The sequence below is a fragment of the Bufo gargarizans genome, chromosome 2 (assembly GCF_014858855.1).
Source record: "Bufo gargarizans isolate SCDJY-AF-19 chromosome 2, ASM1485885v1, whole genome shotgun sequence".
Taxonomy (NCBI): domain Eukaryota; kingdom Metazoa; phylum Chordata; class Amphibia; order Anura; family Bufonidae; genus Bufo; species Bufo gargarizans.
Window position 1 is genome coordinate 309695715 of NC_058081.1, and position 72089 is coordinate 309767803.

Consider the following 72089-nt stretch of genomic DNA (forward strand, 5'->3'; position numbering starts at 1 on the left):
GCGTACTGGTTAAGGGGTGCTCGGTTTGTGTGGACATAATCCCCAAATCTGAAAAATTAAAGAAAACCGGCACTCCCAAAAATCTTTGCTGGTGATGGATTTATTGGTCACTCATATTAGGGTGACGCGCGGCATTTCGGCACTCACAGGTGCTTTTTTCAAACAAGAAGTGAGCAGCAATATGAACGCTGCTCACTTCTTGTTTGAAAAAAGCACCCGAGTGCCAAAACGCCGCGTGTCACCCTAATATGAGTGACCAATAAATCCATCACCAGCAAAGATTTTTGGGCGTGCCGTTTTTCTTTCATTTTTCTATTTCTAGACCATTCTGAAGGAACTCAAGGATAGTATGTAGAGGAGCAACTGAAGGAATGTCCCTCAACTGGATCTGGGCGAAATCTAGAAATTTGTGCCAAATTCTGCTATAAATCCCTACTGGAATTTATTTTTTGCTTTTTAGCAGGGTAGAGATTAGAGCATCATTAGAACCCCTCCTTTTTTAATAGCCACCTCTCGAAATCCAGGCCGTTAAGTGTAAACTGTCCACGGTTGGATTCATTACTGGTCCCTGGCTCAGAAGGCCCCAGACCTCCGGAAGCACCCAGGGATCGGAGACCGACATGGTCCGGAGCCCGTGAACCAGGACCTCCTGGGCCAGAAGGGGGCGATTAGAATTACTGTGGCCCGCTCTTCTCCGATTTTCCGTAACACCCGGGGAATCAGAGGAAGAGGGGGAAAGGCATAAGCCAGGCGGAATTTCCACTCCTGTGCCAGGGCATCTATCCCACAGGGGTATCCCGCTTTGTTCAGGGAATAGAATCTTGCACCTTCTTGTTTGAATGGGTAGCAAATAAGTCGATCTCTGGGATGCCCCAAAGATCCACAATTTTCTGAAAAATGAAAGGGTCTAGAGACCATTCCCCCCGAGACTCAATACTCAGGGTATGGCGGCTCAAGAAATCCACCTGTTTGTTTTCCACACCTCTGATGTGTACTGCTGAGATCGAGGTGCACACTCTCTCTGCCAGACCCAAAATGACATAAGCTACTTCCATGAGGGCTCTGCATCTTGTCCCTCCCTGTTTTTTCAAATAGGAGACTACAGTTCTGTTGTCCGAAAGAATCCTTAGGTCCCTTCCCTTTAATTCTGGGAGGGACGCCCTCATTGCAAGGCCGACCGCCATCAACTCTTTCAGATTAGAGGACTTTACTCCCTGTAAGGGGTCCCAACGACCCTGGAAGGAAGTTCCCTGAATGTGGGCACCCCACCCCCAAGGACTTGCGTCCGTGGTCAGGCAAACTAACCTGTCAGTCTTCCACGGGGCACCCCGGATAAGATTCTCCGTATCTAGCCACCAGGATAGCTTCTGGAGGGTCTGGACTGAGATCTTCAGCTTTGAGTCTAAGGACCTGCTTCCCTTCTTTCTGTAGGTAAAAAAACTTTTCTGGAGAGATGAGTCCAGGATTAAGCCCAGGAAGGTCCGCCTTCTTGCTAGATGGGGTCTTGACTTCTCCTAGTTTATTATCCAACCCAATTTGTTTAAAATGGACCAGACTTCTGATACTGCTAAATTGCAGGCTTCTTCTGTCTGACCCACAATTAGGAAGTCTAGGTAAGGTATAAAGAGAATATCCTTTTCCCTTATGTGGGCCGCCATTTACGCCACCAGCTTTGTGAACACCCTCGGGGCCATGGAAAGGCCGAAAGGGAGAGCCTGAAATTGAAAATGTTCCAGTTGACCTTTCAGATAGATTGCCACCCGTAGGAACCTCTGATGTTCTATTGCAATGGGGACGTGGTAGTACGCGTCTTTTAAGTCGAGAACGGCCATGAAGCACTGAGGATATAGGAGGTTGATCGCTGATCGTATAGTCTCCATTTAGAATCTTTGGGGTTGAAGAAAGGTTTAATTTTTTTAAATTTATAAAATTGTTCTAAAAGACTAGTCTGGTTTTCTGACCAGAAAAAGCAGCGAGTAAAACCCCTTGACCTTTTATTCTTGTTACCGGGGGTTAAAACCGATTTTCCTATTAATTTGAACACCTCTTCCTCCATGACTGATTTTCCTAGAGATGAAGATGGATCGATGGTTGGTAAGAATCTGGCAGGAGGAGATTGAAGGAATTCTAATTTAAGGCCCCCGCCGATGGCATCTAGAAAATAAGGGTTTAAGGAGATTTTCCTCTATTTTGCTAAGAAGTCCTTCAGTCTGCCCCCTACCGGAGTTCTGGCATCATTGCTGGTCTGCTTTCTCTTATCCGAGGAGGACTGGTTAAAGAAAAAGTTCCTGCTTTTCCTCTAACCTCTGAAACGGTCTTCCCTGGCCTTTCTATCCTGTTCCTGGTTACCGCTAAAGGGACAAAAGGGCCGACTGAATCTTTTTATAAGAAAAAGATCCCTGGAAACTACTACTTTTTGGCCCCTCGTCCGACGAAGGGGGTTCCCCAGTGCACTTTCTACGCTTAGGTCTTTGCTGTCTTTTGGCAGCCTGGGACGCGTTAACTTCCGAGCTGACTAATGCTTGCAGGCACTTGTAAAAAGAGGGGGATTCCTCAGCCACCAGCTTATCTATACAGGGCTGGCACATTTTATTATCCCAGTCAGAACATAACCCCACTCTGCATAAGTTGCACTCATTCTTCTTTTTAGAAACTACTTTTTTGGGCCTAACCGGAGCAGGAGGGACAGTAGGCTCCTTAGAAAGTTTGTCTTCTTCCAAACATGCGGGATAGAAGTTCAGCCCAGGTCACAAGGGAGACGCGGACCGATGAAACTCACGCTCTACTCATAGGGCGTCTGAAGATGACGTCACCACCGACGCACTGAAGGCGGTCACGCGACTTCAGGAGCACTTCACGGCCTCCTCATAGCCAGAGCCACTCCTCTTCTTACCCGTGATGGCCGGCGTTTCATCTTCCGGGCGCATACAACAATGCTCCCACATCTCCAGAGCTTCCGCACACTGACCGCCCCCTCCGGAGCTCAGCATCTGCCCGCCCTTAGCGCACCAATTGATGCCGCCAAATTTACCAGGGACTCGCAGGTTAGTAAGGGAGAGCCACCAGAGGGCAGGACCATGCACAATGCACACACGCTGAAGGCTTCCCAACAGAGACAGGAAACCACACTAAAGGGGAGGAGAGTGTCCGCCCATTTTATTCTGCAGGTTTCCTGTCTCTGATGGTGTTGTCATGGGCGATAGGAAAAAAATTAAGATAGTGGGGACGAGAACCATTACTGCCAATTAAACTACATTAGCAAGTTACTTACAGTATATCAAAGTTATACATATGGTAAGTATAACTTGATGAGGTGAGTCAACCCCTTTAAATGAATAAAATAGTAGTTAAACTGGTTTTCCACAAAACTATATGTCAGTCTCCTAAGCCCCCTCATGCTCTATAACCTTCTGCCTACTCAACAGGCCACCATAAACAAAATATCCTTTAAAAAAATACTAAAACACAAAATTTTGATATTCTTGAAACAGATAAGGCAAACATATGCATATCTAATTGGGGGGGGGGGGGGGGGGGGGAATATAAATTTGCTTCAGCTCACCAAGCCTGAAAAAAAAAAACCAGTTCCACGGTCGTCATTCCAGTGGAGTGGTGTACGGCTCCTCCGCATCAGGTTTCAATACTGAAAATATCCAGCACTCTTCTCCATAAAAACAGTATATCCTTTATTTAGAGCAAGTTAAGTTTCCACAGCCAGGTAAGTGTAAGAAAAAAAAACTACGCGTACCAGATGTCCATAAACGCATCCTTACTCATGAGTCATCTGAAACAAGTAAGGTTTTTGTTATACTCATACATCTGTGGAAGCTTTTAACTGGCTCAAAATGTTTTATAGAGAAGAGTGCTGGATAAAAAAAATAATAATAATCTGTAACAGGGGTTAATGGAAGCTATGTGTATGCTTTTAGCTTACCTTAAAAAGTACTGTGTGATCAGTTACGAGAACCCAATTCTATGCCATATTTAACCATGATGTTCTAAAAAGACCTTTTCTACGATTAAAAAAAGGCCTTGATATTTTCTTCCCAGAAACCGTGCCACTCCTGTCCACAGCTGTGTCTAGTGTTGAAGCTTGGTACCATTCACTTGTTCACACTCAGTTAAAGAGGATATCTAATTTCAAGAACCTCGCCCACATGTGCCGGGTGCCTCCCCGCTGCTTCTCCCTACACAAGGATGAAAACATCTGGTATCGGGGAAGGGGGGGAGGAGTCAATGGCAGGCAGGGTGGAGCCTCCCTAGCATCACCCACGATGCTTGGGAGGCTCGTCCCAGTCTGCCATTGGCTGCTGCTCCCCCAGCACCAGATGTTTTTATCCGTGTACAGGGAGAAGCAGGAGCGGCGCCGGGAGTGGGGCAAGTATATTACCTGTGAGGGGCCTGACGCATGTGGGTGGGTTTTTCCTGAAATTGGATGACCCCTTTAAACAATATACTTCTAGCCAGTGATGGCCAGTTTGCATGCGAACATATGCGAGCAGCCATCTATTTTTCACAAGTCCGGCGAGGAACAGGTAAGCCCTTGCCTGTGCGCGAGCCTGTCTGAAAACAAGTGTGGTCAGCGGGAGCAGGCAGTTCAGAAAAAAGCCACTGGAACTGCCTGCACCCATGGACCGCATTTGTTTTCAAATCGGCTCGCGGCACAGGTAAGAACTTACCTGTGCATCGCCGGACTTGTGATAAAAGATGGCAGCCCGCATATGTTCGCGGGTGAACAATGCGAACTGGCCATCACTACTTCTGGCATGTTAACGTGTCAAAGTGTACACACATGTGGTGCCATTAAAAACATATTTGATGAAGAGTAATACAAAATAAAAAAAGCACATGAGCCACTTATTTATTGGTGTTCCCATGTACGTAATATGAACACAATTTGTTTTATTTCCAAAATGGCAATTATCTGCACTTCTATGATACTTTTTTGTGATTTCATTGGCAGGAATTGGCCAACTCTTTAACAAAAGCTAGATTTTCACACAACTTATAAAACCCTTGATGGAATAGGTTTTCTAGAGCAGTCAGGTGCTTACACTGAACTGCTTAAGTGTTCTGCAAAGACGCTAGGACAATATAGTATAGTACATGTAAATGCTCGTCAGTCCCATAAGGTTAAACTGCACCCGAAACATTATGCAGTTTCTGTAGAAATGCATGCTATCTTACAGACATTATATGTGTGAACCTGGTCATGCAAGTGCAGATTAGGGAGAGTGTTCTACCACCACAAATTTAAAAGGGAGTCTTTACTTCTCAATTGTGTCTGATGTAACAAACATTACAAAGACTTTGATCTGCAAGCCAGAGAAGCCTTTTATGTAGCGGAATCAAGGAACAAAAAGTAATACAAAAGCTAAATGTGTTCAGCTCTGAAACCAGAGACAACGTGGAATAAAATGTGTTCATGGTCCATTTTAACAGTTTGAATCCTAAAGGGGAGATGGCTGCCGGAAGGGATTTCACACATAATATATTCTAACTTATCACCATCTTTAAAATGGCAGAACCAATAACCTCTTTATTATGGAAACATATTCTTTGAATAAAGGCTACAAAAAGCAACAATGGAATTAAGCCAAACACCCTCCTTTAAGAATGTGGGCATTGTGAAGCTTGATACGCAAGATTTCAATCTTTTGCCTTATTTTGAACCTGTCAATTTCAGTGCATCATATGGATCAATGTTACGGTCCCACTTGGTTAGGAATATTTAAGTTGTGTCCATTGATTCCAGGTTGGCAGATGAAGTATCTTTTTGAATACTTTCAAATATTGCGGCAAGTTCAGGATTTGAGCTGATCTGGGACTGGAATTCACTCATTAAGGGGCTCTTCTCTGCTTCAGGAATGGTTAAAAGTGCTGCCACTGCTCTCATTGCTGAGCGCTTTAATTCATCTTGCTTCTCAAATTCTTGTTTCACAGAGTTTGCTTTCACCTGCAGATTAACAAAATTCATGTTTTAGCAAAGCTGATTAAAATAGGATAACATCCTGGATGGAATTAGCTACAGAAAGCCCTTACCTTCCATGATCCACACAGCGTAGTGTGTACCCCTCTTATTGAATGATACAGCAGAGCGCACTCGGGGGTGAATGCCTAGTGGTCAATCATTTATTTTAGATAATCTGCTAATCGGTAGCATATTGCGATTATGTCCACTGTATACCACCAGTGCCAGAGGACGCCAAAGGTTGTAACGGCAAAGGGGTTTTCTTAAACAGCTGATTGGGGGTCTGACAATTGGGACCCCTGCCACCGATAAGATGCTGATGACCAGAGGAGAGGTCATCAATTACAAAGGGTCAGATAACCCCTTAAACAAGAAAATGGCAAAAAATAAAAAATGTAATATGTAGCTGGTCCAGAATACATCAGACCACAAAAAGTAACATACCTTGGTTGTACAGGTGGCACGCAATGGTTCTACCAATCTATCCAGCCTCTGCAGTACAGCACTTGGACATAAAGTAGACAGTCTCACCAACATTAAAAATGTCAGCATCTACAAGAGAAAAGGAAGTTATAAGGCTTTATGAATAATACTTAAGGTAACTTAAGTACAACAGGTTAGACAATACTAACAGCAGTACACTTAAAGAAGATTTAACATTACCTTAATGTCATAATGATCCTTCAAGCCATCTTCTACATGGTTTAAGAATTCAAAGATGTCTAGTCTGTCCAGACAGCTGTCGAGAAGAGTGTACATACACTCGAAGGCTGCTTTCCGGATGTCTAGCCCATCATCAACCGTGTGTTTGAAAGGACCCATTTCCACCTAAAAGAAATACATGTGAAATACACTGGGAAAACAGACTGTCGAAAAGCTTTAAACGTCCTTCACCAACCTCTCTTATCAGTTCTTTTCTGACTTTTGTTTCATTGTAAAGATGAGGAAGCACAGAATCAAGCAAATCTCGGATTAAGGATGGCTTGTTGTGTGCGGCAGAATTAAAGGTCACTAGGGCTACTCGTCTCACATTTAGGTCTGGATCCTCCAAGGTCTTTAAGAAGTCACCTGTTTGGGGGGGGGGGGGGGGGGGACAATAAAATGTGAGTTCTGGTGTAAAGAATAACAGTTTTATAACTAACTATAGGGTTATGCTAGGCATGTCATAATACTCGGTATAAACAATATCAACCACAACTGTAACTACAAAAATTGCAGACCTAATACAATTGTGTGATCTGGAGAGACAGTGTGATTTAGTCCCCCTTTAGTCCCATGAATATCCACTATACAGATATTACCGTTATCAATATGTTAAGCTTACCAATGCAATTTTTCAGCAGAGGATCAATGGGCTGAGGATGATCAGAAATTGTAAACTTAACAGCTGTTACTACAGAGCTCCGTGCATATGATGAACCTAGAAGAAATGAAGAAAATTAGGATGCAAATTCCAGACAGATTTTAATTCAATAAAAAAACGAGATGTTACAAGGGAAAGTTTCATTTTACATCTTTATATCCTTATCCATCTCTGCAAACTTCAGAATGAAAAGGCTACATAGTGTTGCTTAAAGGAGTCCTGAGGATAGAGTAGAGTGCCGAAAGTCAGTACCAGAGATACACAGCTCTGTCCATTGTGTAGTAAAGAGTGGACAACCACAGTGCTGTTCCAACTGAGGCTGAATGGGAGCAGTGCAGCAACAAGCTCCATCCACTGCACGATGGATGGAGCAGCGTAGTTCTGGTGTTGCGACTACGCAGAGTGGTAGGAGAGTGGGGCGTCAGACCCCTGCCGATCATGTACTGATGGCCTATCCTGAGAAAAGCCCACCAATATTAAAATCCTGGAATGACAAGACAACACGCTACATTTTCCTTGTTAAAAAAATAAAATAAAATAAAAAGGCTCTGCATGAAAAAATAAAATAAAAATAATCAATACTCCCTTTACTGATTCCCCACCACTCCAGTTAAGATCATTCATGATCCCTCACTGGTCTGGTCCTTCTCATCACAAAGGTGGTGCCCACTCTGCCAATCAATAGACACAGTGTTGACCCACCTCAGTTGGGAGCAGTTTTTTTCTTAAAATGTAAAATGACCCAACCAATCCCTTTAAAAACACTGCTATTCCTTCACAGTTTTTTCTCACAGCAACACTCCTGCCCACACACTGTGCATACAAGTTGCTGAAGGGTCACTGTGGTCCAATCTTTGGAACATGTGCTTATCCTTAAAACTAGCAGAATGTTGAAAGCACCTAGCATGCGGGTCCTAACACCAAGTCAGCAATATGCCTTTAAAAAACAACAAATTATGGAATACGCATGCGTCTACCCATCTCTTGCACTTTGTTCAGTCAAACCTTACTGGAAATTAGCGCAAACTGAAAAGCACAGCTTGCCTAGCCCAGGCACTGAGCAGGGGCCACATGTCTGACCAACTAAATAAGATGGACACAGTCAGTATATTTATGGAAGGAACATGGGAGTCCAAGCTAATGAATTCAGGTCACTATCAGGTAGTCACTAGAGATAATATGCAGGAAGCGGTCTCAGTAGAAGGAAAAAAAATAAAAAATTCAAGCAGACCAACCATAAAACATTACTAGCATGACTCCTTACACATCGCAGTTATTATTCTGATACATACCTGCAGCCAAATACCCTTTGAGCCTTGGTAACAGAGTCTCTGGATCTATCAGTGTCAGCTTGCCCAAGCATTCGGCCACAACATTCCTGGTTCCTTCCTCAGCACATTCAGAGTGTTTCAGTAGTAAAGCCCAGATGTTCTCTACATATGGCTTAAGGCCCACTACTGATGCAGAGCTTATTATTTCTTTCAAGGAATGAAGTAGGAGGTATTGCCTTTTGGGTTGACTAGTGATCTCTTGTAAGACAAAGGGCAGATACTCTGGTAGGTTGCCTACGCTGATACTTCCAAGTGCATAAGATGCTGCAGATTTCACTTCTTCACTAGGAGAGGAAAAGGCTTCTAATATAACCGATTTTAGCTCGAGCTGTCCACTGAGATCAATGTGATGTCCAACTTCACCTAAAGAAAGCAAAGCCAACAGACGAATTGAATCTGTAGACCTAGAGTTTTTAACATCTTGGATAAACTGACCAACGACAGCCGGTCCCTCTTTTGGGCAGGCTCGAGTAAGGGCTGCTACGCATTTGGCAATGGAATAGTACGACTGCTTGTGGGTGAGAGCCGTACTCTGGGCATATACCGGGCCCGTCAGCATGCGCAGCAAATCCATGTAGCCCAAAGTCACAGTTGATGTCACGACTAAGGCTTGGAAAAACTCTAACATTGCACTAAGAGCTCCCCCTTGGAGTAACGGCGACCTCACAAGCCCAATGAGTTCATTAAGGATAGATCCACTGATCTTTGACAGAGAGGATGGATACACTTTAGCTAATGTTGTGAGAAAGCTTATTGCCATCTGGGACACATGCATATCACTCTCACTAATAAGAGGTGGAAGCTCGTCCAGCACTGCGTCAATCATTGCTGCAGTCAGACTGTCACTATAATTTTTTATCAAGATATCTAGAGCAGAAAGAGTGCCAAGTTTTAACGCTCTCTGGTTCTTCCGGAGAAATGAGGCAAGGATAGGCACTCCTTCTCCCAAGATTGGCCTCAGATCAATTTTCAATGGAGATCCAGCTATTAAGGTTAGAGCTTTCACTGTAGTCAATCGGGTGATCTCATTCTTCAATCTCTCCAGGAAAATTTGAAGTGTACTGGGGAGATCACTTCCCAAATTATCACCTAAACTACATATTATTTGACCCATGCAGGAGATTGCCCGTTCCTTTACTTCTTGATCAATATCTGCTGCTTTCAACCTCTTGATTGTACATGTAAACAAATCTTTTATGTATGGGGTCGCATCAAAGGAAGAAGTCTGATCCAGTGGGCGAATGACTTTCACAAGCTGCTGGGTGACTAAGAGGGCTTCAGATGTGATTTTGTAAAATGGATCTCCAACACAGATCACTACAGGTGCCACCAAGACCTGGACGTGTGGGTGGAAGACTTGAGGAGAATGATTGCAGAGGATTACATACAAACATGACAAAGCATCTATCTTCAGGTTAGAAGAACTTGACTTGTCATTTAAAGAGAAGATAATTCCTGCAAGAAAAAAAAAAATAAAGCTTTTGAAAAATCAGAAAAACCCTGACTTCAGAGTTCAGTACATGCTATAACTACTCTAGATAGCACGCTACTACAAATAGGAGATGTCACTTACCTGGCACAAGAACAGGAATATGTTGTGTCAAAGCCCCCGGCAGCACATTGACCAGCTCAGTCAGCATATTAAAGCAACACTGCCGCGTCTTCACGCTCTTCTCCTTCATTTGCTTATGCAGTGCCTTTACAATGTTCGGTACCTAGAGATTACACAAAGGAATTATAAACTTAAAGGTCAAAAGCGCTGATTAAACCGTGACGATCTCATACCTCAACAAATGACAGACTAAATAAAGATAAATAGTAATATTGTAGCACTTACATTTAAAATGATACTATATAGTCTATGGTTAGCTTACACTGATTACCTATCCTCTGGTCATCCTCTCAGATTGGTGGGCGCCGTTGCCTTCTCACAGTTAACCAGGCACAGCGCTGTACATAGTATAGTGCCCGTGCAAGATAACGCTCTTAGCCCCATTCCCTTCTATGGAGCTGAGCTGCACCTAGGCCGTGGGATTGATGTCGTCACTGGCCTAGGAAAAGCTGAGGCGAGCCACGCCACTACTGCGAGACCGCGTGCCTTCTCAAACAGCTGATCAGCGGGGGGTCTCTGCAGCTTTTTACTTGATAACTATGGAACAGCGCCATCTGCTGCACTATTCCATACAGTAAAAAAATAATTTAATTTCTGATGGAGACCTGTCCCACAGAGGAGAGAGACACCCTCAGATTCTGTCGGACAATTGGGGGCCGACGAATCAGTTTAATGTATGCAACTGGAGTTTTCCCATAAAAGTGCCTAGGAGGCACAAAAAGTATAAAGAACCCTCATCAAGTGGTGCACACATTTTTATTAAAGGGGTTTTATACATCAGTATCTGATCGGTGGGTGTCCGACACCCAGGACCGCCGATCAACTGTTTGAGAAGGCACCAGAGCTCCTGGGACTGCCGGGTCCTTCTATCTGCAAACCAAGCACAGCGTTGTACATTGTATAGCGGCTGTGCTTTGCATCACAGATCAGCCCCATTGACTTCAATGGAGATGAGCTGCGCCTAGGATGTGAGACCAATGAACGTGTCTCAGCCTAGGAATGCTGAGAGAAGGCCGAGGCACTCACAAGAACACAGATACCTTCTAAAAAAAAAACTGATTGGCAGGGGTCCCAGGTGTCGGACCCCCACCAATCAGATACTGATAATCTATCCAGATGAAATCCCTAGCCTCCTGGAAAATCCTTTTAAGAATTTCACTCTAAGTGTCTGACTTACATATGGACACCAATGTATGGCACACTATTAAGCACAACATTTAAAAGAGCATTCTGGTTATTTCAACTTATGTCCTAGCTACAGGATTAGATTTGCAGTGTTCCAACTCCTAGACCCCCCAATGATCCCGAGATTTGGGGGGTGGGGGGTGGGGGGGGGCGGCAGGTTGAAGCATGCACACTGCCAATCCGTGCATCTCTACGGGACTGCCAGAAAGAGCAGACAACAGCGCTCAGCAATTTCTGTCAGGCGCCACAGAGATAAATGGAGTGGCAGTGCGCATGCCCGAACTCCCACTCTGTAGGGTAATGCTTATGATTTTGCCTATTGTAAGCATTGACTTGCCTATGGTTCCGAGTTCTGACCAGTGTAAGTTAACACTGGTACAGTTCTGAACTTCTGACCATTCAGGACTGTTCAAGAATGTATTTGTAAGTCCAGGAGGTTCTGATAGCAAGCAGACTATAACCACTTCTCACAGCACAGCGGGCTTCTAACATTCCTGGGATTTTACACTGGATTCAACACACAATAACTGTGGAGAGCCGTCAGGATAGAAGAACGGGATTAGACATGGGAGGGGATTTATCTGGAATGTCAAATGTCTAGAACCCAGAACTGATCCGGGAATTGGGCAAAAAAAAAAAACAGGGCTCCACAGGTCATTGGAGCTAAGTTATTACATAATTTTATATATTTATCTACTAATGTTCGTTTATTAACTCCTTGCCACCGCTGCAAGTCTTGGCTTTCATCACATGGCAGTTCTTGTCTTTCAGTTTTCACTGCCACCCTCCGAAACCCTAGCAGGCACGCATTGAAGGTAGATCTACAGGCACTTCCTGATTGTAGGCTGTGTCTAACCACTCAGATGCCGGGGTCCCTATTAATTGTGAAATCAAGTGAGTTATCCACACCACTTAACTGCAGAGATGCAGTAACTTGCATTCTCAACATCCAGTAAGGTCATACTGTCACGTCCTGCTATCTGTGAATTAAAAGTAAAACATGTGCATGTGCAACAGTCATGGAAGGTGGAGGAGAATTTAGGTCTTCCAAGGCAGCGATCATATAGCTTGTTTTAAAGGGGTTTGATAGTGTTTTCACAGTGATTAAAAAAAAAAAAGGTCACTTTTTTGCAAATCCCCAACCCTGGCACAATGGGCCGAAGCATTAAGAGGCCAGCCCCTTTAAGATTTACATCCATAGACTTAAAACCTTTGTCCCGATCATGTCTAGGTCTCACACCATTCGGGCTTGTTACAAGAGATACACTTAACCTCATTTACACTGGTTGGAGTGCACACTTAAAAGAAAAAAAGCTTTACACAGAAGGGACTGCATGCTACAGAAATGAAAATCCATAGCATGACCTACAAAACTGCTGCAGATTTCAATAATTTATATGGTTAAACTCACCAGCAAAATGGAAATCTACATCAAATATGGATTTACTTGTAAAGGATTTAGATTATGCTGTCAAAATAATCCAGTTTGTGAATGTGGCCAAAAAGTCAGCTGGACACTGAAAGCTTCCCCTGCCAATTTATCAAATTAAGGCCTCTTGCACAGGAACTTTTTTTTTTTGTTTACTTTTTTTGCGTTCTGTATACAAACCGTATACGGAACCATTCATTTCAATGGATCTGCAAAAAAAAAAAAAAGGTACTCCGTATGCCTTCAGTTTCCGTATTTCCGTTCAAAGATAGAACATGTCCTATTATTGTCCGCATAACGGACAAGGAAAGTACTGTTCTATCAGGAACCAGCTGTTCCGTTCCACAAAAAAAAACAGAAGGCACACAGACGTCATGCATATTTTTTGCAGATCCGTCTTTTGCGGACCGCAAAATACTGAAAAAGCCATACGGTCGTGTGCAAGAGGCCTAACGCCTATGTTTCTATTTTACAATAGTAGAGGTCTTGATAATGGTAAGGAGCTGTGTAATATACGGTGGTCTTTTCTTACCCATCGTAAGTTGAAATCAGACTCAACATACAATGTCTCAGACCTGGATCCAATAAATAAAGGCCACTTCTCTAGTAACATACTGAATTAGATGCTAGTTCGCAGCTATTCCTGACAGTTATATATAAGGACTTGTTTTATCTGTCTTAGTTATCTGCTTATTTTTCTGAAATCTTCATTTTCTCTAGTCTTAGATGACTTTTGGGGGTTTGGACCCAATTACACAACTTACAATGGTTTCAACATACAGTGGTCCTCCTGGAACCAAATTAATATTGTATCTTATGGGACCTCTATACCATAATAATATATAAACACCTTTCCATATTGTATTACAGAAAATGGGAGGTAGATAAAGACACCAACCTGGCTTTGTAGCATTGTCAAGGGAGTCTCTCCTTGCTCCATGGCATCGGGGTCACAAAGCCAGCTTTGTACAGGCCTGGTCTGTTTCAGGAGTGATAGATATGCATGAAAGACATCAGCCTTAACATTCTCTTCACGTTCTTTGAACCTGACTATCAATGCCGGAGAGACTGTCTTGTAGAATTCTGGCAGCATCTCATGACGAGTGCTGACCACCGCATCCAGACACTTGGCAGCTGCACGTCTCACCTTCCAGCTCATATCATCATCATCACTGTACTCATCATCACTGCCTACAGCCAGATAGAAATATTAGAGTTTTATACTTTAGTGTGAAGTCTACAGATAAAATCAGCCTGCTATCAATAACAAAACTAAATTTACTCAAGAATTGAGTAAATGAACTTTGCAAGAAATTCTAATTTTTTGAATTTCACCTGTACGTGGTTGGTGACTGCTTTAAAACAGTTACTAATTCCTTAAAGGAAGTCCATCACCAGTGGGGACCATATTTACAGTTTGTACTGTAGTATAGCACTCCTATTATCATTTTCATATACACTTTTATGTTCCGATTCCTCTTCTTTTTCAGTAGAAACAGGTTTTCATAAGAGTCCAGGGGTCTGTACTTATTGGTAAATGATCCCAGCCGCACCCCAATAGAAAGGAACCCTGCTCCTCCCATCCTTTTCTTCTCTCCACCTCCAACGTCATCATGGTGCTGCTGCAAATCTTGCACAGGCATGCATTTCCATGTCTGTTACCTTCTGTGGGCAGCAGCTTCACCAACTGAGCTATAAGATGTGTTGTGTGCGAGATTTGCAGCGGCATCATGAGGACACCGATGAGCCCAGGAGGGGGGGCTCCTTTACCAATAACTACAGCCTACTGGGCTCGTATCCTCATTAGCATAATTAAAAACCCGTTTTTCAGGGGCAAAAGGAGAGGGATCAGGACAAAGGTATATTTGAAAATGGCAATAGGAGAGCTACAGTGCCATGTAAATGGTTAAAAACGGTCCACAGTCGTGACAGACTACCTTTACATATATACACACACATATATATATATATATATATATATATATATATATATATATATATATATATATATATCTCTCTCTCTATATATATATATATATATATATATATATATATATATGTGCAAATATTTTATATATGTGTGTGTGTATATATATATATATATATATATATATATATATATATATATATATATATATATATATTTTATCTCAACCAATAGTTTAAAGGATAACAAAAAGAAAAGTTAATGCCTGATCGATATTTGAAACAGCACACAATACCTTGGTCATCATCATCTGCACCATCAGCGTCCATTGCATTTTCATCTTCATCCTCATCATCATAGTTGTAGTTGGGATCATATGTCAGGTACTTGAGACAGAGATTTATAATAGTGGATACATGTGGATACACTTCCTTGGGGCATCTAAAAGGAAGATTAAGACAATGTGAATGTAATTTTGTGCTGGTTAAGTATTACCATCTAATAAAGAGATGGCGTATCGATAGGTGGGGCGTGAGGGTCTGACCTCTGGATGCAATGTTGGTGTAGTGCTGCATCCGCTTCTAAGCTTTCCCTTCACGACAGTACTCCTGACCACCTGCCTGTACAGGGAACCGCAGCCAGACTCTTTCACTTGAATGATACTGTGCTGCACGGCGAGTGGCCAGCACGCTGCTGTGCAAGGAAGAGGGAAGGGAAGCAGCACTACAGCCCATTTATTCTCAGGATCGGTCATGGGTCCAGAGGTCAGTCCCCAACAATCACAATGCGATGCCATTTCCTAGCGATCAATTTATAAGAGGGAATTAATGCAACTTTTTTTTTTTTTTAAATACACCGTTAGGACATTCTGTGTCAGTACCGAGTGTCCATCCATTTTAGATGCCTGATATCTGCACAGAGGACACTGCTTGTATATGTACTGAACACATGGGCCACTTGCTCACAAGAAAGCTCTAGGCAAAACGGATACCTTATGTCTAGTGTTGAGTCGATTCGTTCACACACTGTTTTAATGCTGTACGTAGACCTCTCTTACAGCATTAAAATGTATTGCCTCTGTGGAGGCAAAATTTGTTTCAGCCAAAGTCACGCAAGACTTTGGTGAAACAATTCAGTAATCACACCTGCATCTTTAAAAAGAACATTTTAAAATAGCCACCCGAAGTTGGGTTTGGTACCGAGGTTTCAGCCGATGAAGACATTTTGCCTCCACGGAGGCAATACATTTTAATGCTGTACAGTCTCTGGACAGCATTAAAAAAAAAAAAGTGTATGAAAGAATCGACTTCGGATTTATTTATTTTACGTACTTACAGACATTAGCATCCAACTGTCCCCAATGGGGCTCACAATCTAAGTTCCCGATCAGTATGTCTTTGGAGTGTGGGAGGAAACCGGAGCACCCGGAGGAAACCCACACAAACATGGGGAGAACATACAAACTCCATGCAGATGTTGTCCTTGGCTGGATACGAACTTAGGACACCAGCGCTGCAAGGCACCAGTGCTAACCACTGAGCCACTGTGGATCTATGATCCAAAGCTCGATTTGCTCAAGCCTACTTCTTTGTAATGACAGGCTAGAGGTCAGTGCATGAAACTAGGATTTAAATGGGTTGTCCAGTCCTTTACAAGTGATATGAAAAGAAGCAGCAATGAGGTAACCAGCTCTGTCCACTGCACAATGGACAGAGCCGTGTATGCCACCGGAGCTACTGCACAATAGCTGGTCAGTGGGGGTGAGGGGTGTTGGACAACCATCAGATAGTGATGCAGTATACTGAGGATAGGCCATTACCAGTAAAGGAGTGAACAACCCCTTTAAGGAAAACCATAGCAAATACCTGTGGCATGTACCATCTCTCAGGCCCTGCAGAAGGGATAGATAATATAGCATAGTGTTTAAACAAGCACTCTCAGACAGTTGAACAAAAATTGATGGTGGTACACTCAGGGGTTAAACACAACAATAGTTACCCTCAGCAATCTCCTCTGCAACCGTTCCAATGACCTCCTGTATCCTCTCAACACTGCAGAAAAGGCCTGCTCAGCCAATCATTGGCCTTAGAAATGGTCCATCTCAGCCAGTGATGGCCGAGCAGTACTTTCCTGGCCAGTAAAGGAAGTGGAGAGCAGAGGGGACCGGAGCAGCGTCAGAACTGCAGTGGTGGGGTGTTATTGTGGGTGATCAGAAGTACAAAATATTTTAACTTCCTCTGAGCCCACTTGCACAAAGCTACTGGTTACTAGAACAGGGACCCTGTAACCCTCGGAGAGCCCCCAGCAGGTGAAGCATGCACACTGCTACTCCATTCAGCTCAGGGGGTTCTGGAGACAGCCGAGTACAGCGCTTTGCCATTTCTGGAACGCCCACAGAGATGAATGGAGCAGCAGTTTACATGCCCGACCTGCAGCTCATTTAGGGGAGCTCCGAGGGGTAAAAGGTTACCGTTCTCGTGATCGTGGGAGTCCCAGTGGTAGGACCCCTATCATTCTAATAGGTATCCCCTTATCTTGAGGATAGGGGATAACCTGTACCCTTTAACATTTTCAGTAACATCCACATTTGGGTTTACACAGGCTCAAGAATAGAGTCAAATCGCAACTTAAGCACGAATTTAAACTTACCGTCTAACAAACGATTCAAAAGCCTGAATGCAGTATTCTCGCAGTTCGTCATCATCGACATTACAAAATTTAACCACAAGAGGAATGATTTTCTCCAAATATTCGCCTGCAGTGGGAATTTTATGACACGTTTAGATAACATGTTACAGTGAATGGAAAACACGGCAATGTTCCCAGTCTTTTTACTCACCAATCCTATGACCCGCTTGCCTACTAATAGCAGCTATGCACTGTATATAGGTCCTAGTGGTAGACATCGAATCATTTTTAGAAAGCTCTGCCAAGAGGTGCTCAATGAGATCAATGAATACAATGTTCCCACAACTCATAACCAGATGACCAAGTGCAATGATGGTTCTTTTCCTTACAGCCAGTCTTGGGCTTGTTAATTGTGGAAGCAAACAGCTCAGAATTGAAGGATGGAAATTAACAAGCAACCCGCCCTGTCTGAGGAAAGAAACGCAAATATCAACCAACTTGTATGTATCCCGACACCTCCAGCTACGGCTATACTGAAATACAAACTATCTGCTTCCCAGTGTGTGGGCCCGTTTCCCATGAGCATGTGCAGTAGAGGAAATACAGTCCGTGTCCAGGTCATCACAATGATCTATGGTGCAGTAAAGAACAACAGACCTGTGGTAAGGCTGGAACTCACAGCATCAGAGATCACCGATACGGCGAGATAAGATCAATATTTCCTGTCCACTGCTTCAGTCCAGTAGAAAGATCAGACATATTTTACCTGCTCAGCATATCCGCCATGATGTCCAAGGCTTCCAGCTGGACAGATACATCCTCCTGCTTTGCAATAGCACTTGTGAGCCGTCCAGTAATCTTTTTGCAAACATTTGCAGCCAAAGCAGACCCTGTGGAATAAAATAAATTACTTTAGGGCAACTACACGTATAATCCTGCCTTACTCAACAGAAGAAAAATGAGGACACAGTCATGGACATGATAAAAGTTAGCAAACTGACACCAAATGGCGATTATTGATGACCGCCATCCGGTTTAAGGAATTAAACGATCAGTTCCAATGTCCGCCATGTGTCAAAACTGGTTAAGGTCTCATGCTCAAATTGGTCTAAAATACACATGCACTGACAAACCAGAAAAAAATTCCAGTTCGCTAAGGAACAACTGACTATTTTAACTGCAAGAGCAAAAAACACTGAGCCAATGGTTCCGGCATTCACGTTTTAGCAAATAAATTTTATTCTCTGTATGACGAAAAGCTACACCAACCTCATTTCTCAGGTTACCAGATTGTTTCTATCCTAAGAATAGCTGTTTTTTGGCAGCATATCATATAAACGGGGGATGTGCTGCTGTAGACAAGCAACCTGAATTAAGTAGGGTTGGGCGATATACCGCTGTTGGCGGTATACCGCGGTATTAAGAATCAGTATTTTGCGACGTCATAAAATCGGTCATGTGTACTAACCGTTTAAAAATCTGCGTCAGCGGCCGCCCGCCTGCCTCTGCATGATTACATACCAATTGCTACCCGCAACGACCACCCCGACTCCTCCACACTGGCTCCCATATTGCAGTCTCCGCCCACCGACGGCGGAGTCAGATGACGGTCTAGGCCGCTGAGGCTGAGCAGGGCAGGACAGGAGCGAGTGGAGGGGCAGTCCCCTTGTGGCTGCCCCCACACAGTCTAACGTCTCCTTGTGGCCCCAAGTGTTTTTTTTTCCTTCTAATATATATATATATATATATATATATATATATATATATATCTCTAAGTTATCGTGGGAATATTTTTGATATTGCCCAACCCTAGAATGAAAACAATTATGTTAATCACATTTAGTGTAAGATATGCTCCATGTACATATTAAGCAATAATTGACACGTTGTATTGTCAATCAGTGCTCATTACTGACCAGAACATCTTCAATGAGTAAAAGAACACTAAGACCATGTGCACATATAGTGAAACTGCTGCAGAAATTTCAACACCAAGTTGTGCAGATTTTGATTAAGAATAAAATAAAACAGAATACCGCCCCTGCCCCTATGAGGGTCTCAATATAACCCAGAGCACACCTATAAGGATGTCATGATTAGCTGCAGCGGTCACATGGGACAAGACATTATTTCAGAAGGCTGGATTGTACAGTACAGGACTACGTAAGGGAACATAGGTCTACAATATAAATCGATGCACAATCCCTTTAATACTACTACAGGACACAGACATCCAAAACACGCTAGCATTCAGCAAGTCCCCAACAGCATCTGCCTGGTGAGGGTGCAATATTAGGGGGAATATTCTTTAACTCACCACTGGAAGCTGGGGGAAGCTCTCCAATTACAGTTTTCAGTCCAATGCTAGATATATCACGTAGCTGCTCCTTGTCAGACAACATATTAGTGCAGAGAGTGTCCACAATAGTCTCCACTTGATATTCTTTTACTTTACTTACAAGAGGACCAAGACTAGATAAAAAAAAAAAAAAAAAAAAAAAAAAAAACACATCTCAAATGTCACATATTATAAGCACAACATATGAACTTTTGTACATCGCAATCTCATACATGATGTTCTGTTCAGTGAATAGACTGTCTGCAAGCACAAAGTGCACAAAACCTCACCAGAAAATGTGATCACAAGAACTCGTAGCACTGGCGAGTACTGTCTCCTGAGCAATATTCGGCTGAGGGGTCAGATGAGTGTTGCTTTGACCTCTACATTAACCTATGCAATGTATATAATGTTCTACTGGACGCTTTAAAAAGTGCATGTATATTACCATCTACTGATATGCTTAAATAAGACCTTTCACCACCCTGGACATGCCTGTGTAAATAGCTGCATGCATTCCCCATGTAATAATAATTCTGGAGCATCTATTCTTATGGCTCTATGATGTGCCGTTCCTTTATTATTTCTACTAGAAGTTATGAATGAATTGCCAGCAGTCTGCAGTAAGGGTACCGAGGGGAGGTAACCAATCAGTGCTGCCTGTGCAGGTACACCCCCCCCCCCCCCACCCCTTGCTAACTTATACTTACCTTTCGTGGCAGTGTGCTGACATGGAGTCTGCAAGAGACGGACCGCATCTTCTTCCCACTTCCCGGCATGCACTGGGTGGGACCTGACGTCACACACAGTGAGCTAGCGCGCTGACGATGTGTGCACGTAAGGCCCTGGCAGTGTGGACGGAAGGCCACGGAGCAGTGAGAGAGAGGCTTCTCTTCACTCACGCTCTGTGGTCACGTGAATTAAACGAATCCTTGATGCAGGGAAACTGCTCCGCCCAATGTTTAGTTTCCATTGCCAGCTATCGCCAAAAATAGCTGATCCGTAGGGGTACCCTGGACAGGTTATCAAAGCTGAAATATCCCTTTAATGCACTGGCAAAAACCGGTGGAAGGACAAGATTCACATTACTTGAGGGAGCTTACCATTTCACAGCTAGATTTTGAACTTCACCATTCTTATCTTCCAAAAGCTTTAAAATCATCTTCACAACTTTCCTCTCACTATCATCGTCCAGTTTAATGGAGTCCTTCTGAAGCTCAGTCATTAGGTCATTAGTTGCCATGAATCTACAAAGAACAAAACAAAAGACATGAACAACTGACTACAAGATAAAGGGTACTTAGCATTGCAAAAAAAATAAAAAATATTTGCAGTTTGAAAGTCTCCTATAACTGAGTGTTTTCCGTGCACGTTTGCAGGGAAAGTAGTGGTAAATAGTGGTATAAGGGGTTTTAACATGAGACTGGTGCTTCTCAGAGGCATCCACTAAATGCATGCAGTCCTACGGAAACCTGCCAGACACTGCAAAACGCAGTATGAAAGGAGCCAGGAATGTGGTGTCCTTCATGCATATTTCATCCTTCTTAAAGGGAATGTGTCATCCGAAAATTACCTATTGTTTAAATCAAATTTTTATATGTAACATTTTTTTTTTTACGAATTTTTAGTGATGTTTTAAAGTCTGTTATGTTTACATAAAAAAAATTTTTTTTAGCATATGTTACTGCAGCAGCATTATGCATAAAGCAATCTTTAGTTTCTTCCCATACCACTGTTTTCCCTTAGTTACAGCTGTTTTGACCCTACAATATGAGGATCTTCTGAAGATGGCTCCTCTGCCAGTTCTCTGACGCCAAAACTGCTTTCCCTCGCTTCCCATACACACTTGCTTTAGGGTGCAGTCACACGACCGTATAAATGGATCCACACCCATTCATTTCAATGGGGCCGCAAAAGATATGGACGTGTGCTGACCGCATCTGTTGTATCATTCCGCGGCCCCCCAAAATAGATGGAGAACGTCCTATTCTTATCCGCGTATAGAATAGGCATTCTCTATATAGCACCAGCCATGGCCGATCTGCAAAATGCGGAACGCACACGGCCGGTATCCATGTTTCACGGATCCACAATTTGCGGACCGCAAAACACTTACGGTCGTGTGAATGCACCCTTAGTCAGCAGCTTCCTGCCAGCCAATCAGATTGAATTACTGAGAGACATGCCTCCTCACTCTGAAGCCTAATGCAGGCATGCAGCGTCTTCTGTTTACACTAAAGGAAAGACAGAAGCCATAGCTAGCCCCAGTGGAAAGGGACAGGGGATATTAATGAAAGCGGTTTTTATAAGGTAGGGTATACATGCCTAACTAATAAACTAGCAAATAAATAAGACAGTTACTTTAATTTTCCATGTCAATGTTTATATTTAAACAAAACAAAATCCTACAGCTATTGCACTGGCTGCTAAGCCTAATAGGCTCTTTTTTCATTCTGTACAGATCAGTTTACTGCAGTTATCTGCTCATCTGTCATTCTAACCCTGCCTGTAATGATATCACCTCTGTGTATAGATAAGGCCTCTTTCACACTTGCGTTGTCCGGATCCGGCGTGTACTCCACTTGCCGGAATTACACGCCGGATCCGGAAAAACGCAAGTGAACTGAAAGCATTTGAAGACGGATCAGTCTTCAAAATGCTTTAAGTGTTACTATGGTAGCAAGGACGCTATTAAAGTCCTGGTTGCCATAGTAGGAGAGGGGGAGCGGTATACTTACAGTCCGTGCAGCTCCCGGGGCACTCCAGAATGACGTTCAGAGTGCCCCATGCGCATGGATGACGTGCCATGCGATCACGTCATCCATGCGCGTGGGGCGCCCTGACGTCACTCTGGAGCGCCCCGGGAGCCGCACGGATGGTAAGTATGCTGCTCCCCCGCTCCCCACTACACTTTACCATGGCTGCCAGGACTTTAGCGTCCCTGCAGCCATGGTAACCATTCAGAAAAGGCTAAACGTCGGATCCGGCAATGCGCCGAAACGACGTTTAGCTTAAGGCCGGATCCGGATCAATGCCTTTCAATGGGCATTAATTCCGGATCCGGCCTTGCGGCAAGTCTTCAGGATTTTTGGCCGGAGCAAAAAGCGCAGCATGCTGCAGTATTTTCTCCGGCCAAAAAACGTTCTGGTCCGGAACTGAAGACATCCTGATGCATCCTGAACGGATTTCTCTCCATTCAGAATGCATTAGGATAATCCTGATCAGGATTCTTCCGGCATAGAGCCCCGACGACGGAACTCTATGCCGGAAGAAAAGAACGCAGGTGTGAAAGAGCCCTAAGACAGGATCCACAATCCACAATAGGTGGTTGTCAGAGCTTATCTATTCTTTCCTTGTACAATGACCTCTGCACAGGTCACAGAACATGTCTAGAAGACTCTCCCGTAGAAGTCAATAAGGATCCCCTCCTGCCCATTGTGTCTATGGACCAATTGGCTGCCGTAAAGTAATTTTCTTAATGCTGCTATGAGCAGCTCAGGCAAGATCGCCGCCCCTATAATCATTTCAGGATATAAAGAAATCTACAATCAGAAAATGAACAGATGTGGATGTGCGTTATCTAGTTTTCATTGGCAGAAAAAAAACTCTTGGCGACATTTCCTTTAATGCCTTTCACTGTATATTTTGTGCTTTTGCTTGATGTAATGTTTTTTCTTTCACCCACACATCCCATAGATCTGTTCTACCTCACCTCTCAGCATTGTTTCAGGAAACCCCCCCCCCCCCCTCCAGCCTATTGTGGACGGTATTTCTGCAGCCATGTTTGGAGGACCCAGGAGGTTCTGAAGCTTTACATGCAGAATACAGGAAGGGAATAGGAACGAGAAGCTGCTGGACCGTGTTCTACTTGTGAGTAGGGTTGTTCCGGGTATGGAAATTTCGATACCCAATTGATACTTTTGTCCCGGTATCGATACAATACCGGAATTTCCATTTTTTCGATACTGGCCTGCGCTTCTGCGGAGTCCAATATCTCTGAACATGAGCGCGCTCATGTTTTCTCGGCAGCACAGGGAAGAAGGAAGCAGTGTCTCCCTCCCCCTGTGCTGCTGCCACCAATGGGGAGAGAGGGGCGGAGGAGGGGAGGGCGCACTGCGCCACCAATGATAGGACGACCTTTTTATTGGGTTCGGACTTAGTTCAAGTATAACTGTCATATATATATTTTTTGGGAGTATTGGATTGTAGTGATTAATATCTCCTTGGTGGCCCTATTTCAACTTTTCACTGTGTATTCAATTACCCCTTAATTCCACAGTTTTGTTCCCTGTGCTGCCTACTTTTACCTGTGCTTAAAATCAGGTTGCTAGGCATGGTCCGTCTATGTGTTGAAGGACGGAGGACACACAGCGTGCAGGGTCAGATTACAGACAGCCAGGGACTGTAAGTAAAGCCAGGTCCTCCCCAGCAGCTGATAACAGTGCCTGGGCTGTGTGCACTTCTCCCTGTCCCTGCGCTTGGCAGACGCTCCCTCACTCAGCAGAGCTGGAGAATGCAGAGTCGAAGCAGCGCAGACCAGGGAAGGGAGATCTGCCTCTGCTCAGTGTATAAATGAAAGCAACATGTGGTAAGAGGACCACTTTGTGCTGCAGGAGATTAACCCTTTAGGGGGGAGGGCTCTAGTTACTGACACTTTTGGGGGGCTATTGTTACTGGCTAGTGAGGGCAGGCGGGATTAGCCTCAGGGTGAGGGCAGAGGCGGCCATCTTAACTGAATAGTGAGATTGCAGTTTTATGCAGACTGGTTGCTAAGGGCTGAATCTTATTAAATATGGGGTGAGTCAGTCTAATAGTAACTGATTCTGGAATATCATGTTATTAGTAACTACATATATGAAAATTGAAATTAGGGTCTAAGTGTGACAGAGCGGCGCCCAGGGACCTCCCTGCACCTATTATTCCTAGGCGCCGCTCCGTTCTCCCGCTCTGCCCCAGTTACAGTCTCCTGCTCCGTATGCTTATTAGTACTATCGGAGCGATGGGGAGGAGACATCAGCTTCTCTCCTGGGCGTTCCTTCTCGGAACCCCCCCCCCCCCCACCACCAAAATATTAAGTATAAATTACATATAAAATATATAAACAATAAATAAGCATATCACATATCGCCACATCCGAAAAGTCCAAACTATTAAAATAGAAAAAAAATCTACGCAGTGAATGCCGGAACAGAAAAATAAACACTGCCCGATTCGCCTTTTTTTTTTTTATGCGGAATGCACATGGCTTTTTTGGTTTATTTTTTTCGCGTGGTATCTAGTATCGCAATACTTTTTTATGGTATCAAAATCGTATCAAAAATTTGGTATCACAACAACGCTACTTGTGAGTCTGCTGTACTAACTAGGGTAGAGCTCCCCATCCTTTCAGCCCTGAGGAATACGGCAGACAGTTGACTGGTTTGTCAGGCCCTGGTCACATCACTTTAGAGCCATATGTCTGCGGTATGCACCTAGAAAAGCTCCCAGTGTGTATGTCCAGTGTGGCCCATTCAACAAACGTGGACCACTGCCCCTTTGACCTCCATTGTGCTGGTGTACCCTTCTTTAATATATTGCATGAAAACCAGAGTGGACTACACTTTGACATATCCATCCAGCAAACAATAGTATAAATACCAAGGGATACTTTTTTCAGCATGAAGTCTATGGGCAACATACACCAATGTATGAGTATACAGCAGTATATGTCAGAGCCTTTCATCCGAGCCATACATCTGGGTTTTGTTTTTCACACACAATAATGTTCTGTTTGAAAGATCTTCAATCCGGTCCTCTTGTATTTTCTCAGTGCAGCTCCTTCAGAAGCACGTGCAGTACCTTTCTGCCGCTCACCGCTCACTAGCACCATGTAAATGAACAGGACATCTCCTTGGCATGCGCAGTAGCCGGGAGGTGCCTTATTCAGCCGTTCTCAGAATGTGGCCAAGCAATGTCTATGTGCTCGTTCCACTGATCTGTACATGGAAATACAGAGATTTTGTCCTTTCTTTCACAATAACTGGCCCATGTAAAAATGCCCAATGGTCTCCTAAAAAAAGGGGCACAGACACACTTACTTATGAGGCACGATGACGCAGCAAATGACGACTTGTTTTACATCCCCCCCCAATGTAGTCCAGGAAGATTTAGTGATAAACATCTTTTGGCTTGTTAATTATCCTGATGATGTCAGGCCGAATAGCAGCATTAGGAATGTGCATGAACAGTTAATCAGGACGTAATGCCAGCTCTGCTATAGTAAGGTCATTGGCGCAGGCTGCAGAGTCGCTAGGGCTGTGGAGTCAAAGTTCACTCTAGTTTTGGGTGAAGTCAGTAGAAATGTACCAACTGCAGCATTAAAAAGAAAATGCGATTCATTTATTAATTTTCATATAAGTTTAGAAATGCTAATCAAATATATTTTATGTTCTATCGCTCTAAGGCCTTTATTTATCAGAATCAGTGATAAGCAGGGTGTTCTAGTGGTGACAGATAATCAGTTCTCACTTTTCCTGTCTCTCATACTACAAACAGTGATAAGCAGGGTGTTCTAGTGATGGTAGATAATTAGTTCTCACCTCTCCTGCGTTCTCTTCTATCTCTAATATTATAAACATTGATAAGCAGGGTGTTCTAGTGGTGACAGATAATCAGTTCTCACGTCTCCTGTCCCTCATACAATAAACAGTGATAGACAGGGGGTTCTAATGGTGATAGATAATCAGTCCCCTGCCCCCCCCCCCCCCTCCTTTCCTACTATACACAGAGATAATCAGAAGGTTCTAGTGGTGAGAGAATCAGTTCTCACCTCTCCTGTCCTTCATACTATACACAGCGATAAGCAGAGGGTTCTAGTGGTGATAGATAATCAGTTCTCACCTCTCCTGTGTTCTCTCTGGTCCCGTATACTATAAACAGCAAAAAGCAGAGTGTTCTAGTGGTGATGATCACCTCTACCCACTCCCATGTTCTCTCCTGTCCCTTATACCAGGCATCTCACTGCTGCTCCAAGGCCTTTAGTTACAATGCCTGGTGCTGTGCTGCACATGCTCAGTGGTGAGTTTCTCCTCTAAAGACCAGAGGAGGAAGTTCATTACTAGGCATGCCTCCAGTCATCTCAGATCTGCCAACCAGAAAGGGGAAGACCGAATTAAAGGGGTTGTTAAATAATAAATAACTTTTCACAGGAGCTTGCAGCCTGCCTCTGCAATGTAAAGAATCATACTCAACTACTCCTCGCAACTCTGGTCTTGCATGCCGTTTCCTATTTGTCCATCTTCTGATCCGCAGGGGTTCTGTACCTTTTGATTACTGATGATCTATCCTTTGGATAGATCATCAGCATATGATTAGGGAGATCCCGGGTGTCAGACTGCAGCCAATCAGCTGTTTGAGAAGGCAGTGGCGCTCACAGTAGCGCCACGGTCTTCTCGCTTTTTATTGCAAGCCCAGTAACCTCACAACTATTATGGCTCGCCCTGTTCACTTCAACTGTCTTACCGACTCCACAGCCCTGAGTCTCGCCCAGATTTCTAAGTAGTCCTGGTTTAGAGGAACGGCGCAGCAGGCAAAGAACACATGCAAGAGGGTAAATAGAGGAGGACCGCACACCTCGCTGAGCAAAAAGCAATGGAGTGTGCTGCATACATTTACACTATACAGTGCTGGAGAAAATAAGCAGACGAGATAGAAATAGCACTGTATTCTGCTAGCACTCCCAAGGAGAAAGAATGGAGCGGTAGTGGGCACAAGCAAACTGCCACTCTTCATTATTGGAGGAACAGGCCAGCTATTTCTTTTTTGGTTTTCCTGCACTTAAATATTTGGCGGTCCTTAAAAAAAAATATATATATATTTTTCTAGAGTAATCCCTACCCAGCTCATGACTTCATCCCATTCCTCTAGAAAAAAATGTTCTCCAGGCTGATACAAAGGTCCCCTGCTCATCAACATTCACTCCAATGGGGTTGAGCTGTGCCTAGGTCATGTGACTGGTGAACATGGCATGACTCGGCCTAGACTAAGCTGCGAGAAGGCCACGGGCTCTACTGCAAGCGCAGGTCCCTTCTCAAACAGCTGATCGGCGGGGGTCCAAGGTGTTGGATCCATCCTGCCGCTAGTTCATGTGTGCCCCCGGACTGCAACTCTGTACCTATTTACTATAATGGGGGCGGGGGCGGAGTCCGGCAGCAGCGCACGGCGAGAGATAGCTGGATGCCGTGCGCTGCCACCGGAACTGCGCCCCCCATTATAGTCAATGGGGGGACGGAGCGGCAGTCAGGGGGCACACATGAACTAGCGTCAGGACGGATCTGACAGGCTGTTCACCCGCCGGGACAGCCTGCTGGACTACCCTGCCGCTAGTGTGAAAGTAGCCTTATCATGGTTTCTAGTATATTCACAACTCTACTGGTTGATGCCAGGATGTTTTTCTTCCACCAGCTTACATTGTGCCTCAGATTTGGTATCCTGCAGGAAAGAGTAAAGATGTGGATGAGACACAAAGCATTACTATTGCTTGCCCAGTGCAACCGAGTGTTTCTTGGGCACAATCTTTTCTTTGCCGATGGCAAGTGTTCCAGTCTTCCTTGGTACCAGCTTCCACATACGGCAGAGCCATGCGCACATTGACTCCTTACTGAACGTATTACGCAGGCGGGAACATCCACGGTACGATAACCAATGTAACTTCATACGAATGCGGACCACAAGAAAAAGTAATCATCATTGTATACGGGCACAAGAGCTGTCTGAGAGCAACCGGGCAAAGCTATAGAAAGCCTCACATCAGGACCAGGGATGAGCGAACTGGTGGTTTCAAGTTCGGCGTACAAGGTTCAGGTTATCTAAGAATTCCATCATGGATTCCATAAGTTATGGTCCGTGGTAGCGGAATCCATAACAGAATTCTCGGATAACCTGAACCTTGTACGCCAAACTTGAAACCACCAGTTCGCTCAGCAATACCCGTCACCTCCCCTGTCATGTTTGCTTTAGCACCTACTTCCATCCCATATGTAATAACGATTCTACAGCACATTTTCTTATGTCACTTCTAGAAGTTATGAATGAATTGATAGTAGTTTGCAATGAAGGTCCAGATGGGTGCTACCAGTCAGGGGCAGAAGACTGAATTTTTAAGCGTCTTTCAAAAACAGTTGTGTGAAAAGGGCTACAAAGAGAACTTCCACGTGGATTTCTCAGCGTTTCACGACCAAATCCACGTAAATTAATTACAGATTTTGATGCAAAAAGTGACATCTGCAATAAAAATCCACACAGAAGAAAATCACAAAGTATACGTGAGATTTGTCAAATTGTGTTTTTCCACACAAAAATCAACAAGGAAAAACGCATGTAAGGCTACTTTCACACTGGCGTTTGGCGCAGATCCGTCATGGATCTGCACAGATGGATCCGTTCAGATAATACGACCGTCTGCATCTGTTCAGAACGGATCAGTTTGTATCATCTGTAACATAGCCAAGACGGATCCGCCTTGAACACTATTGAAAGTCCATGGAGAACGGAACAGTTTTCTATTGTGCCAGATTGTGTCATAGAAAACGGATCAGTCCCCATTGACTTACATTGTGTGCCAGGACGGATCCGCTTGGCTCAGTTTCATCAGACGGGCACCGAAACGCTGCAAGCAACGTTTTGGTGTCCACCTCTAAAGTGGAATGGAGACTGATCGGAGGCAAACTGAGGCATTCTGAGCGGATCCTTTTCCATTCAGAATGCATTAGGGCAAAACTGATCCGTTTTGGACCGCTTGTGAGGGCCCTGAACGGATCTCCCAAACGGAAAGTCAAAACGCCAGTGTGAAAGTAGCCTAATCTGCAATGTGTGCATGGAGCCTAACCCAGACACAAGGAGTCCACAAAATCCTGCAAAGCAGATCCAAAGCCAATGATTTTGCACGGTCTTCACATTCTGGAGCTCAGATAATCTAAGTGTCAGCATCAGGCCAAGTTCACATACGTACAGTACAATATGAGGTAGTGAGGCTTTAGAAACCCCATTCACATGGGATAAATGGCCAATTTGATGGTACGCAGCATAAACTGCAAATTCTGTAGATTTTGCCGTTATGAGGAAATGGGTGAAATCTGCAACATTATCCATTTTATTACATCCCATGGGGGCCAGGACACTGGTCTTGTGACTCGCACTGCAATCCTATCCATTTCTACGGAATCGCCGCTACACAGTGATCACTGCCACCATACCTTAACCCTGGGTTCAAACGCGCTGTAAAACGCTCAAGACATGAAATCCAATGCTTCCCTATGGGAATGGTTCACACCTGGGCGTTTTACAGCGCGTACGAACGCGCTGTAAAACGCCCGACGCTCAAACAAGTACTTGAGCTTCTTTGGGGCGTTTTGACGAGCGTTTGTGGCCATAGGACACTGCAGTCAATGACACAAACGCGCGTCAAACGCGCGTTTACTATTACAAAAACGCGCATAAGAACGCGCGACTAGAACGCGCGTTTGCGCAACGCTCAGGTGTGAACCCAGGGTAAGGGTTCAACAGGCTTGGTCCCAATCTTTCAGCTCCTCCCAGATCCAGTGACTCGATAGTGAAGGGCGATAGTCATTGGCTGGACAGATAAAAGCCGGCAGTGGACACGAGATATCTGGAGATTCCCCAATAACAGGGGGATTTTAGCCGAGCTGATCCTTTGTTACTACTAGAGATAAGCAGCGCCAGATGAGCCACTTATCCCCGTAATGAAATACACCAGCATGGACTGGCTAAGGCCCCTTTCACAATAGCGTTTTAGTTTTCCGGTATTGAGATCCGTCATAGGGGCTCAATACCGTAAAAAAAAAAACGCTTCCGTTTTGTCCCCATTCATTGTCAATAGGGACAAAACTGAACAGAACGGAAAGCTCCAAAATGCACTCCATTCCGTTTAGTTGCGTTCCCATACCGGAGAGCAAACAGCAACATGTTGTATTTTGCTTTCCGTCCTGGGATGCGGAGCAAGACGGATCAGGCATGACCCCCAATGCAAGTCAATGGGGACGGATCAGTTTTCTCTGCCATAATAGAAGACGGGTCCGTCCCCCATTGACTTTCAATGCAGTTCATGGCGGATCCGTCTTGGCAATGTTGAAGATTAGGCTACTTTCACACTTGCGGCAGAGGATTACAGCAGGCAGTTCCATTGCAGGGACTGCCTGCCGGATCCAGCAATCCGGACGCAAACGTCTCTCCAGGTGTCATCTGGAAAAATGGATCCGGTATTTTTTTTCAGATTTAAAAGGTCTGCGCATGCACGGAACAGAAGAATGGAAACGTCAATGCGGCAATTTTAATGCCGGATTCGGCAAGTGTTAAGGGCATTTGGTCGCAGCATGCTGCTGTATTTTCTCCAGCCAAAAACCGTAAGAGGGACTGAACTGATGCATCCTTAACGGATTGCTCTCCATTCAGAATGCATTAGAATAAGACTGAACAGTTTTTTTTCCGGCATTGAGCCCCTATAACATAACGGATGCAGACGGTTGTATTATCAGTATGGAAGCGTTTTTTGCTGAACCCTGCCAGGACCCTGGTGTGAGGAGTGAGGGGGTGAGTGATGGGTACGGTCCCCCACATGAGCCCTATGACATCAGGCGCCGCTGACAGCACATGGGGCGATCACCGAGCACACGCTTCCAGAGCCGCGGCCTAGTGTGAGCGCCTGGCAGTGAGTGACAGGCCGCACCCCCGTGCTCAGCCCCCGGCGCCGCTTCTCCCCGGGACGCGCCTCCTCGCCGGCCCTGCAGGTGACAGCACTCCGTGCAGCGCTCACCTGAAGTCCTTGTCGCTGGACGTCATTTTCTCCAGCAGGTTGGAGATGTGGTACGAGGCGCTCGCCATGTTGCCGCTGCAGTTGATAACGTTGGTGAAGTCTCCCCTGCCGGGGCCCCGTGTTTGGAATTCCCCCCCGGTCCAGCCTCAGACAAGGCTCGTCGCAGCGGCAGCAGTCGAGAAGAGGGACGGGCGCGTCCACGATGCTGTATTCGCAGGCCGCCTGCCCCGTGTACGTGAGCGTCCCCGGCTGTCTCCGCCCAGATCCGAGGCCACAAAGCCTGTACCCAGCCGGCTGATAACAGCGAGGCCTCCAGGGAGGGAGGAAAGAGCACGCACGAACCGCCAGTCTCACTCCAGCCCCGAAGCTGAGGCGGAGCGCGCCGGGAAGGGGCGGGGCCTACACGGCAGAAACACTCGGTTACGCGAGGAGAAGTTTTCGGCCTCGGGCCAGGCTGTGTGTGTATCTGACGCTTGGATTGGCTGAGTGACCTGTCAGTCTACATGATTGACAGCTCGTCCTGAAATTACTTTATGAGTGGGTAAAAAATGGTGTGTCCTCTGGAGTCAGTACATGGAGTGGGAGAAAGGTGGTCTGTCCTCTGGTGTCAGTACATGGAGTGGGAGAAAGGTGGTCTGTCCTCTGGAGTCACTAAATGGCGTGGGAGAAAGGTGGTCTGTCCTCTGGAGTCATTAAATGGAGTGGGAGAAAGGTGGTCTGTCCTCTGGAGTCACTAAATGGAGTGGGAGAAAGGTAGTCTGTCCTCTGGAGTCAGTGAATGGAGTGGGAGAAAGGTGGTCTGTCCTCGAGTCAGTGAATGGAGTGGGTGAAAGGTGGTCTGTCCTCTGGAGTCACTAAATGGCGTGGGAGAAAGGTGGTCTGTCCTCTGGAGTCACTAAATGGAGTGAGTGAAAGGTGGTCTGTCCTCTGGAGTCAGTGAATGGAGTGGGAGAAAGGTGGTCTGTCCTCTGGAGTCAGTGAATGGAGTGGGTGAAAGGTGGTCTGTCCTCTGGAGTCACTAAATGGCGTGGGAGAAAGGTGGTCTGTCCTCTGGAGTCACTAAATGGAGTGAGTGAAAGGTGGTCTGTCCTCTGGAGTCACTAAATGGAGTGAGTGAAAGGTGGTCTGTCCTCTGGAGTGGGTGAAAGGTGGTCCGTCCTCTGGAGTCAGTAAATGGAGTGGGAGAAAGGTGGTCTGTCCTCTGGAGTCAGTGAATGGAGTGGGAGAAAGGTGGTCTGTCCTCTGGAGTCAGTGAATGGAGTGGGAGAAAGGTGGTCTGTCCTCTGGAGTCAGTGAATGGAGTGGGAGAAAGGTGGTCTGTCCTCTGGAGTCAGTAAATGAAACGGGTGACAGGTGGTCTGTCCTCTGGAATCAGTGAATGGAGTGAGTGAAAGGTGGTCTGTCCTCTGGAGTCAGTAAATGGAGTGGGTAAAAGATGGTCTGTCCTCTGGAGTCACTAAATGGAGTGAGTGAAAGGTGGTCTGTCCTCTGGAGTGGGTGAAAGGTGGTCCGTCCTCTGGAGTCAGTAAATGGAGTGGGAGAAAGGTGGTCTGTCCTCTGGAGTCAGTGAATGGAGTGGGAGAAAGGTGGTCTGTCCTCTGGAGTCAGTGAATGGAGTGGGAGAAAGGTGGTCTGTCCTCTGGAGTCAGTGAATGGAGTGGGAGAAAGGTGGTCTGTCCTCTGGAGTCAGTAAATGAAACGGGTGACAGGTGGTCTGTCCTCTGGAATCAGTGAATGGAGTGAGTGAAAGGTGGTCTGTCCTCTGGAGTCAGTAAATGGAGTGGGTAAAAGATGGTCTGTCCTCTGGAGTCAATAAATGGAGTGGGTGAAAGGTGGTCTGTCCTCTGGAGTCAGTAAATGGAGTGGGTGAAAGGTGGTCTGTCCTCTGGATTCAGTAAATGGAGTGAGTGAAAGGTGGTCTGTCCTCTGGAGTCACTAAATGGAGTGGGAGAAAGGTAGTCTGTCCTCTGGAATCAGTAAATGGAGTGGGTGAAAGGCGGTCTGTCCTCTGGAGTCAGTGAATAGAGTGGGTAAAAGGTGGTCTGTCCTCTGGAGTCAGTAAATGGAGTGGGTGAAAGGCGGTCTGTCCTCTGGAGTCAGTGAATAGAGTGGGTAAAAGGTGGTCTGTCCTCTGGAGTCAGTGAATGGAGTGGGAGAAAGGTGGTCTGTCCTCTGGAGTCAGTAAATGAAACGGGTGACAGGTGGTCTGTCCTCTGGAATCAGTGAATGGAGTGAGTGAAAGGTGGTCTGTCCTCTGGAGTCAGTAAATGGAGTGGGTAAAAGATGGTCTGTCCTCTGGAGTCAATAAATGGAGTGGGTGAAAGGTGGTCTGTCCTCTGGAGTCAGTAAATGGAGTGGGTGAAAGGTGGTCTGTCCTCTGGATTCAGTAAATGGAGTGAGTGAAAGGTGGTCTGTCCTCTGGAGTCAGTAAATGGAGTGGGAGAAAGGTAGTCTGTCCTCTGGAATCAGTAAATGGAGTGGGTGAAAGGCGGTCTGTCCTCTGGAGTCAGTGAATAGAGTGGGTAAAAGGTGGTCTGTCCTCTGGAGTCAGTAAATGGACTTGGTAAAAAGTGGTCCACAAGGGTGCCCACTTGATGAACCTCAAAAGGGAGGACACCAAGACCACGCCGGCAACTCCACTATCCCACTCACAACTCCACAAAGCCTCACCCCTCTCCCAGTAACGGTGTAGGACAAGAAAAAAATAGGGGGTAACTTTAAAGGGAACCTGTCACCGGGATTTTGTGTATAGAGCTGAGGACATGGGTTGCTAGATGGCCGCTAGCACATCCGCAATACCCAGTCCCCATAGCTCTCTGTGCTTTTATTGTGTTAAAAAACAGTTTTGATCCATATGCAAATGACCTGATATGAGTCCTGTAGCCGGAGATGAGTCAAGCGGAAAGGAGCCCAGCACCGCCCCGCGTCCTCCGAATCTCCTCCTTGGTGGCTGACGTCACAGAGCTGGAGCGCCGAAATCTCGCGATGCGCGAGCTAGCGCATGCGCAGTGTCGGCATCATGTTCATTCCCTGTACTGGCATCAGCACAGGGAACGGACTACGCATGCGCTAGCTCGCGCATCGCGAGATTTCAGCGCTCCAGCTCTGTGACGTCAGCCAGCAAGGAGGAGATTCGGAGGACGCGGGGCGGTGCTGGGCTCCTTTCCGCTTGACTCATCTGCGGATACAGGACTCATATCAGGTCATTTGCATATCAATCAAAAGTTTTTTTAACACAATAAAAGCGCAGAGAGCTATGGGGACTGGGTATTGCGGATGTGCTAGCAGCCATCTAGCAGCCCATGTCCCCAGCTCTATGCGCAAAATCCCGGTGACAGGTTCCCTTTGAGGTGAGCTGCCAGTCAGCCCTGAGTCCTTCTGTCACCCTCCGGCTCTAGTGACTGACTTGGGGTGAGAGAAAGCCTCAGTCAGTCAGGTTGCAGTTGTAGCGCACACTCAGAGAGTGCAATGTTCCTGTCTGAGCGTGGAGCCACAGAAATCCCTGTATCCATCCAGGCCTTGCGCCGGACAGGAAGCTATGAAAGCGAATTGTCTGGCCTAAAACCAGATGTCTGGCCATCTTATAGTCTGCCCTCTAGAGTCAGTAAATGAAGTGGATAAAAGGAGGTCCTCCTGCCAGAGTCAGTAAATGGACTGAGTAAAAGGCGGTCCTGCTGCCTGAGTCAGTAAATGAAGTGGGTAAAAGGCAGTCCTCCTGCCTGAGTCAGTAAATGAAGTGGGTAAAAGGAGGTCCTCCTGCCAGAGTCAGTAAATGGACTGAGTAAAAGGCGGTCCTCCTGCCAGAGTCAGTAAATGGACTGAGTAAAAGGCGGTCCTCCTGCCTGAGCCAGTAAATGAAGTGGGTAAAAGGCGGTCCTCCTGCCTGAGTCAGTAAATGAAGTGGGTAAAAGGAGGTCCTCCTGCCAGAGTCAGTAAATGGACTGAGTAAAAGGCGGTCCTCCTGCCTGAGTCAGTAAATGAAGTGGGTAAAAGGAGGTCCTCCTGCCAGAGTCAGTAAATGGACTGAGTAAAAGGCGGTCCTCCTGCCTGAGTCAGTAAATGAAGTGGGTAAAAGGAGGTCCTCCTGCCAGAGTCAGTAAATGGACTGAGTAAAAGGCGGTCCTCCTGCCTGAGTCAGTAAATGAAGTGGGTAAAAGGAGGTCCTCCTGCCAGAGTCAGTAAATGGACTGAGTAAAAGGAGGTCCTCCTGCCATAGTCGGTAAATGGACTGAGTAACAGGAGGTCCTCCTGCCAGAGTCAGTAAATGGACTTAGTAAAAAGAGGTCCTCCTGCCAGAGTCAGTAAATGGACTTAGTAAAAAGAGGTCCTCCTGCCAGAGTCAGTAAATGGACTTAGTAAAAGGAGGTCCTCCTGCCAGAGTCCGTAAATGGACTTAGTAAAAGGAGGTCCTCCTGCCAGAGTCAGTAAATGGACTGAGTAAAAGGAGGTCCTCCTGCCAGAGTCAGTAAATGGACTGAGTAAAAGGCGGTCCTCCTGCCAGAGTCAGTAAATGAAGTGGGTAAAAGGAGGTCCTCCTGCCAGAGTCAGTAAACTGACTGAGTAAAAGGAGGTCCTCCCCCTTTTTCCTCCATGTTCACTAACCCCTATCCCTAATAATAACCCCTAACATTAATCCTAACTCTAATATATATCTGTACACACTGCATGTATTATACGGTATAATAGATGCAGTGAACACAGATATATATAATATATACATTAGTGTACTGATATGTGAGGTACAATAGATGTAGCGTTTATATATAACATATACAGCACAGAGCGGAGGTGTATACACCTCGGCCTCAAGGGCTCATTGCGCATGCGCTTGAAGCCAAAGTGTATACACCTCCGCTCTATGCACATGTCAGGATCCCATCAGCAGAACGAAGTCTTCTACACCTGCAGGAGATTATGTATGGCCAAGGGCTGGCATCAAGAAGGAAATGAGAAGCCTCTGAGAGCAAGGTGGGACTCCTCGCTGGTAGCAATACGCCCCAATGACTCCAGATAGTACGTATTGATGACGTCAGGGACATTTTCAAAGTTTGGTTTTCACAAAAAAAAAACATAATGTGAGCTTCTACAAAACCAGTTTCTGAAAGAGCATAGCTGGGGCAGTGGGGACATGTAAATAGTTTGATAGGCCTGTTTTGATGGCAGGTTCTCTTTAACACATTCCGACCCCCCTTTGAATAAAATTATTTCCCCTGTAAACCTTATGAAAATAGTGATAGCCTATATTTACGATAGGCTATGATGAAAATCAAATAAGTGGAGATCTGACTCTGCATCTTGGAAACTTGGAGAACTCTTTGTCACGTTCTTCAAACCATTCCTGAATAATTTTTGTCGTGTGTGAGGGTACATTATCCAAATTAAAGTGACCACTACCATTAAGAATAATGTTACAATGAAAGGGTTTTCTTAGTCTGCAATAATGTCTAGGTAGGTAGTATGTGTCAAAGTAAAGTCCACATGAATGTCAGGACCCAAGCAGAACATTGTCTAGAGCAGGCATGGCCAACCTGAGGCTCTCCAGCTGTTGTAAAACTACATCTCCCCTATGCCCTGCTGTAGGCTAATGGCTGTAGACAGTCTAAGCATGCTGGGAGTTGTAGTTTTGCAACAGCTGGAGAGCCTCAGGTTGGCCATCCCTGGTCTAGAGCATCACACTGTCTCCGCTGGCTTGTCTTCTTTCCATATTACATCCTGGTGCCCTCCCTTCCCCATGATAATGTGATACATATGCACCAGGCCGTCCACATGATCTAATGTCATTCATCATATCAGGCCACCTTCTTCCATAGTTCCATGGTCCAGTTCTGATGCTGATGAGATTCCTCTGCTAGTGATCAGTGGGGCTCCCGTTTGATCACGTAAATTTCACTGATGAAAATCTGTTTAAATTATATATGGTAGTAGAATTTGGTTAGTTATTACTGGTCTGCTTCTTACTTTGGGGAGTGGGGACATCTAAAATTATTTCCGCACAGGATGCTGTAGAACCTAGGGCCGGCCCTGGATGGTGGTCAGAGTTAAGTCATTGGCACGGTTTGTATAGGGGCCTGGATGCCTTTCTTGAGCGTAATAATATGCCAAGTTATATGTACTAGATTTCTGGAGATGGGTCATTGATCCAGGGATCTATACTAATTAGCATATTTACAGTCAGGAAGGATTTTTCTCTAACATAGGGAAAATTGTCTTCTGTCACATAGGAGGTTTTGCTTTCACGGGATCAATATTGCAGGAGAACATAGATGAAGTTGATTAATTCATATACTTTTTTAACTATATTGTTACTGTGTTCTCTGCCTTGACAAATGATATATGTCTGTAGCAGGAGGGTTGTGCACACAGAAGCATTGCCACAGTACCAGAGTGCTGTGCATCACCAGTGTCCTGTTAGAGGGTCTTTTGTGATGATGGCTGGGGAAAGCGATTCAGCACAGACAGGAAGAGGACGGGTAATGTGTTCCTGAGAGACGTGTGCAGAGCTGCAGAGTTTGCAGAGCACGGTGGTTTAAACCTGCCATCGAGCAACCTCTGCAACACCCAGAAAGACGCCCTGGAACAAGGAGAGGGTATAACAGGGCCCAGAATTGTACACCGCAAGAGAAGACAGCCAGAGCTTAGAACCATGCTTGGACAGTGAAACAGCCTGAGACTGGGAATAAGGGATAACTATTAAATTGGTGGGGTCCAACTGCTGGGAAACCCAGTCCAGTTTTAGTCCAGCTTCCTGGCTCCCTGTCCTTCGTCCAGCGCAAGGCATGAAAGGACGCCTGGGAGTCCTCCTTTCCTGTGGCCCGCACACTGTCAGTCACTAGGCCGACAGGACATCCCAGTCTGTGCCTGTAGTGATGTAATGGTGAATAGCTTGCATCATCACACTCAGCCAGTCACGGAGTGGGATATCCCTCTAGTGACAGCACAAGAGAAGCTTCCTGTGCGCAGCTCACTTACTGTAAGGAAAGGGTTCATAGGATGAGTCAGGAGGGCGGTTGGTCTATTTCTTATCCCTCTCCACCTTTCAGAAGTCTGAAGAGTCCCCTCCGGCATTTTATCCAGGAGTTAGAAAGCTAAAGCAGCAAGTGAGTGGTAGTCACTCTGGGGCTTAGTGGGGTTGATGGGCATGACTTAACTGGGAAAGGAGTAGCCTAGGATGAACTCCTTTTTGGGGTAATGAAAGTGGCCACCCTAATCACCGGAGCTACCACCCCATACCCCGTTAGCCCCTTCCCCAAATAAATGTAGAGGCGGCTTCATTCATCTCCATGAGACTGCCCAGCAGTCAGACCACACCAGTCTGATAGTTGTCCCATATCCTGTGGATAGGGGATACTTTGATATAATCAGACCGCGCTATAGCACAGGTATTCTGACATTAATACTTTCACTGCCCACCCCGCTAGTTATACTGACAATAAAGAGGACCTGTCACCTCTTCTGACATGTATGTTTTAGTAATTACTCTGGACATCTATGCTTGTGACTCCATGTTGTGCCACTATTTTATTATTCCTTTTAGTAAATATGAGTTTGCAATAAATGTCCATCTGTATGCTACCAGTTGGGGATGTGCCCCTCACAGTCTGACACTGGAGGAACTGATTAGATCAGGGATCAGCAACCTTCTGCACTCCAGGTGTGGTGAAACTACAAGTCCCAGCATGCACACTTGCTTGGCTGTTCTCAGAACTCCAATAGAATTGAATGGGAGTTGTAGATAGAAAGATAGATGATACCGAACTGGCTTCTACTGCTTGTGGTAACAGAGACTGTAGGATGTGGGTGTCTCAGCAGGGGTCGGAGACGGGCCTCCTGGTCAGTCGGCGCCTGCTCAACGAAAGCTGTGGCAAGCTGCATACACAGTGTATTGTGGTAATAAAACAATTTGGCCACCCTTTTGAAAACAAGACAATGTTCCCCCATTTTGCATTGATCGCAAGGGTCTAAAAGCATAGCCATCCAGTATTAGACTAATTGATAGTAAGTAAATCCCTGTCATTATGTAAGCAAGCAAACATACAGCTTGCCAGCATGCCCAAGAACCCAGTTCTTTCCAGCTCTATCCCCCATTTATATGATAGGTCATCATGACCATTGTGGTCATCATCAGCCTCATCCTTCTGGACAAGCAACTCCCGCTCCTGCTTCTCCTCATCCTTCAGTGGTAGGGACTCATTCTCCTCCACTATGGGACTTTCTCCATTGAGGCCCCTAACAGCTACAGGGCTGCCAGCAAGATGTGTAAGCTATTCTTCTTCCACCATCCTTTGTTGCATCAGCATTAGCGTTTGCTCTAAGATACAGTACATACAGGGCCGGTGCAAGGATTTTTGCCAACACAAGCGAAGCTACATTTTGGCGCCCCCCCCCCCCCATGGCACATCGCCCCCCCCCCGTCCGGACCTGGCCCCATCCCATGAGCACCCCCTATTGTGTCACATTCCCCCCGCCCCCCCGCCCCGGCCTATTGACAATAGGGGGTAATAATATGATCATGGATGGGGCCAGGGACGTCCAGGCGGGGGAATGATGTGCCATGGGGGGGGGGGGGGGAGAAATGTGACACAATAGACTATTGTGTCACATTTCTACCCCCCATTGCACTTAATCCCTCCCCAGCCCGGACAGCCCTGGCGCCATCCATGATCACATCGTTACCCCTTACTGTGTCACATTTTAACCCCCCCCCCCCAGCCGACCCTTCCTGGCGGCCTGGCCCCATTCCCATGTCACATACTCAGAGTACTGTACAACATTTACATTGTACCCCCTCCCTCCATCATGTCACGGTCACACAAACTAGCGCCAGAGCAGAGGCGCTCAGGCTTTTAGCACGGCATTCAATGATGTGTTTAAAAAAAGTAATTACAAAACAACAATCATTAATATTGGGGGGGGGGGGGGCAATATTAATGATTGTTGTTTTGTAATTACTTTTTTAAAACACATAATTGAATGCCGTGCTAAAAGCCTGAGCGCCTCTGCTCTGGCACTAGACTAGCACTTATGGCCTCATTTTATGATTTTGAAATAATTTTAAATGATCATATTAATTATTATATACAATACATTCAATTCGGAACAGTTCAAACTTCAAGTGACCTACCTTAAGTCCTGAGTCCACTCCTGACCTGCCTGACTCCTGCTGCTGCTGGCTGCCAGTGCGTCTGGTGCTCTAATCTGGCTGACGGCTGTGTGTGTCTGTGTGAGTCAGACACAACACAATCAGTCAGCTCGAGCCTCGCCTATTAGTCCCTGCCATACCCGCCGGCGGCGCAGCTTACTACCAGTCAGGCCCCCATGGCAGGCTGAGCACATGTGACCGGTGTGTTGCCGTGACTCTGAGCGGCCGACACACGCAGGCTGGGGGCGGGCGCAAGGCGGCGGCGCTGCGGCACAAATTCAATAAAGTTATAAAAAAAAAAAAAAAGAAGGGCATTCATTTTTCCGCCCTGCGCAGGGCGCGCCCTAAGGCAGCCGCTTGGTCTGCCTTATGGTAGCGCCGGCCCTGAGTACATATCAGGGGGTTGACTTCATCGATGCCGCAGTTGAGAAATGTTTTTGAACTACACAGTCTGTTGCAGTAATTTGTTCACTAATACGCATATGATAATTTGCATTACTGCAGTAAAATGCATCGGCTGTAACTACCTGTTATCTTGCAGTAATATACAACACATTCAGTAACATGGGTATAATGCAATGACATGTACAATTACAAAGCTGTCTGCTTGTTCCTACAGAAAATATAATTTTCTTGCAGGTATGTAATGCAAAACTAGTTGCCAGCAAGCCCAGTCCCTCACTCCCTCTATGTGCTTTCCCTGATCAAATTCCCTAAAATACACTCAATTATATCTTCATTTTCTCTCCCTATACTCTACCTTTAGAGTCGCTATCACACTAGATTAGTAGCTTGCGTCTGTAATAGCTTTTTGGAACTATAGTATAAAGAAAAATGTGCAGAGCACTGCACAGAGTGACATCTGAGTGACTGGAACATAAGATGGTAGAGACAAATCTGCTCACCTTATATTGTTGGGAAAAGTCACAACAACTGTAATACCATATTTTTCGCCCTATAAGACGCACTTTCGCCCCCCCCCCCCCCAAAAGTGGGGTGAATGCTGCTGATTTTGCCGTATTTTCAATGATACACGGGTGTATCAGCTGTGAGGGAGGAGGGGCTGGGGGCCGGCATCTGCATTTATAATGACAGCGGGGCCCGTGCAGTGACTGTATTCTACTACACGGGCCCCGCTCACTGTATAATCGTATCTGTATTCTGTAATAGTTAATTATGTATATACCAGTAATCGCATAATCAGCGCTACTTACAACTACAAGCGCTCGGTAGGTAGCAGAGAGGAGGGAGGAGGCAGGCCGGAAGGACGGGCGGGCGGCGCGTCACTCACTACGTCATGCGCCTGCACCGCCCACTTTATGAATGAAGCAGGCGGCGTGGGCGCATGACGTAGTGACTCACGCTGCCAGCACCCGTCCTCCCGGCCTGCCTCCTCCCTCCTCTCTGCTACCTACCGAGCGCTTGTAGTTGTAAGTAACGCTGATTATGCGATTACCGGTATATACACAATTAACTATTACAGAATACAGATACGATTATACAGTGAGCGGGGCCCGTGTAGTAAAATACAGTCACTGCACGGGCCCCGCTGTCATTATAAATGCAGATGCCGGCCCCCAGCCCTGTTTTGAGGGTCATTCACTACAAGGACCCTGTTATGGAGGGGATCTGTGGATGACACATAGCATAAGATGCTTTATATGTGTCATCCACAGATCCCCCCCCCCCCCCATAACAGTGTCATACACAGATCCTCATAACAGTGCCATCCAGAGACCCCAATAAGAGCCACCCACAGATCCCCCATAAGTGTCACCCACAGATCCCCCATAAGTGTCACCCACAGATTCCCCATAAGTGTCACCCACAGATCCCCCATAAGTGTCACCCACAGATCCCCCATAAGTGTCACCCACAGATCCCCCATAAGTGTCACCCACAGATCCCCCATAAGTGTCACCCACAGATCCCCCATAACAGTGCGTCACCCACAGATCCCCCATAACAGTGCGTCACCCACAGACCCCATAACAGTTCGCCATCCACAGATCCCCCATAACAGTGTGCCATCCACAGACCACAATTAGTTCAAAACCCACTAAAAGCACACCTATTGGTTCAAATTTTTTTTTTTCTTATTTTCCTCCTCAAAAACCTAGGTGCGTCTTATGGGCTGGTGTGTCTTATAGGGCGAAAAATACGGTAAGTGTTGAAATTATGTACAATAGTGGGTGGACTTGCTGCTTGGTATTCGGATGCGTGAAGCGTTTAAAGCAAAAAAGGATCTTGGACAAGGGCTTTTCAGTTTCAGGACCTGCTCCTGCTGGCAATTATTTGTCCAGCATTTGTATGCTATTGCAGTCTATGGAATAATGAGTCAGAGGATCACAAATTAAAGTACTGTAAGAGGACTAAAAAAAGAAAAATGTTTTTAAAAACATAAAAAATTATACAAATATTTCAAATTCAAATCACCCTCCTTTCCTAATTTACATATAAAAAGAAATATTTATATGTATAATTGATATTGCCATGTCCGACAATGTCCAAATATAAAAATATTTGAGTAAACACCGGAACAAAAAAACTGCCTATTTAAAGTTTTTTATTCACCTTGCCCTACAATTTTTTTTTTTTATAAAAGTGATCAAAAGGTCTCATGTTTCTCAAAATGGTACCAGTAGAAACTACAGCTCGCCTCACATAAAACAATTAGTAAAACACAAAATTTTGTATTGCTGTAATTATACCCACAGAATAAGTACACTTAACACTGTAAAAACAAAACCCATTTAAAAAAAATTGTTTTTTCTTCCAATTTTGCTGTCACGAGGGTGTCAAGAGCCACGTCTGACTCCGTTATACCCGGGGTCAGGAAGTCGCAGCGGGTGGCTGCGCGCTCTATGTCTCTTAGTGATTGTTTTCTGTGTTTGCCTTGCAATCCTTTTTGTCTCACTGAGGGATCCGTAGCTTCTCCTCCTCAGCTGTTTCTTGTCTGCCACTCCCAACCTCCTTATATTCTCCTCTCACACTTCTCTAGTTGCCAGTTATAGAGCTTCCTGCCTGGACTTCTATACTGACCTACTGGAGCTGTGAATCCTGGTTGTTGTTCCAGAGTGCTACCCTCCGGATCCCTGTTGGGCTTTTTGTTGTCTTCTGTTGTCACCCACCTGGGATTATATGTTGAGTCTGTATTGTCTGTCCTCCCCTTGGTGTTTTCCTTTAGAGCTAGTGGTGCGGACTAGTGTTCCCACCGCCCTGTTCACTATCTAGGGCTCATCTTAGGGAAAGCCAGGGTTTTAGGCACGTGATCGGCGTACGGGTGAGGAACCCGTCTAGGGACGTCAGGGCAGCCAGGTGCCAGCCGCAAGGTGAGTCAGGGGTCACCACCTTCCCTCTCACTTGGGCAGGGCCTTCCTCTTTCCCTCCCTCTGTGTCACGTATGTGATAGTCACGCCGATCGTGATATTATAACTGGCCCTTATTTTTTGGGAGGAAAAAAAAATATATATTTTTTTTTTCTCTCTACTTAGAATCCAATATGGATCCTATTGCTGCTTTGGCAAAACAGCTTCAAGGCCTGTCTTTGGAGGTGGCAGGATTGAAGGCGTCTGTCCTCCAACAACAGCAGCAAATGCAGCAGACCGCAAGCTCAGCGGTTGCTATGGGTAACCAGGTTGTTACAGAACCCAAGGTTGTTCTTCCTGACAGATTTTCTGGGGGAAGGGACAAATTTGTGACGTTCCGTGAGGCCTGCAACTTATATTTTAAGCTGCGCCCTTACTCCTCAGGTAATGAAGAACAGCGGGTGGGGATTGTTATTTCCCTGCTTCAGGGGGACCCGCAATCCTGGGCGTTCTCGTTACCCCCTGGTTCCCAGGCTCTCCGGTCAGTGGAGGGATTTTTTGGGGCTTTGGGTCTCATATATGATGACCCTGACCGAGTCGCCCTGGCTGAGTCGAAGTTACGGAGACTATTACAGGGAGATCGGCCAGCAGAGGAATATTGCTCAGAGTTCCGTAGGTGGGCTACGGATACTCAGTGGAACGACCCGGCTCTCAGGAGTCAATTCTGCTCTGGGTTATCTGAAAGGGTTAAGGATGCGCTGGCGCTGTATGAGACCCCCCTTTCCCTTGATGCTGTTATGTCCCTCTCTATCAGAATAGATAGACGTCTTAGGCTACTTTCACCTTGCGCTTGATCGGATCCGTTCTGAACGGATCCGATCATATTAATGCAGACGGAGGCTCCGTTCAGTACGGATCCGTCTGCAGTAATAACTTAGAAAATTTTCTAAGTGCGCAAAATGCCTGAGCGGATCCGTTCAGACTTTCAATGTAAAGTCAATGGGGGACGGATCCGCTTGAAGATTGAGCCATATGGTGACCTCTTCAAGCGGATCCGTTCCCATTGACTTACATTGTAAGTCTGAACGGATCCGCTCGCCTCCGCACGGCCAGGCGGACAGCTGAACGCTGCAAGCAGCGTTCAGCTGTCCGCCTGTCCGTGCGGAGGCGAGCGGAGGCTGAACGCCGCCAGACTGATGCAGTCTGAGCGGATCCGCTCCATTCAGACTGCATCAGGGCTGGACGGAGGCGTTCGGGTCCGCTCGTGAGCTCCTTCAAACGGAGCTCACGAGCGGACCGACGAACGCTAGTGTGAAACTAGCCTTAGGGAGAGATCGAAAATTCCTGAGCAATTGGTAACCTCTCCCAAGCAACAGTTAGTCTGTACTGACTTAGATTAGGCTCATCTAGGAGGAACTTCTCGTCAGGTCCGTCCTCCTGAGGTTCGCCGTAGGTGGGGGGCTTGTTTTTTCTGTGGGGGGAGGGGTCATTTCATTAATGTCTGTCCCTCCTTTCTCAAAAACAAAAGACCGTCGGAAAACTACTAACCCCAGGCTGTGCGGAGGATGTCAGCGGGGGGGTATACGTTTCCTCCATACGAACATCTCAATTTGTGTTGCCAGCGGTTATTGTTTTTGGTGTTAAGACGGAGTCTATTTCTTTTTTTCTAGACAGTGGTGCAGGGGTAAATTTGATAGATGCCCATTTTGCCCGCACTATGGGTTTGTCTCTCTGTACGCTGCAGAGACCTATTCCCATATTCGCTATTGATTCTGCTCCTCTGTCTCAGAGAAACCTCACTCACATTGTCCATAACTTACACCTTCGGGTAGGGGACCACCATAATGAGTGTCTTTCATGTTACGTTCTGGAGGGCCTTCCCTCTCCTGTGGTATTGGGTCTTCCCTGGTTGGTAGCGCACAATCCAGTGGTGGATTGGCAGGCTAGGAAGATATTGGAGTGGAGTGAGCATTGCAGAGAGAATTGCTTAAATAACAATTGCTTAATCGCCTCCATAGCTTCCCTACCTACATTTATTTCGGACTTTGAGGACGTTTTTTCTGAAAAGGGTTGTCAGAAGCTACCACCTCATCGTCCTTATGATTGCCCGGTTAACCTGATTCCCAGTGCAAAATTACCCAAGTCTAGGTTGTATAATCTTTCGGGTCCCGAGAGACAAGCCATGAAAGATTATATCTCCGAGAGTCTGGCTAAGGGACACATCAGACCCTCTTCTTCACCCGTGGCTGCAGGGTTTTTCTTTGTTAAAAAGAAAGATGGGGGCCTGCGTCCTTGCCTCGATTTCCGTGAGCTAAACCGGATAACCATCCGAGACCCATACCCTCTTCCTCTCATTCCTGACCTTTTTAATCAGATTGCGGGTGCTAGGTGGTTCTCCAAACTTGATCTTAGGGGGGCCTACAATCTGATTCGTATCAAGGAAGGGGATGAGTGGAAGACAGCTTTTAACACCCCTGAGGGGCATTATGAAAATTTAGTCATGCCTTTCGGTCTGACCAATGCCCCTGCTGTCTTCCAACATTTCGTTAATGATATTTTTAGTCATCTCATCGGCAGGTTTGTAGTCATATACCTAGATGATATCTTAATTTATTCGGCTGATCTGAAAACACATGAAGTACATGTCAGGCAAGTACTGCAGGTCCTACGGACGAATAAATTATATGCGAAAATTGAAAAATGTGTCTTCGCCGTTCAGGAAATACAGTTCCTGGGATATCTATTATCTGCTTCAGGTTTCCGTATGGATCCTAGGAAGGTCCAGGCAATTTTAGATTGGGATCTTCCTGAGAACCTTAAAGCTCTACAACGGTTTTTGGGTTTCGCAAATTTCTATAGAAAGTTCATTAAAAATTATTCAGTGATCGTTAAACCCCTTACTGACATGACTAGGAAGGGGACTGATTTTTCTAAATGGTCTGACGCCGCTAAAATTGCATTTTCCTCTCTAAAAGAGAGATTTACCTCGGCACCTGTTCTAATTCAACCTGATGTCTTCCAGCCTTTTATTGTTGAAGTAGATGCGTCAGGGGTGGGAGTGGGGGCTGTATTGTCTCAGGGTCCGTCTCCTGGCAAATGGCGTCCTTGCGCTTTCTTTTCCAAAAAATTATCTACTGCAGAAAAGAACTATGATATTGGAAATGGGGAACTGTTGGCGATTAAACTGGCGTTTGAAGAGTGGCGTCACTTCTTAGAGGGAGCAATCCACCCCGTCACGGTGATTACGGATCACAAAAACCTTCTGTACCTAGAATCGGCTAAGCGTCTCACCCCTAGACAAGCTAGGTGGTCGCTAATCTTTACCAGATTTAACTTTGCAATCACCTATCGTCCTGGGGCAAAAAATACCAAGGCAGACGCATTATCTTGTAGTTTCCCTGGAGGGGGTAATGTTAGTGATCCGGTACCTATTTTACAAAGAGGAGTGGTTGTCTCTGCTGTACACTCTGTTCTAGAGGGAAAAGTGTTAGAGGCCCAGGGGGACGCCCCGGCCTCTTGCCCCTCAGAGAAATTGTTTGTACCGTTAAACCTGCGTCTTGAATTATTAAAGGAACATCATAATTCGGCACTTGCTGGGCACCCGGGTAGTAAAGCAACCTTGGAGCTATTGTCTCGTCGTTTTTGGTGGCCAAGGTTGCGTCAGGATGTAATGGATTTTGTGTCTACTTGTTCTACTTGTGCACGCGCGAAAGTCTCTCATACACGTCCAGCAGGGTCTTTATTGCCACTTTTCATCCCCAATAGGCCATGGACACATCTGTCAATGGATTTCATCACTGACTTACCGTTGTCTGCGGGTAAAACAGTTATCTTGGTAGTAGTAGACAGGTTTAGCAAAATGGTACACTTTATTGCGCTACCCGCACTTCCTAATGCTAAGACTCTTGCTCAGGTGTTTATCAGTGAAATCGTGACGCTTCACGGGGTCCCTTCCGATGTGGTTTCGGATCGGGGAACCCAGTTTATTTCTAAGTTTTGGAAAGCTTTTTGTTCCCGTCTGGGGGTACACTTGTCCTTTTCCTCAGCTTTCCATCCTCAGTCGAATGGACAGACTGAGCGTACCAACCAAAACCTAGAAACATATTTAAGGTGTTTTGTGTCTGAAAACCAAGAGGTGTGGTCATCATATTTACCGTTAGCCGAGTTTGCCATAAATAATCGCTGTCAGGAATCCACTGGCAAGTCACCATTTCTTGGTGCATACGGTTTTCATCCCCAATTTTGTACTTTCAAAGAGGGGGGGTCTTCTGGGGTTCCCGAAGAGGAACGGTTTTCTTCATCTCTTTCATCGGTATGGCAGAAGGTGCAAGCTAACTTGAAAAATATGAGTGGTAAATATAAATGCATGGCCGATAAGAAACGGTCGCCAGGTCCGGACCTAGGAGTGAATGACTGTGTGGTTGTCTACTAGGAATATTAAGTTGAAGGTTCCCTCTTGGAAACTGGGCCCTAGGTTCATTGGTCCTTATAAAATAGTAGCTGTCATTAACCCTGTGGCTTTTTGCCTGGAGCTACCTCAGACTTTTAAGATACATAACGTCTTCCATAAGTCGTTACTCAAGAAGTATGTTCCACCTCTAGAACCATCACCGCTGCCACCTCCTCCTGTTATTGTGGATGGTAATCTGGAGTTTCAAATATCCAGAATTGTTGATTCTCGTCAGGTCCGCCGCTCTCTTCAGTATCTGGTGCATTGGAGGGGTTACGGTCCCGAGGAAAGAATGTGGGTTCCAGCGTCAGAGGTAAACGCCAACAGGTTAATTCAGGCTTTCCATGCCTCTCATCCTGAGAGACCTGGTCCTAAGTGTCCGGAGGCCCCTCGTGAAAGGGGGGGTACTGTCACGAGGGTGTCAAGAGCCACGTCTGACTCCGTTATACCCGGGGTCAGGAAGTCGCAGCGGGTGGCTGCGCGCTCTATGTCTAAAGATCACGTTGTTTCTTAGTGATTGTTTTCTGTGTTTGCCTTGCAATCCTTTTTGTCTCACTCAGGGATCCGTAGCTTCTCCTCCTCAGCTGTTTCTTGTCTGCCACTCCCAACCTCCTTATATTCTCCTCTCACACTTCTCTAGTTGCCAGTTATAGAGCTTCCTGCCTGGACTTCTATACTGACCCACTGGAGCTGTGAATCCTGGTTGTTGTTCCAGAGTGCTACCCTCCGGATCCCTGTTGGGCTTTTTGTTGTCTCCTGTTGTCGCCCACCTGGGATTATATGTTGAGTCTGTATTGTCTGTCCTCCCCTTGGTGTTTTCCTTTAGAGCTAGTGGTGCGGACTAGTGTTCCCACCGCCCTGTTCACTATCTAGGGCTCATCTTAGGGAAAGCCAGGGTTTTAGGCACGTGATCGGCGTACGGGTGAGGAACCCGTCTAGGGACGTCAGGGCAGCCAGGTGCCAGCCGCAAGGTGAGTCAGGGGTCACCACCTTCCCTCTCACTTGGGCAGGGCCTTCCTCTTTCCCTCCCTCTGTGTCACGTATGTGATAGTCACGCCGATCGTGATATTTGCCCTACAAAAAATGTTTTTTCCAGTTTTTAATAAAAAGATACAGTACAATAATTGGTGCCATTACAAAATATAGCTTGTCCCCCCCCCCCCCCCCCAAAAAAATAGTCCTCATATATTTATGTAAATAGAAAAGTAAGGGAGGAAAAAACAAAAACGGGCCTGGTCTTGAAGCGGTCAAGAAATTAGACGCTTATGGCCCTAAGGCCAATTTCACTTGAGCATATTCCGACCGGGAAGGGTGCTCCATGTGATGGCTGCATTTCCTGGACTGAACACTGCTCCACTGCCCGAACTCACAGCATCATAATGACTTACTGTATGATGCTGTGCCTACCTACCTGGCCGTAGGTCTACTGAACTGTACAGACAGCATGATGAACAAGTGTGTATGTATTCATGCAAGTGTTCAACTGACACCACGGGCAAGGGTGCCCAGGCCTATCAACACCAGTGACTGTTCATCAGATATTTCCATGTTCCACAATTTTGTACTATGTTGTTCAATATAAAGGGTACTCATGAAAAACATATCTTGCATGGCATTATGTAACCGCTGTTATAAGGGCTCTATATGATGCCATTATTAGGACACTGTTAAGTCACTGTTACAGTATTTGCCCACAATATTGTCTGCCATTTCTTCATATATTGCATTAGTTCGTTACTTTGTAATGTCAGATTTGTCTGTGGAATATGTTGGTGCTATGTACGTAAAAATGCATATTATTGTATGTGAATGCTGCTTATACTGACATCTAGCGGGCAATGTGAAAACTGCAATTATAAGTTCACAATCAGTTTTTTTATATGGATGACTGTGACAAAATAAACATCTAGTGTATGGATATTATTTATCTATATTGATATAAATGATATTTCACTTCTACTGATTCCATTTAACATGGCTATGGCTCTTGATATCTACAGGTTTCTAGAATTCTTATGCCTGCATTTTCATTGATAAATTCATCTGTTCTGCTCTGTAAGGCCTATTGCACACAACCATTTCGTTTTTTCAGTGTTTTGCGGTCCGCAAAAAACAGATCGGCAAAAAATACGGATGACATCCGCGTGCATTCTATTTTTTACGGAACAGCTGGCCCCTAATAAAACAGTACTATCCTTGTCCGTTATGCGGACAATAATAGGACATGTTCTATCTTTGAAAGGAACAGAAATACGGAAACGGAATGCATACGGAGTACATTCCGTTTTTTTTTTTTAAAACCCATTGAAATGAATGGTTCCGTATACGGAATGCAAAAAACGGAACGTAAATGGAAAAAATAAATGTTCGTGTGCATTAGGCCTAATACCATTCAAACCCCCTACGCTTCAGTTGTGCCACTCGAATCTGATCCTTGTGGCTGGGTTTTGTGCCATATACTGCTGAAGAAAATGATTGGCTGACACGGTCATGTGCGGCACGTCAAAGCTTCAGTAAATAATTTGTTTCTGTTTAGCTGCATCAAGAGACCCATAACATTTTTATTTTTCTGTCAACATAGCGGTGTGACACTTGTTTTTTTTTATGGGAATTGTCGTTTTCATTGGTATAATTTTGGGTGCATTACATTTTTTTAATCACTTTTTATTTAGTTTTTTGGGAGGTGTTATAAACAAAACAGTAATTATTTTAAATTGTTTATTTTTGTTACAAATGTTTACTGCATGAGATAAATAAATACCGTAACATATCCACTTTATTGTACATGTTGTTATGAATGCAGCAATACCAATTATGTATGGTTTATGATTTTTTTTTTATTAAGAATGATTTTTTTGTTTTATTTACTTTTTTTTATTTTTCTAAAATCTTTTTAGGACTCTTTATTTTAGTTCCACTAAGCCACTTAAATGCCTAAACTCCTGATCATGAGTACACTTCAATACTTCTGTATTTTAGTTTATTATTCTTATCAGTGTAAGGCCCTTTTCACACGGGCGAGATTTCCGTGCGGGTGCGATGCGTGAGTTGAACGCATTGCACCCGCACTGAATCCTGACCCATTCATTTCTATGGGGCTGTGCACATGAGCGGTGATTTTCACGCAACACTTATGCGTTGCGTGAAAATCGCAGCATGTTCTATATTCTGCGTTTTTCACGTAACGCAGGTCCCATAGAAATGAATGGGGTTGCGTGAAAATCGCAAGCATCCGCAAGCAAGTGCGGATGCGGTGCGATTTCCACGCATGGGTTCTAGGTGACAGTCTATTCACTGTATTATTTTCCCTTATAACATGGTTATAAGGGAAAATAATAGCATTCTGACTACAGAATGCTTAGTATAATAGTGCTGGGAGGGTTAAAAAAAATAAAAAAGTTAACTCACCTTATCCCCATGATCGCCTAGTTCCCGGTCGGTCTCTTCTTTAGCTGTGACTAAAGGACCTGTGGTGATGTCAGATCACATGCTCCATCACCATGGTGATGGACCATGTGATTGGAGCATGTGATCTGACATCACCAAAGGTCATTCAGCCCAAGCCCACAGCTAAAGAACAGACCGACCGGGAACTACACGATCATGGGGATAAGGTGAGTTAACGTTTTTATTATTTTTTTAACCCTTCCAGCGCTATTATACTAAGCATTCTGTATTCAGAATGCTATTATTTTCCCTTATAACCATGTTATAAGGGAAAATAATAGAATCTACAGAACATCAATCCCAAGCCCGAACTTCTTTGAAGAAGTTCGGGTTTGGGTACCAAACATGCGCGATTTTTCTCACGCGAGTGCAAAACGCATGACAATGTTTTGCACTCGCGCGGAAAAATCGCGGGTGTTTCCGCAACGCACCCGCACATTTTTCCGCAACGCCCGTGTGAAACCAGCCTAAGGGTTCATGCAGTCTGCAATGCACGGGCACCGACTGTGGGGCCGCCACATGCGGATGGCGGACCCATTTACTTAAATGGGGTCTGCGATCCGCATCTGACGGTCTGCATCACAAAAAGTAGTGCATGCACTACTTTTTGGCGGTGCGGAGGCACGGACAGAAAACCCACGGAAGGGGCTTCCAATCCGTGCCTCCGTTCCGCACCGCATCTCTCGGATTGCGGACCTGTATGCGGGCTGCGATACGGCCATGGCCGGGCGACGGCCGTGTGCATGAGCCCTAAAACTACTAGGCCTTGCTACAACTGCATCCTTCATTCTAGCTACTTAGATGCTGCAGTCTGACCATCGGATAAGGAGTTAAATGCTAGAGGGTATACATTTGTCACGGTAGAACAACAAGGGATGTAACCATTTTATGTCCAATGCTCCACTCTTGAAATTTAATCTAGGGGCAAAAGAATGAGAAGACATGACTCACGGTGGTATTTGAGTCTTTCACTTCCAAACGGCAGAACTCTTTTATTGTACTCACCATCACCACCTCCTCAGGCAGAGAGTTCCATAATCTCACTGCTCTCACCATAAAGAATCCTCTTCTATGTGTGTGTAGAAGCCTTCTTTCGTCCAGACGCAGAGGATGTCCCCTCGTCACAGTCCTGGGGATAAAAAGATGATGGGAGAGATTTCTGTATTGACCCCTGATCTACATATACATAGTTTTTCTAAACTGAATAACCCCAATTTTTATAATCTTTCTGGGACCTGTAGTCCACCCATTCCAGTTATTACTTCAGTAAAGGGGCAGGACTATATTCTCATCACGGGCATCTATGCCCCTTTTGATGCAACCCGTTATCTTATTGGCCTTGGCAGCAGCTGCCTGACAGTAGCTTCTACAGCTTTGTTTGCTGTCCACTAAAATTCCTAGGTCCTTTTCCATGTCAGTGTAACCCAGTGTTTTACCATTTAGTATGTACGGGTGACTTGCATTTTTCCTTCCCATGTGTATAACCTTCCATTTTTCAGTGTTAAACCTCATCTGCCACTTCTGTGCCCAAGTCTCCAATCTATCCACATCCCTCTGTAGTAGTATACTGACCTCTTCTGTGTTAATTACTTTACACAGTTTAGTGTCATCTGCAAAAATTTATATTTTACTGTGCAAGCCTTCTACAAGATCATTAATAAATATATTGAAGAGAATAGGGCCCAATACTGACCCCTGTGGTACCCCACTTATCAGGGCCGGCTACAGGTTCATGTGGGCCCTTGGGCGATATAGTCTCAATCGGTCCCCTTACACAGTGATGAGAATAGAAAAGGACCGGGCCCCCTGTGTGTAAACAGTTTTTCAGATAGTGCCCCTAATTGTCAGGGATCGTAACTCACCAGATCAGGTGGTGCACGCCATGCACAACATTGGAAAAGCGTATGTGGAATAGCTTGTGCAGTATCGAAGCAGTTCCCTTTTGCCGCGGGCATCCAGAGGTAAATTTAGGTTAAAAATTGTAGTACTACTGGGGCGCTAAGATTTAACCACACTTTATTTTAGTATAAAACTAGACATAAACAAAGTGATCGGGTCTTAGTTTAGCTATGCGTTTCACCAACGCTCCGTCGGCTTCTTCAGGCTGACCCAGTAGAGTTGCACACACCAGGATTTATACAAAAAAAAGGAAATTACATCATTGGATTGACAGGTTCAGTCCACAAATACAGTACATTTGGTAGCATAAATAATTAAAAACATTGTGTAAACATATTATATAAAAGCAATAAATAATTGATAGTGTATAAATATATATATGCATATACAAATGTACATAAATATTGTAGGAAAGCGCAAGGGGCCGTCATTGACGGAAGATATGTGTCACCGAGGTTCCTGGCCTCGGTGAGGTAAGAGCCGGTAATTTTAAGTGTCAGCGGCAGCTAGTGCTGACTGACACTGTTGGTTATGTAGTGTAGCTGTAAAGCCGATTGGGGCCGGCTCTTACTGGGAGCAGCCAAAGTGCAGGATGGGTGGCTGTTCCCCAGGTTCCAGGCCGGGTTTTGGTTAGGGATATAAAACGCAGCCAGCAGTCTCAGCTGTGTGGATTATCCTCCATCTGACAGTGGAGCTTTGCCAGTCTCTGTGTTGGAGCTTGAGAGTTTGGACCAGGATTAAGGCCTGCTATCTTGTTTGGATTAAAACACGTGGACTTCTGTTTCACCCAAGGACTTATGTGTTGCTGTCTGGTGTGAACAAACACCAGACTCAAGGTGACAGTTTTTTACTTGAAACTCACTTTTTGTTGTCACTTAACTTATGTGTGAATAAAACACTGAACTGTTTAAGTTAACCCCTTAAGGACTCAGCCCTATTTCACCTTAAGGACTTGGCCATTTTTTGAATATCTGACCAGTGTCACTTTATGTGTGAATAACTTTAAAACGCCTTTACTTACCCAGGCCGTTCTGAGATTGTTTTTTCTTCACATATTGTACTTCATGACACTGCTAAAATTGGGTCATAAAAAATACCAAATTTACCCCAAAATTTGAAAAATTAGCAAATTTCAAAGTTTCAGTTTCTCTACTTCTGTAATACATAGTAATACCCCCAAAAATTGTGATGACTTTACATTCCCCATATGTCTACTTCATGTTTGTATCATTTTGGGAATGCCATTTTATTTTTTGGGGATGTTACATAGGTTAGAAGTTTAGAAGCAAATTTTGAAATTTTTCAGAAATTTTCCAAATCCCACTTTTTATGGACCAGTCCAGGTCTGAAGTCACTTTGTGAGGCTTACGTAATAGAAACCACCCAAAAATGACCCCATGTTAGAAACTACACCCTCAAGGTATTCAAAATTGATTTTACAAACCTTGTTAACCCTTTAGGTCTTTCACAAGAGTTCATGGCAAATTGACATAACATTTTGGGAAAATTTTCCAATATAATCCATTTTTTCCAGGAACAAAGCAAGGGTTAACTGCCAAACAAAACTCAATATGGGTTGCCCTGATTCTGTAGTTTGCAGAAACACCCCATGTGGTCCTAAACTACTGTTTCGCCAAACAAGAGGACAGAGGAGGGGAATGCCATATGGTTTTTGCAAGGCAGATTTTGCAGGACTGGTTTTGTTTATACCATGTCCCATTTCAAGCCCCCCATTGCACCCCTAGCGTAGAAATTCCAAAAAAGTGACTCCATCTAAGAAAGTACACCCCTCAAGGTATTCAAAACTGGGTTTACAAACTTTGTTAACCCTTTAGGTGTTCCACAAGAGTTAATGGCAGATGGAGAAACAATTTTGAATTTCCATTTTTGGGAAAAATTTCCATTTTAACCTATACTTTATTACTGGAAAAAATGGGTTAACAGCCAAACAAAATTCAATATGGGTTGCCCTGATTTTGTAGTTTGCAGAAACACCCCATATGTGGTCGTAAACTACTATTTGGCTAAACGGCAGGACATAGAAGAAGGGGAACGCCATATGGTTTTTGGAAGGCAGATTTTGCTGTATTGGTTTATTTACACCATGTACCCTTTCAAGCCCCCTGATGCACCCCTAGAGTAGAAACTCCATAAAAATGACCCCATCTAGGAAACTACGGGATAAGGTGGTTGTTGTTGTTTTGGGACTATTTTAGGGCAAATATGATTTTTGGTTGCTCTATATTACACTTTTTTGAGGCAAGGTAACAAAAAATTTTAATTCAAAAATTGTTTCTACATTCGCCATTAAGTTTTGTGGAACACCTAAAGGGTTAACAAAGTTTGTAAAGTAACTTTTGAATACCTTGAGGGGTGTAGTTTCTTAGATGGGGTCACTTTTTGAGTTTCTAGTCTAGGCTACATCAGGGGGGCTTCTAATGGGACATGGTGTAAATAAACCAGTCCATCACAATCTGCCTTCCAGAAACCATATGGCGTTCCCTTCGTTCTATGCCCTGCCGTGTGGCTATATAGCCATTTACGACCACATATGGGGTGTTTCTCCAAACTACAGAATCAATAAATATTTAGTTATGTTTGGCTGTTAACCCTTGCTTTATTACCGGAAAAAGGGATTCAAATAGAAATTTTTTGGCACTGTTTTTATTTTATATTTTTAACGCTGTTCAGCGTTGTGACAGGATGCCCGCTGAATGATTTCAGCGGACATCCTGTCCCTATTAACCCCCGCCGCGCCGCAATCTAGTTTTAAAGTTATGACGTACCGTTACGTCATGGGTTCTTAAGGACTCGTGAAACATGCCGTACCGGTACGTCATAAGTCCTTAAGGGGTTAAAGACGTTGTCGTTGCCTATATACTACGTCCGCAAGCCTGACTACCAGAGCAAATCCCCACAATATATACAATTTATACAGTATATATATTTATATACACATACACACATCTGAAATGGGGATGGCTGACATAAAATCATTATTTATGATAGAGAGCTCTGTTTAAATAAAAGACTGTTAAAATAATTATTTATTATTCTATAGTGAATATTTATTCGTCTATAGTAAGTGCTTGTGGTAGAAAGCCTGAATATTATTTATTTAGTATGTTCTATGATTTCATTGAGACCTTCAGGTACCAGCGTCTGCAGGCGGAAAAAAAAACCACAAAAAAATTCAGCATGCCCATAAATACTCAGGGTTCCATTGGAAATCACCGATGTGAACACATAAAATGTTTATGCTGCAGGAACATCTGCTCCGGACAATCAGATTTTACTTCATCTATCACAGGGGAAAATTTGTAAATAAAAACACACTTGGACTGCGGCTCATCCTTTGTTATCTATCTTTTGGAGTGTCCCTGCAACCTGTAATATGTAGGATGAACAACTCAGTGTATGAGAACCAGATAAAAAAAAACATATAAGTGATATAAATAATGAAAACACCATAGCAATTCTAGACATTTTGATACGCAGCACAACCACGATATATCTGTTCTAAAACTTACCACCATCTACTGGATTTCTCCAAAAAACAAAAATAGATTCGTACAATTAGTAAATAAAGAACCCCACTTGATATTTCGCCTGCAGACGCTGGTACCTGAAGGTCTCAATGAAGTCATAGAACATACTAAATAAATAATATTCAGGCTTCCTACCACAAGCACTTACTATAGACGAATAAATATTCACTATAGGATAATAATAAAGTCTTTTATTTTATACACTATCAATTATGTATTGCTTTTATATAATATGTTTACACAATGTTTTTAATTACTTATGCTACAAAATGTATTTGTGGACTAAACCCGTTCAATCCAATGATGTCATTTCCTTTTTTTTTTATAAATCCTGGTGTGTGCCACTCTTCTGGGTCAGCCTGAAGAAGCCAAAGGAGCGTCAGAGAAACGCGTAGCTAAACTAAGACACAATCACTTTGTTTATGTCTAGTTTTATACTAAAATAAAGTGTGTTTAAATCTTGGCACCCCGGTAGTACTGCAATTTCTTACCTAAATTTACCTCTTGACACACTGACAACTCTCTGAGTACAGATAATATAGTAGATATCACCTGCAGTCCTATGTAACAGCACAGATAACACAGTCATGGCTATCTGAGTAGAGAAAATGTAGTAGTGTTACTTGCAGTCCTATGTAAAACCACAAATGACACTAGTGCTAATAATGTGGTAGTGTTACCTGCAGTCGTATGTAAAACCACAAATGACACTAGTGCTAATAATGTGGTAGTGTTACCTGCAGTCGTATGTAAAACCACAGATGACACTAGTGCTGATAATGTGGTAGTGCTACCTGCAGGCCTATGTAAAACCACAGATGACACTAGTGCTGATAATGTGGTAGTGCTACCTGCAGTCCAATGTAAAACCACAGATAACACTAGTGTAGATCATGTGGAAGGTATTACCTAAGTCCTTAGTGTGCCTCTCTATGCCTCTCCCATGGACTCCATGCTGGTGGTGCTGCCTCCTCTTCCATATTCTTCTTCTTGCCCCGCACAGAACGTCCTGATGCAGCTGTGTCAAGGCATAGGAACTCTGTGGGCATGGTGATGGTGACACACAAGGAGAGACACACACACACACAGGGAGAGACACACTGTCACGCTTCAGTGTGGGAGGGAAACACCACACCGAGCATAAGAGGGAAGGGAGGAACAGGGAATCAGGCCTGAGAACTAGGGAATGAAGATGGAAACCTCCTAGTAAACCCTCACCAAAATCCTGACTGACTACCAGTATGAACAGACCCCAGAGGTAGGTGTGTTCATACACAGGAATACCTAGAGTTCTATCAAGGACCTATAGGACCCTGGTATCAATTGCAGGTACGAGACTACCTGTTCCTCCAAAAGGAAGGATGAACAGGAGTCTCCTTCAGGCCTAATACAAACAATAGGGAAATGCAACACACAGAACCCAAACAAAATACAAAGGGGAAAGGAAAGACTTAACTTCAAAGGAGCAATGAAAGCACCAGGAATTCCGCCAAGATCCAAACACCAGCAATTCACAACTGAAACTGAAGCTATAAACCGCCCAGGATTGTGGGGGAATAAATAAAGGAAGGTTAAATGACCAGATTAGCAATACCTGAGGCAAGGGGTTTGGCGATTACCAGAAACAACACAGACGCCTATTGATCCACAAGGAAAACCTGTCAGATCAAACCATGTGTCCCCAGTCTCACCGATCTCCTGCCACCTGTCGCAGGAACGTTTCATGATACACACAGGGAGAGACACACACACACTGGGACAGACACATACACACAAGGATAGACACAAGTACACACACACTGGGACAGTCATATACACACGGACAGACACACACGGGCGGTCAAATACACACAGGAATGGACACACACACAGGAATGGACAGACACAAACACAGGGACAGACACAAACACAGGGACAGACACCAACACGGGGACAGACACCAACACGGGGACAGACACACCAACACGGGGACAGAAAAACCCACACGGGGACAGACACACCCACACAGGGACAGACACACCCACACAGGAATGGACACTTATGCGATGGTGAGATCGTCATTCGTCAACCAACTTCTATCTAATGTGTGTGGCCACCTTTAGGGCACATTGAAGGGGATTCCACCTTTAGTTATTCTCCAGCCTTTTGTTACCATCTAATATGATTCCCAGTACTGAGGGGACATGGACTGGGGTTTAAAAGGGAATTATCAACATGTACCAGAAGGTGGTCGAAACTGTAACACATTAGGCACTGGCTAGACTGTGGTATGGAGTCTAAGCAATGCCTTAGACACACACAGGGGCACACACACACAGAGACAGACAGACACACACACAGCGACAGACACACACACACAGGGACAGACAAACACACACACAAGGACAGACACACAGCTAGGCCTCACCACATTCCAGCCAGCTCTCTGCTCTTCCGGCTCCTCCCCCGCTGGTCACATGGGTAGATGACATCAGGAGAGTCTTTTAGCCCAGTAGGAAACTCCACCTACCCTGTTTTGAGTCCTGGGGCTGCTCACCCCAGCAGTGCACATGGCGAAAATTGTCTGCATTGCTGCAGTAAGCTGCCCTAGAACAGGCAGTTTAATGAAGACCAGGACATAGCTGCAGGAGTGAGCGGGCACAGTGGGCCCTCCAGGAGCAGTGGGTTCCGGCACTTGCCCGGGTCTGCCGGATGCTTACGCCGGCCCTGCCACCTGTGACAGTGACCCAATCTGAGTGTGTACCATTAATAACCACCCTCTGTTTTCTATCACTGAGCCAGTCACTTACCCACATACAGACATTTTCTCCCAGTCCAAGCATTCTCATTTTATATACTAACCTTTTATGTGGTACAGTGTCAAATGCTTCAGAGAAGTCCAGATATACAGTACGACATCCTTTGATTCACCGCGGTCAAGTCTAGAACTTGCCTCCTTAAAGAAACTGATTAAACTAGTTTGACATGACCAATCCCTCATGAAGCCATGCTGATGCACTGTTATACACTTATTTTCATTGAGGTACTCTAAGATTGCATCCCTTAGAAAACCTTCAAACAGTTTACCCACAACATATGTTAACCTTACCGGCCTATAGTTTCCAGGCTCTGTTTTTGGACCCTTTTTCAATTTTGGCACCGCATTTGCTATGCCAATCCTGTGAAACCCTGTCAGTATAGAGTCCTTAAATATCAAAAATAGGGGTCTGTCTATTACATTACCTTATTCTCTTTGGATATGGGGGTGCATGCCATCTGGTGTCGGCTATTTGTCTATTTTAATCTTTTTAAGACACCGCTGTACTCCTTCCTGAGTCAGACAGGCCACTTTAAATGGGGAATTTACTTTGACATTCTGCATTTCATCTGACAGTTTATTTTCCTCAATGAATACAGTGGAGAAAAAAAGATTTAATAGGTTTGCTTTCCCCTCATCGCTCTATAACTCCCCCCTCATTACTCTGTAACGGGCCGACACCTTCAGCTTTATACGTTTTACCATTTATATAATTGAAGAACATTTTTGGGTTAGTTTTACTCTCTTTGGCAATTAATCTATCTGTCTCTAGTTTAGCTGCTTTTATCTGTCTTTTATATATTCAAATTTTTTTTGGTCTTATTTTTTTTTCAATGCTTCCTTGGTACCATCCTGTTTTAGTGATTGGATTCCAGTACCTCTCTGTTGTTTGAGACAAATTTGTGAAGGCGCGGGTTTCCTCTTGCGCATAACTCTTGGCTTTCTTTCACTAGTTTGATTGCAGATTCTGTAGACTCTAGACTTATAAGACCATCATCTACATAAAAGTTTTTCTTCAGAAAATTTGCTGCTGATGGGCAATCCTTTTCATTCTGATTAGCTAGGTACTTCATACCATAATTGACGCAACCTGTAGATGATGCTGCTCCAAACAAGTGTACTTTCATTCTGTATTCTGCTGGCTCTGTATCTGTATCTTCATCCTCCCACCATAGAAACCTCAGGAAGTTTCTATCTTAATTTTTCACATGAAACTTGTGGAACATCTTTTCAACGTCACACATGACCGCTATGGGATACTTTCTATACTCCAGGCAGAGCGTTGGTAAGATCTGGTCTTTTTAGTAGATGATTGTTCAATGCAACACCATTGTTTTTTGCTGAGCAATCAAATACTACTCTAATCTTATCTGGTTTCTTTGAGTGGTAAACATCTTGATGTGGGATGTACCACACTTCTCCTTCTTTAGGTTGGTTATTAACTTTCTCTGCATGTCCTTCTTTGAGTCCTTCTTGAGTTTGGGATCTCTTCCCATCTTTTTCTTCAAACATTTCAATCTTGCTAGGGCAAGATTTCTGTTATTTGGCAGACAAGGTCGTTCTCTAAAAGGTTAGGGCATTTCAAGATGACCTTGCTGATTCTGCTGAATACTTTTTTTCTAGAGTGTGTACGAACTTTATGTTTTCTTTAAATACACTCTTTTTTTTAGAACTTATGTCTGAAAAGTCGGATTTAAGGATCTTGATTACTTTCGCTGGACTTACAGTTGGTAACTCTTGGACAGATATTCGATAATACAATCCTGTCACCTGTCTTGAGTTTGCGATCTGCAGTTTTCCTCTAGCAACTCCCCATCCTAGATCAGTTTGAACAGCGTAGGGTTCACCCTTTCCTCCTGTGATTACCTTTCGTGGTACCAAGGCTTCGGGATAATCGTAGCCTATCAATAGGCCACCAAATTCCTTCAGTGGGGATATTTCATGAGATATGACAGATAGATGCTCCCATTCATTGGCTGTTTCACAGGTAGGTATGCGATCTCAATCTAGAGGTATATCGTCTTTTCTATAAGCTGGAGGTAAATCTAATGTGCAGTTTGAATAAAGTCCTCTAACTCTCAGTTCTTTGACCCTTTGACTGTTCACTAAAGTGTTTCTCCCTGTCATTGTGGTGAGTTTGAGCGTCACTGGTTCTGTAGCCACTTGTAATTTCTTGCAGATTTCTTGATCAATGAAGGTGACATCACTCTGGGTATCCAGTAGCGCATAGGCGTATACCTTCTTGTTCCTCCTTTTAGGATTTAATATGCACACAGGTACAACCATTGATGTGCCATTGCTTTCTCCTTCCCTCGCTCTGCAAGAGAATACTGATACTTTATTTGCTTCCTCAGTATCTTTAAGTATTGAGGATTTATCTTTCTTTGAACGTTCTTCATGTAGTGGTGTAGGATGGCGTCCTTTGCAAATGCTGCATGTGGCCTTTTTCTTACACTCCTTAGTAACATGGCCTTTTCTTAGGCATCCGAAACACAGTTGGTTATCCATCACAAATTTTTTCTTTTCTTCTGGGGACTTCGCCTTCAATTGTTGGCACTTACATATGGAGTGATTCTTTCCACAGAAAAAACACTTGAAGGTAGTCTGAAGATTTGTCGGTTCTGTCTCTCTACTGATCCCAGTAGTGACTTTGAAATTGCTCTAGTAGGTATCTGGACCTTTTAGCTGCTGTGTTGGTTGCAAAGCTAGTTGCTCTTGCACGTCTTATCTCTCTCTTGCAGGCCTTTCTTCTAAGGATTTTAAGACATAAGATGATGTTACTGGATTACGTGCTATCCGTGCTTCCTCATTGACGAACTCAGAGAACTCTTTAAAACTTTGGAAGTTCTTACCTAGATCTAACTGTTTAGTCACATAACGATTCCATCTAGAAGCTACTTCTTCAGGTAGCTTAGTTAGCATCCTGTGGTTTTCTAGATAGTCGTTCAGTACTTCCAGTCCTTGAACATGTGGGATGGCATTGCTGCATGCTTACAGGAAGTCACCATACTTTTGGAGTCTGAAGTGTTCTTTAGGACCTATTTTAAGCCAGTTATTCAGTTTCTCTCTAAAGGCTCTTTGTACTAAGAAAGGATGACCATATCTTGCATTCAATTTTTCCCAAGCTTGTTTGTAGGCTTCTTCGACTTTTCTATAGAAGTTACCTTCAAGAACTTCCTTGGCTTCTCCACCAACATATCTCTGAAGGTAGAATAACTTGTCAGCTGGACTGAAGCAATGATGCTCAATGATGATTTCAAAACTTGCCTTCCACTCTACGAACTTCAGTACTTCCCCTGAAAATACAGTAGGTTCTGGAACAGGAAGTCTAGCTAGCACTGTCCTCTGTGGTCTTGCTAGGACAATGGTTGTAACATTCTCCTGAGCATTGTCGTGGCATCTAGGAATAGAATCATACGTTTCTATTTTCTCACTTAGTTCTGAATTAGGTGAGTCCTTTTCTTCATCTTTTCTGGTAGAGATAGAGGGTAAATTCACACACCTTTTTCCTAACACTGGACTAGGCCTCTCTTTGTTTTTATGAGCAGGGATGGAAGGATAATAACTTATTTCTTCATTACATGCTGTAAATTTCCTTCCATTCTCCTGGGCATATGAAGGAAAGTAGGAGTCCATTTCTTCCCTTAGTACAGATTTGAACCTATGACTAATCTGACTCATATCCTCCTCATGTACCCTGAGTCTGGCTTCTATGATCTTAACTTTTTTCTGCCTCTCCAGACTTTTCAATTCAGCTTCCATTTGATGGTGCTGTGCCTCCATTTCAGTTTTCATTTAATGGCACTGTGCATCCATTTGAGCTTCCATCTGATGGCGATGTGCATCATTTTAAGCTTGCTGTTTTGCCATCAGTTGACGCTGTGCCTCAATGGCAGCTTCCATCTCAATTTCTGCTTTCTTGACAGCAAGTTGTTCAGCTAATTCCTTTCTTTTGGCTGAAGTATTTGAGTACTCTGATATGTGGGTGGCACTTCTGCTAGCGAAGGAACTCACACTTGAGATTGTGGTTCCCCCTAAGGACCTAGCATAGTCTCATAAAAAGCTTGTTCATTCTGCTTCTTGCTTTAACTTCATCATAGTTTGCTGCAGATGATAGTTCTCTCATAAGCTGTATTAAATCTTTAGTGCCCGCAGTACATGTGTCCATGTTCCTTACAATATCCTGGGAAGGTGTTGTAAGTGACTGCAGGTTGACATATCCTGCCATAAGCTCTGATTCAGATTCCTCTACCGTCTCTACCATATCACTCAAGTTCCTTTTTATACTTTCTTGCTTTAGCTTTCTATGAATGTCTTTAATGTATGATTTCCACTTCTCATACCTTCTGGCAAACTTTTCTTCTTTTAATGCTGCTTCTTGCTCCAAATTTTCTAGCATCTTTGGGGTCGGGTTTCTGGCACGAGATGAACGTCTTAGTTCATCTGCTTGGGCTATATTTGTTTGAGGCAAGACTAATGCTGCAAAAGAGTCTTCTACCTCAAACAGGTTCCCTTGCATTTCAACTTCTACTCTATCTTTGTATCCTCTCACAGTGGCATGGTAATACTAGGCTCAGACATTTTACTTTAAATGCTATAACAATCAATACAAATATTAAGAGTCCTTTTACTTTAAATGCAATATTGACAAATGCAGAAATAAATTACTTTCACTTTAAATGTAACAGGGATAAATGCAGGCAATTAATGACTTTCACTTTAAATGTAATAGAGTCAGTGTAATATAAACTGTCCTTTGTTTTACTTTAAAGTCTTTATCTGAACACAAAAATGTCTCTTTATGCCAAAGCCAATATGCAATGATAAGTAATAAATGGAAAGTCCTGACCTTATTCTTAAGAGCAGAAACAAATGTCAATCTTACAGGAGGGAGACGTGTCTTTTCTTTATATGATGGGATGCTTGCGCTGACTTGCGATGCTCTGCACTGACTTGCGATGCTCTGTGCAGACTTGCGATGCTTTTTGATGACTTGCGATGATCTGTGATGACTTGCGATGATCTGTGATGACTTGCGATGCGCTGGCTTGGATACGCTGCTGCAGGCTTTGGGCCTAGTGGCGGGAAACTAGCTGACTGCAGTATGTGGTCTCTCCATGAATAGTGGTGCAGGCACTCTAGCTCTGGACTTTGGCCTCCCACCATGCGTCTATTTCACTCTCTAGGGATCGCAGGGGTTGGTGCTTTTTCTCTGACTATCTTGCCTTTGCCGTTCTGCCACTTTAAGAGTCGGCTGCAGTTTGACTAATGCGCACGTTCTATGGCCTTTATGGTAGCTCCACTGAGGAGTCTTTGCTTGTTCACTCAGGGAACAGTTGCTGCGCCGCGGTATATGCTGGCGCTCCACTGCTCTAATGCGCTCTTTACTGTGCAAGTTGAGGAGCGCTATCACTTCGCCCTCTGAGGGCAATAGTTCCACTGTGGCAGGCGCAGCACTATCAAGTGCCTTTTGCGCTGTGATATTTGAATAATTTCGATATCTCTGACTTTTAGTCTAACCAGAATGTCTATTACTGTGTAATTCCTCTAGCGCAGTTCTATGGAAACAGTAGGTTTAAAGAGCACACCAAATGCTTCAAATAACTTCTTTATTAACTTCAACTTGTCTTCATATATAACACTGCCACCTCCGCAGCAGATCAGTCCATGTACAAAACGGGTATCACAAAATGGCGGTATACATTAGATGGTGGTTCAACTGTTCAATCTTGTCATTCAACATAAAATGGTGGATATATTTCTCTCTTTCTCTCTTGAGTATCTGTACTCTCACTTTAAGTTATTTAAGCACTTTATGATCTCTCTGAGAGGTATATCTAAGATTTGACCGATAGTTCTTCTGATCTGTATGCAATTTGTATGGATTGCTATTTGTATGCTATTTGTAGTTTGCAATTGGTGGAACTATTTTGGCCTCTTTGCTTCCATAAAACTGAACTCTGGCTGGATCTGTGTGTGTTCAGCTCCTGTCTCTGGTGAATAATGATTCTAGCAGCTCCTGCTAGGGGAATTCCCAGACAGGCTGTGTGTGAGGCTAGCTGTGATTGGTGAAAACTCTTGCTGTGTGAGAAGCTGGCTGTGATTGAACTAGACTTCTGCCCAGTAACAACAGATTAACACTATGCTTCCTGCTGTTTCTGCAGTGTCACTTAACTTACCTTTCATTACAAAATGAATCTTAAAAGGCATATTATCTTTTTATGCTTCTGTGAACACAAAATATAACAGTTATATGACATCCAAAATATGATGTCACAGTAAATAACTCTGCTTTTGTCTTTAACACATAAACATAGGAACTGTATTAAGGTTATTAGCAGGTTTAGCTGTATACACATATAAGCTATACTAGCAACCTAGGACAGGTCCTAGCTACCCAGCTACACCTCTCACAATTAGGGCTCATGCACATGACCATTGTTGTTTTGTGGTCCATTTTTCACGGATCTGTTGTTCCGTATCTGAGGTTTTTTTTTCTCTGATTTAAGTCCTCTTCCGTTTTGTTATTCCACAAAACATATCCGTATGGTTTCCGTATGCAATCCGTTTTTTGCAGATCGTAAACGGAAACAGTAACTTATTAATCACCAAACACATGAGCAATACGAAACAATACTTCCAGTCCGTAGTTAGATGGGATGTGCAGCGAGTCTCCAAAGTGATGTGGGTTCAGTTCACATAGAGCGTAAATGGACAAATGAGACCGCACATTTTCACTCCTAAAATACAAGTATGCTCCCTCTCACCACGCCAAGAAGAAACCAGGGTCCACAGATGTCCTTTGCTTTAAAACATCCTGTGGAACATCAAAGTGCGCTGATAGTGAAATACCGCTATTTTGATCTTATTACAATTGCGCTATTATACTTACAAGCGCAAGCAGGTTACAGGCACATCAAGTGAATTCAAGTCTCCTTTTTCCCTTTTATATCAGCTCAAACTATATAAATCCTAAGGAAAAGGATGTTTTAAAGCAAAGGACGTCTGTGGACCCTGGTTTCTTCTTGGTGTGGTGGGAGGGAGCATACCTGTATTTTAGTAGGAGTGAAAACGCGCGGTCTCATTTGTCCACATGAGCAATATGGGCTGGGCATAGCATTTCTGCAGTATGGATCAGCAAAATACTGATGAGATACAGATGACATATGGATGTGTTCCGTGTGCGTTCCGTATTTTTTGCGGACTTATTGACTTGAATGGGGCCTCGGACCGTGATTTGTGGACAATAATAGGACATGCACTACTTTTTTGGAAACGGAATGCACACGGAGTACCTTCAGTTGTTTTTGCGGACCAATTGAAGTGAATGGTTCCGCATACGGTCCGCAAAAAAAAAGCCAGAACGGAAGCGGAAAGAAAATACGTTCATGTTCATGAGCCCTTAGAGTTTAGGATGCTTTTAAAAAATATCCCATTTTGTGGCTGCATTTTTATTTTTGAGGAATTTGTCCCAGTTAGTGAGGCTAATGGCCTCTCTTAAAATTTTGCATTTTGAAAGTCTGGTATTTTTGTACCTTCCTGAAGAAACACTCTTTTGAATAACAATTAAAAAGTTATTATTTTATGGTCACTATTTCCCAGGTGCCCCCCAACCTGCCTGTCTGTTGTTCTGTCAGCTCTATTGGTTAGTACTAAGTCCAGAATGGCCATCCCTCTAGTTGGATCCTAAACTAGTTGGGCAAAGTAATTGTCTTTGGTTAGTGCCAAGAACCTGTATCCTTTACAAGATCTACAGGTTTCAGTTTCCTAGTCGATATCCAGGAAGTTGTATTAACGACTTCATCATGATTTGCCGCCTCATCTATTTCCCTTTGTAGTAGATTTTCTGTGAACTCTGGTATACAATAAGTGGCTTATTACAAACCCCTGTCAGTATTTTATTTGCCACCATGCATTTCTACCTACAGTGTCTGCCCTTGTTAATTTCCCGGACTTATAGAGAAGATGGGACACAAGATGTGCACTGGACAGCATTGTCAGTAGTGGAACACATACTTGTTAATGGGGATTACGCACAAGAAAAAGAAAAAATACAATAATACAAAAGAATAAAAAAAAACTACTTACTCTAGTCCCCTTCTAAAGTCCCTCAACAGTGATGGTCAGTTTGCAGTGTTCGACAGCGAACACATGTGGGCTGCAATCTTTAGTTATGTAGACTCACCCGTCAGGCGATGCACAGGTAAGCCCTAACCTGTGCCTGTGTCGGGAGCCGGTCTGAAATCAAATGCAGTCACTGGGAGCAGGCAGTTCCGAAAACAGCCCGATGAAGGCCCCCGGCGTCTGTTCTCGGAACTGCCTGCTCCCGGTGACTGCATTTAATTTCAGACCAGCTCCCGGCATAGGCTCAGCTTACCTGTGCATCTCCAGATGGCGGAGTCTACCTTACTAAAGATGGCAGCCCGCATGTGTTCGCTGGCGAACTCTGCGAACTGACCATCACTATCCCTGAATCTAAAATCAACTACTCTTAAGTCACACACTTAATACCAATACACACTTGAAATCTAACACACAAATGCTCCCAAACTAGCATTTTCTGTGTCTGCTTATATAGGTTCTGCTCTCAGACAACTTCAAACCAGACTGATGATTTATTTTTCCTCTGGATTCAAAGATTATCCAAGATTTAATTATGTTTAATTAATTCTACTATATCAAACGGTATAATACAGCCTTCATCCAGCATCTGTGCCTGCTCCATCACTCATGTCACAATAGTACGGTGGCTTACAGGACTTATGCATGATTGGCCAACTGCAGCATGTGACCCATCCTCTATTTAAGCTGGAGTCACGTAGCGCCGCCAGTCACTCTGCTCAGATTAGTGTAGGGATAGGCTGCAGTTGCTGTGAGGGAGAGATCAGGGAGGAATCTTATGAAGAACTGCTGCTTTACTTAGCGATCTACAGCAAATGTGTTTTGTGGGTGCAGTGCACAATTGTTTTAAGCCTGCCCTGAACCAACTACTGCTGAAAACAAACTTTTTTTCCTTCAGTTAGTCAATACATAATCGGCAGCCATTTTATGCAACGATAGTGCACTAGCACGGGATATCTGCATGTCTGCAAGTCCAGAAATACTGCTTTGAAACCCTCTGTTTCATATAGTGCACATCTAGGATTATTGCTGCATAAGTGACTGTTCAATTTAGGCCAGAAATACGGCTTTCTCATACTGGGGCATACTGGGGTGAAAAAAAAAAAAACTCGGTTTCATATAGTGCACATCTGTGATTATAGGTGCATAAGTGAGTGTTACATTTAGGCCAGAAATACGGCTTTCTCATACTGGGGCATACTGGGGTAAAAAAAAAAAAAACATCTGTTTCATATAGTGCACATCTGTGATTATAAGTGCATAAGTGAGTGTCACATTTAGGCCAGAAATACGGCTTTGGCATACTGGGTGGAAAAAAAAACTCTGTTTCTATAGTGCACATCTAGGATTATAGGTGCATAAGGGACTGTTCATTTTAGGCCAGAAATGCGGCTTTCGCATACCGGGGTGGAAAAAACACTGTGTTTTATATACTGCACATCTGTGATTATAGGTGCATAAGTTACTGTGAAATTTAGGCCACAAATACGGCTTTTGCTTACTGGGGTTAAAAAAAAACTGATATACTGCACATCTAGGGATTATAGGTGCATAAGGGACTGTTCATTTTAGGCCAGAAATACGGCTTTCGCATACCGGGGTGGAAAAAAACACTGTGTTTTATATACTGCACATCTGTGATTATAGGCGCATAAGTTATTGTGAAATTTATGCCACAAATACGGCTTTTGCTTACTGGGGTTAAAAAAAACCTCTGATATACTGTACATCTGGGATTAGAGGTGCATAAGTTACTGTGAAATTTAGGCCACAAATACCTCTGTCATATAGAGTTAAAAAATAATAATTTTGTGCAATACCCTACATCAGGGTTTTTATTGGCAGATAATTATTTTTAACAGAATCAACCACTTTTTACTTTGCTTGGTGAACGATAACTATGAGGCAAACATCTAATAAGGGACGCGGTCATGGTCATGGTGGTGGTGTTGGTGGAGCCTCTGGTGCAGGGAGAGGACGTGGCCGTTCTGCTACAGCTACACGTCCTACTGAACCTACTACCTCAGGTCCCAGTAGCCGCCAGAATCTACAGCGATATTTGGTCGGGCCTAATGCCGTTCTAAGGATGGTAAGGCCTGAGCAAGTACAGGCGCTAGTCGATTGGGTGGCCGACAGTGGATCCAGCAGGTTCACATTATCTCCCACCCAGTCTTCTGCAGAAAGCGCACAGGTGGCACCTGAAACCCATGCCCATCAGTCTGTCACATCACCCCTGTGCATATCGGGGAACCTGTCTGAGCCTCAAGTCATGCAGCAGTCTCTTATGCTGTTTGAAGACTCTGCTGGCAGGGTTTCCCAAGGGCATCCACCTAGCCCTTTCCCAGGGGTGGAAGACATAGAATGCACTGACTCACAACCACTTATGTTTCCTGATGAGGACATGGGAATACCACCTCAGCACGTCTCTGATGATGACGAAACACAGGTGCCAACTGCTGCGTCTTTCTGCAGTGTGCAGACCGAAAAAGGAGGTCAGGAAGGAAGACTGGGTGGAAGACGATGCAGGGGACGATGAGGTCCTAGACCCCACATAGATTGAAGGTCATGCCACTGACTTTCAGAGTTCGGAGGAAGAGGCAGTGGTGAGACAGCTTCAAGGAGTTCCCTGGCATGGCACTTCTTCACACAATGTGCTGACAAGACCCGAGTGGTTTGCACGCTGTGCCATCAGAGCCTGAAGCGAGGCATTTACGTTCTGAACCTTAGCACAACCTGCATGACCAGGCATCTACATGCGAGACACGGGCTGCAGTCGAGTAAGCACCTTCAAAACCAAGAAAAGGGCTCAGGCCCCTCCTGCTCTCTCTTCTGCCTCGGCCTCTTCCTCCGCCTCTGGAGGAACGTTGGCACCTGCCACCCAGCAAACAGAGTATGTGCCACCAACACCACCACCTCCGTCACCAAGCATTTCCACCATGTCACACGGAAGCGTTCAGCTCTCCATCTCACAAACCTTGGAGAGAAAGTGTAAATTCCCACCTAGCCACCCTCGATCCCTGGCCCTGAATGCCAGCATTTCTAAACTACTGGCCTTTGAAATGCTGTCATTCAGGCTGGTGGAGACGGACAGCTTCTAACAGCTCATGTCGCTTGCTGTCCCACAGTACGTCGTTCCCAGCCGCCACTACTTCTCCAGGAGAGCCGTGTCCTCCCTGCACAACCAAGTATCGGATAAAATCAAGTGTGCACTGCGCAATGCCATCTGTGGCAAGGTCCACCCAACTTTGGACCAGTAAGCATGGCCAGGGACGCTATATCTCCCTAACTGCACACTGGGTAAATGTAGTGGCGGCTGGGCCCCAGGCGGAGACCTGTTTGGCGCACGTCCTTCCGCTGCCAAGGATCGCAGGGCATCATTCTTTGCCTCCTGTTGCCTCCTCTTCCTACTCGGCTTCCTCCTCCTCTTCTACCACCTCCTCATCCGGTCAGCGACAGATCTTCACCACCAACTTCAGCACAGCCAGGGGTAAACGTCAGCAGGCCGTTCCGAAACTGATGTGTTTGGGCGACAGGGCCCACACCGCGCAGGAGTTGTGGCGGGGTATGGATCAACAGACCGACAGGTGGTTGCTGCCAGTGAGCCTCAAGCCCGGCCTGGTGGTGTGCGATAATGGGCGAAATCTCGTTGCAGCTCTGGGACTAGCCGGTTTGACGCACATCCCTTGCCTGGCGCATGTGCTGAATTTGGTGGTGCAGAAATTCATTCACAACTACCCCAACATGTCAGAGCTGCTGCATAAAGTGCGGGCCATCTGTGCGCGCTTAC

General features: G+C 44.7%; 1 protein-coding gene across 1 annotated transcript; it reads right to left on the bottom strand.

Annotated features, from left to right (window-relative positions):
- Positions 1–4847: 4847 nt before the first annotated feature.
- On the bottom strand, positions 4848–31965 carry CAND1 (cullin associated and neddylation dissociated 1). The gene is made up of 15 exons (XM_044280464.1): positions 31594–31965; positions 20888–21031; positions 19764–19918; positions 18213–18336; positions 17658–17914; positions 17468–17573; positions 15114–15259; positions 13790–14082; positions 10239–10380; positions 8627–10120; positions 7296–7391; positions 6870–7039; positions 6635–6799; positions 6416–6523; positions 4848–5956 (listed from the first exon to the last, which is right to left on the bottom strand). Exons 1-15 carry the CDS (start codon positions 31659–31661, stop codon positions 5732–5734), a joined length of 3693 nt encoding a protein of 1230 aa, XP_044136399.1. The 5' UTR covers positions 31662–31965; the 3' UTR covers positions 4848–5731.
- Between the last annotated feature and the right edge of the window lie 40124 nt (positions 31966–72089).

Bases quoted from the DNA above. Each gene is read 5' to 3' on its own strand.
- CAND1 (XM_044280464.1), bottom strand. From the start codon at position 31,661: ATGGCGAGCGCCTCGTACCACATCTCCAACCTGCTGGAGAAAATGACG. The intron at 15,260-17,467 runs GTAAGTTTAAAT...TCTTCCTTTTAG, and splicing joins TTTGAATCGTTTGTTAGACG to ATGCCCCAAGGAAGTGTATC. The intron at 5,957-6,415 runs GTATGTTACTTT...GTTAATCTGCAG, and splicing joins GTGCCACCTGTACAACCAAG to GTGAAAGCAAACTCTGTGAA.